We start from the raw sequence: 68,196 nt of genomic DNA, 5'->3' as shown, positions 1-68,196 counted from the left end.
CAATTATAACCTAGGAAAAACCAGGCCATACAGAGATAGGAGCTGAAGGGACAGTGAGAAGTGACCAGGAGATTAAGTGTGAGCCCTCTGTTATTCCCAGACACGGCCACTAGAGGGCTCCACGGTCTAGCGGTAATGCCAGTGCCTGGGAAGGCACCCGTTAACTTAGCACACTCTGGTCTAGCCTTACTTAGCAGACCTTGGTTTAGCGGTAGCGTCAGTGCCTGGGGAAGGCACTCATTACTTAGCAGACCAGGAAAGGGAGTCTCCCTTTCCCTGCGGGAGTTAGAGAAGACTCTGCTCCACCACCTCTTGTGGAAGGCCTGACATCAGTCAAGCCCCGCCGCAGCCATCCGGAGGCCTAAACATCTCCCTGTGATGCTGTGCTTCCGTGGTCACGCTCCTAGTCCGCTTTCATGTTCCATCCTGTACACCTGGCTCTGCCTTTGAGATAAACTGCAGTAGCAAAATTAGTGAAAGTATTAAGCTGTTGATTTCTCCAAGAAATACATATAAGAAATAATGACGGTCGGGCGCGGTAGCTCAAGCCTGTAATCCCAGCACTTTGGGAGGCCGAGACGGGCGGATCACGAGGTCAGGAGATCGAGACCATCCTGGTTAGCACGGTGAAACACCGTCTCTACTAAAAAAATACAAACAAACTAGCCGGGCGAGGTGGTGGGCGCCTGTAGTCCCAGCTACTCGGGAGGCTGAGGCAGGAGAATGGCGTAAACCCGGGAGGCGGAGCTTGCAGTGAGCTGAGATCCGGCCACTGCACTCCAGCCTAGGTGACAGAGCGAGACTCCCTCTCAACAACAAAAAATAATAATAATGACATAATCTGTCCCTTCTCTCTCTCTCTCCACCTCAGCTACCAAACAGGGAAGGGCCCCCTGTCCAGTGGACACGTGGCTCACATGACCTTACCTATCATTGGAGATGGCTCACACTCCTTTCCCTGCCCCCTTGCCTTGTATCCAATAAATATCAGCACAGCCAGGCATTCGGGGCCACTACCGGTCTCTGCCTCTTGGTGGTAGTGGTCCCCGGGGCCGGCTGTCTTTTCTTCTATCTCTTTGGCTTGTGTCTTACACAAGGAGAAAAACCCACAGGCCCTGTAGGGCTGGTACCTATAGAGGGGGCATTTAAACCAGCCCTAACAAGAAGGAAATCATGGATCCCAGTAGAATTTGAGTTCCTGCAAACTTTGCTACCCACCGTGGGCTAAAGGGCTCTGGGTCTCTAAGTAAACTTGAAAGGCAGTCCAGGCTACCATCACTGCAACTCCTAGGCAAGTCCTAGTGAGGTGCAAGATAGGATTTGACTTCAGAGGTGGGGCTCAGACACCAGACCAGATTGAGGACTAGCTAAAACAGGTGAAGAAAAAGGGAGGGGTAAGCAGCTTTCAATAAGACATGCCCACCAGTGTGCCATGTCAATTTCACATTACTATGCTAACATCCAGGAATTACTGCTTTTTTTTTTTTTTTTTTTTGAGACGGAGTCTTGCTCTATCTCCTGAGCTGGAGTGCAGTGGTGCGATCTCAGCTCACTGCAAGCTCCGCCTCCCGGGTTCACGCCATTCTCCTGCCTCAGCCCCCCGAGTAGCTGGGACTACAGGTGCCCGCCACCACGCCCTGCTAGTTTTTTTTTTTTTTTAGTAAAGACGGGGTTTCGCCGGGCGCAGTGGCTCAAGCCTATAATCCCAGCACTTTGGGAGGCCGAGACAGGCGGATCACGAGGTCAGGAGATCGAGACCATCCTGGCTAACACGGTGAAACCCCGTCTCTGCTAAAAAATACAAAAAACTAGCCGGGCGACGTGGTGGGCGCCTGTAGTCCCAGCTACTTGGGAGGCTGAGGCAGGAGAATGGCGTAAACCCAGGAGGCGGGGCTTGCGGTGAGCTGAGATCCGGCCATTGCACTCCAGCCTAGGCGGCAGAGCGAGACTCCATCTCAAAAAAAAAAAAAAAAAAAAAAAAGACGGGGTTTCACCGTGTTAGCCACGATGGTCTCGAACTCCTGACCTCATGATCCGCCCGTCTCGGCCTCCCAAAGTGCTAGGATTACAGGCTTGAGCCACCACGCCCGGCCTGCCCACTCCATGGCAATGCCCCAATGATTAGTACCCCTGCCCTAAAAATTTGTACATAAACCGCCCCTTAATCTGCATACGATTAAAAGTAGGTATATACCAGGCACAGTGGCTCACACCTACAATCCCAGCACTTTGGGAGGCTAAGGCAGGTGGATCGCTTGAGCCCAGGAGTTCGAGATCAGCCTGGCCAACATGGCAAAACCCCATCTCTACTAAAAATACAAAAATTAGCCAGGCCTGCTGGTGCCTGCCTGTAGTCCCAGCTACTTGGGAGGCTGAGGCAGGAGAATCACTGGAACCCAGGAGGCGAAGGTTGCAGTGAGCTGAGATCGCGCCACTGCACTCCATTCTGGGCAACACGAGCGAAACTCCGTCTCAAAAAAAAAAAAGAAAATGAAGATGAAAATAATACCTTTATGGAAAAATAGAAAATGCAAACACTGCACCAATAGGCACGAAAAAACTTTACTAAACCCATAAATATTAATGAAATTGAAATAACCTGGGGGAGGGAGCAGACAATGTGGCTCATGCCTGTGATCCCAACACTTTGGGAGGCTGAAGTAGACAGATCACTTGAACCTGGGAGTTTGACACCCATCTGGGCAACGTGGTAAAACTTGGTCTCTACAAAAAAAAATTTTTAATTAGCTAGATACAGTGATGCATGCCTGTAGTACCCACTACTTCACAGGCTGAGGCTGGAGGATCGCTTGAACCCGGGAGGTCAAGGCTACAGCAAGCCGTGATGGTGCCACTGCACTCCAGCCTGGGTGACAGAGGGAGACCCTGTTGAAAGAAAGAAAAAATGAGAGGAAGAGAGGAAGGGAAGAAACAAGCTACCTTCCCCTAAAGGGCAAAACCCAGAGGATTTTCCAATCAAGTTTTTTTTTTGGTTTGTGTTTTTTTGAGAAGGAGTCTCACGCTGTCGCCCAGGCTGGAGTGTAGTGGCACCATCTCGGCTTACTGCAAACTCTGCCTCCCGGATTCACGCCATTCTCCTGCCTCAGCCTCCCTAGTAGCTGGAACTACAGGCGTCCACCACCACACCTGGCTAATTTTTTTGTATTTTTAGTAGAGATGGGATTTCACCATGTTAGCCAGAATGGTCTCGATCTCCTGACCTCGTCATCTGCCCACCTCGGCCTCCAAAGTGCTGGGATTACAGGTGTGAGCCACCGCACCCGGCCCCAATCAAGTTTTACCGACATTTCAAGTAACAGTTATTTCTCATCCAATTCAGGCTGATACCAAGAAGAGAGAAAGGAAAAAAAAAAAAAAAAAAGAAGGGGGAGAATACCCAATTTCTTTTATTTTAAATTTTTTTTGTTTTTAGAGACAGGGTGTTGCTCTGTCACCCAGGCTGGAGTGCAGTGGCACGATCACAGATCAATGCAGCCTCCAACACCCGGGCTCAAGCAATCCTCCCGCCTCAGTCTTCCCAGTAGCTGAGACGACAGGTGCACACAACCACACCCAGCTAATTTTTGTATTTTTGGTAGAGATGAGGCCTTGTTATGTTGTCCAGGATGATCTGAATCTCCCAGCCTCAAACCATCCTCCTACCTCGACCTCCCAAGCAGTAGGATTACATGTGTGAGTCACTAAAATGAGTATAGGGCTTCCTTTTGGGGTCATGAAAATATTCTGGCAGTAGATAGAATGGTTGCACTGCACTGTGAATGTACTGAATTCCACTGAACTGTTCACTTCACAATGGTTAATTTTATGTTATGTGAATTTAACTTTGATAAAAACAGATGTGGCCAGGCACAATGGCGCATGCCTGTAATCCCAGCACTTTGAGAGGCTGAGGCCAGTGGATCACCTGAGGTCAGGAGTTTGAGACCAGCCTGACCAATATGGTGAAACCCCGTCTCTAATCTCTACTAAAAATACAAAAATTAGCCCAGCTTAGTGGCATGCACCTGTTGTCCCAGCTACTTGTGAGGCTGAGACAAAAGAATTGCTTGAACCTGGGAGGTGGAGGTTGCAGTGAGCCAAGATCACACCACTGCGCTCCAGCACTCCAGAGTGTGACTCCGTCTCAAAAAAAAAAAAAAAAAAGAAGAGGCCAGGCACCGTGGCTCAATTCTGTCATCTCAGCCCTTTGGGAGGCCAAGGCAGGTGGATGACTTGAGGCCTGGAGTTTGAGACCAGCCTGAGCAACGTAACAAGACCCCATCTCAACAAAGAAGGTTTCTTGGCCCGGCGTGGTGGCTCACACCTGTAATCCCATCTCTTTAAGAGGCTGAGGCAGGTGGATCACAAGGTCAGGAGTTCAAGACCAGCCTAGCCAACATAGTGAAAGCTCATCTCTACTAAAGATACAAAAAAATCAGCTGGGCTTGGTGGCGCGTGCCTATAATCCCAGCTACTCACGAGGCTAAGGCAGGAGAATCACTCAAACCCAGGAGGCAGAGGTTGCAGTGAGCTGAGATGATAGCAGCACTGCACTCCAGCCTGGGTAACAGAGCGAGACTGTCTCAAAAACAAAAAACAACAAAAACAGTTCTAGAGATGGGTGGTGGTGATGAGTCCACAACAATGTAAAAGTACTGAATACTTCTGAAGTCCACTTTAAAATTGTTAAAGTGGTTAGTTTTATGTTATTTTTACGTACAATACTTATTTTTGTTTTACTTATGTATTTATATGTATATTTAACAGAAAAAAATGCTGAAGCTCACTCGATCGGAAACAGAGAAAGGGTTGAAGCAAAAGTAAAATGCAGGAAGACCCGGGCGAACTGCCAGATAAGCACGTGGTCAATGAGCCTGGAGTTAGTCAGAGGCTGATTGGGTGTCCGGCATGGGGAGCGAGCACCACCTAGGGGCAACTTGCCGTCTGCCGCTGTATTCATTCTGGGACTTGGAAAAACAAGCATTACTAGAATTTCCTCTGCTTTTTTTTTTTTTTTTTTTTTTTTTTTTTTGAGACAGAGTCTCACTCTCTCCCAAGCTGGGGTGCAATGGCCGATCTCGGCTCACTGCAACACCCGCTTCCCGGGTTCAAGCCCTCCTCCTGTCTCAGCCTCCCACGAAACTGGGATTACAGGCACACGCCACCACGCCTAGCTAATTTTTGTATTTTTAGCAGAGACGGGGTTTCACCATGTTGGTCAGGCTGGTCTCGAGCTCCTGACCTCAAGTGATCCGACGGCCTCAGCCTCCCAAAGTGCTGGGATTACAGACATCAGCCACCGCGCCCAGCCTGTTATTTCCTCTTAGTACTGACATCATCCCCCTGTTTACCAATCTTTGTTGCAGACCAGGTGACATCTCTGAGAAATAGAAATCAGCGGGAGAGACCTTCCAGAGCCACCGCCCTCCATCAACCTGCAGACCTGCATCGGGACCCAGACGCAGTGGCTCTTCCTCTTGCCCTGTGAGAATCAACTTGCCCTGGATACAGCAAAACCAGGCCCCCTTCTCCACCAACTCCCCCACCCCTTCACTGGCCTAAGCAAGCACCTACCCCAACAATGCTCCCCCTACCCCTGGAGCATTTCTATCAGCACACAAACAGGTTGATGCATTTTCCCTCCTTTGTTTTTATCATTAAGGTGAAATTCACACAGCATAACTTTTTTTTTTTTTGAGACAGTCTCGCTCTATTGCCCAGGCTGGAGTGCAGTGGCACGATCTCGGCTCACTGCAACCTCCGCCTCCCGGGTTCAAGCAATTCTCCTGCCTCAGCCTCCCAAGTAGCTGGGATTACAGGTGCACACCATGTCACCCACCTACTTTTTGTATTTTTAGTAGAAATGGGGTTTCACCATGTTGGCCAGGCTGTTCTTGAACTCCTGACCTCAGGTGATCCGCCCACCTCTGCCCCTGAAAGTGCTGGGAATACAGGTGTGAGCCACCACACCCAGCCCACTTCATTTTTTTTTTATTTTTTATGGCTGAATAATATTCTATTGTATGGCTACAGCACATTTTGTTGATGTCTTCACACACTCACCTTTTGGTGGTTGTCAATCACGGTGTGACACACTTTAGGATACACCCCCCCAAAATATGCCAGTCTGGCCTACAAACCAGTTAAGTCAAAGGCATTTGAAAAACAACACATGCAAAAAGATCACTCTGATCTGCAGGCTCTTTTTTTGTTTTTTGTTTTCTGAGACAAAGTATCGCTCTGTCACCCAGGCTGGAGTGCAAGGGCCTGTTATCTAGAAGGCAGAGCCAGGTGTACAGGATGGGACATGAAAGCAGACTAGGAGCGTGACCGCTGAAGCACAGCATCGCAGGGAGATGGTTAGGCCTCCGGATGGCTGCGAGAGCGGGGGCGCTTGACTGATATCAGGCCTTCCATAACCTCTGCCTCCCAGGTTCAAGCCATTCTCCTGCTTCAGCCTCCTGAGTAGCTGGGATTGCAGGCGTGAGCCACCATGCCCAGCTGATTTTGTATTTTTAATAGAGACAGGGTTCCTTCATGTTGGTCAGGCTGCTCTCCAACTCCCAGCCACAGGTGATCCACCCACCTCGGCCTCCCAGAGTGCTGGGATTACAGGCATGAGCCACTGTGCCTGGCTTTTTGAGACTCTTGCTCCGTTACCCAGGCTGGAGTGCAATGGTATGATCTGGGCTCCCTGTAACCTCAGCCTCCCGGGTTCAAGTGATTCTCCTGTCTCAGCCTCCCGAGTAGCTGGGATTATATGCGTGTGCCACCATGTCCAGCTGATTTTTGTATTTTCAGTAGAGACAACTTTTCTCCATATTGGCCAGGTTGGTCTCGAACTCCTGACCTCAGGTGATCCACCCACCTCGGCCTCCCAAAGTGCTGGGGTTACAAGCGTAAGGCCCTGCGCCCAGCCCAGGCCCTTTCTTAAAGCCAAGACCTGAAATTTCCCAAGTGAAAGATGTTCTCCCTACACATCTTATCAAGGATGGGAACTTGGCACTGAATTATGAATAGCCTTTGATAAAATAACTTATCTTTTTAAGCCTCTCACATAATTTTGTTGCTTCTTCACAACTTACTATTCTTTGCTCAATTCAGTACATAAGTAACTGATTCTAAATGCGTCTTTGGGTCTTCATTCCCTTTTTGAATTTTTTAAAATTTTTATTTACTTATTTTGAGACAGTCTCTCTCTCCGTCACCCAGGCTGGAACACACTGGCATGATCTCAGCTCACTGCAACCTCTGCCTCTTGGGTTCAAGCAATTCTCCTGCCTCAGCCTCCCAAGTAGCTGGGACCACAGGCTCGTACCACCACACCTGGCCAGTTTTTGTATTTTTAGTAGAGACAGGGTTTCGCCATGTTGGCCAGGCTGGTCTCGAACTCCTGACCTCAAGTGATCCACCTGCCTCAGCTTCCCAAAGTGCTGGGATTACAGGTGTGAGCCACCATGCCCGGCCCCTTCTTTTTTTCTTTGAGAGAGAGAGAGAGAGAGACAGGGTATTTGTCACCCAGGCTGGAGTGTAGTGACTAGATCTCAACTTACCACAACCTCCACTGCCTGCCTCAGCCTCCTGTATTGCTGGGACACATGCCACCATACTACCATCCTCTGCTAATTTTTGTATTTTTGGTCGAGACAGGGTCTTGCTATGTTGCCTAGGCTGGTCTTGAACTCCTGGCCTCAAGGGATCCTCCTGCCTTGACCTCTCAAATTCATTTTCTTCTGAGGTCTCCTATTCCATGCAAAACTTCCATTAAGTAAATCTGTATCCTTCTCTCCTGTTAACCTGTTTTGTTTTGTTTTGTTTTGTTTTCTGAGACGGAGTCTCACTCTGTCACCCAGGCTGGAACACAGTGGCACGATCTCAGCTCACTGCAACCTCCGCTTCCCGGGTTCAAGCGATTCTTCTGCCTCAGCCTCCCAAGTAGCTGGGATTACAGGCACCAGCCACCATACCTAGCTAATTTTCTGTATTTTTAGTAGAGATGGGGTTTCACCATGTTGGCCAGGCTGGTCTCAAATTTCTGACCTCATGATTCGCCTGCCTTGGCCTCCCAAAGTGCTGGGATTACAGGTGCGAGCCACCATGCCGTGCCTGGCCCTTTTTTTTTTTTTTTTTTTTGAGGGGGCGGTTTCCTGTTGTTGCCCAGGCTGGAGTACAGCGGTGTGATCTCGGCTCACCGCAACCTCCGCTTCTGGGGTTCAAGCAATTCTCCTGCCTCAGCCTCCCGAGTAGCCGGGACTACAGGTGCCTGCCACCACACCTGGCTAATTTTTGTATTTTTAGTAGAGACGGGGTTTCTCCATGTTGATCAGGCTGGTCTCGAACTCCCAACCTCAGGTGATCCGGCTGCCTTGACCTCCTAAAGTGCTGGGATTACAGGCGTGAGCCACCGTGCCCTGCCTGTTAACCAGTTTTATGTCAACTTAATAATTCTCAAGCCTAGAGGGATCCTAAGAGAACAGAGGTGAAATTTTACGGCCCGTTCTGCTGCTATGAACTTTCATCTACAAGCTTTTTATTTTATTTTTTTTTTGCGAGATGGTATCTTGCTCTGTCGCCCACGTTGGAGTGCAGTGACAAGATCAGGGCTCACTGCAGCCTCAACCTCCTGGCCTCAAGCAATCCTCCTAGTTCAGCCTCCTGAGTAGCTGGGACTACAGGCAGGCACCACCACACCCAAATAATTTTTGTATTTCTTATAGAGATGAGGTCTCACTATGTTGCCCAGGCTGATCTCAAATTTCTGGGCTTAGTCATCCACCCACCTTGGCCTCTCAAAGTTCTGGGATTACAGGCATGAGCCATCATGCACAGCCCTCTTTTTCCTTTTTTTTTTTTTTTTTTTTGAGACGGAGTCTGGCTCTGTCGCCCAGGATGGAGTGCAGTGGCCAGATCTCAGCTCACTGCAAGCTCCACCTCCTGGGTTTATGCCATTCTCCTGCCTTAGCCTCCCGAGTAGCTGGAACTACAGGCGCCCGCCACCTCACCCGGCTAGTTTTTTGTATTTTTTTAGTAGAGACGGGGTTTCACCGTGTTAGCCAGGATGGTCTTGATCTCCTGACCTCGTGATCCACCCGTCTCGGCCTCCCAAAGTGCTGGGATTACAGGCTTGAGCCACCACGGCCGGCTTCTCTTTTTTTTTTTTTTTAAGATACAGCAGTGTCTCACTCTGCTGCCCTGACTGGAGTACAGTGTTGCAATAATAGCTCACTCCAGCCTTGACCTCTGGGACTCAAGCAATCCTCCCATCTCAGCCTCCCAATTAGTTAGAATTAAACATGTGAGCCAGCATGCCCAGCTTCTATCTTTTCCTTTTTTTCTTTTAAGACAGAGAATTGCTGTTGCACAGGTTGGAGTGCAGTGGCGCGATCTCTGCTCACTGCAGCCTTCACCTCCTGGGTTCAAGAGATTCTCCTGCCTCAGGCACCCATGTAGCTGGGATTACAGGTACCCACCACCACATCCGGCTAAATTTTGCATTTTTAGTAGAGACCAGGTTTCACCATGTTGGCCAGGCTGGTCTTGAACTCCTGATCTCAAGGGATCTGCCCGCCTCGGCCTCCCAAAGTGTTGAGATTACAGGCGTGAGCCACCGCACCCGACCTTCCGTCTCTTTTCAAAACATCTAGGGTTTGGTTGCATTCACTCCTCTCCAGCCCACAGACGTCCAACTGGGACAATTCATCATTCCAGCCCAAACCCTTAGGGACCCGTGCCTTCTCGGCCTCTGCCACAAGGGGGCCTCGCAGGCCGCTCCAGTGTTGCAGGTCCCAATCTGGACCCCTAGGGGTCTCCATCCAAGCCTTGTCCCATCCTCCTCCCTCCCGCCGTTAGCACCATCTTTCCAGGTCCTGCTCTGACAGTTCTGAGGCATCCACGCCTCTTCCCACCTGCATCCAATGCGTCTGCCAATCCTGCAGCTCCCATCGCCTTTTCCTTCAAAACAGACCCAGAATCCAATTATTACTGACCACCTGCACTTGCCAGCTAGGTCCAGCCCCTTCCTGACTTCTGGGGATCAGTGCAGTTGTCCCCTCCCTGGCCTCCCTGCTCCCAGCAGGCTCCGTTCTCCCCACTGCAGCCAGAAACACCTTTTTTTTTTTTTTTTTTTTGAGATGGAGTCTTGCTCTGTCGCCCAGGCTGGAGTGCAGTGGCCGGATCTCAGCTCACTGCAACCTCCACCTCCCGGGTTCAAGCAATTCTCCTGCCTCAGCTTCCCTAGTAACTGGGATTACAGGCATGCACCACCAGGCCCAGCTAATTTTTTGTATCTTTATTAGAGATGGGGTTTCACTATGTTGGTCAGGCTGGTCTTGAACTCCTGACCTCAGGTGATCCACCCGCCTCAGCCTCCCAAAGTGCTGGGATTAGAGGCGTGAGCCACCACGCCCAGCTCTTTTGTTTTCTTTTGAGATGGAGTCTCGCTCTGTCACCCTGGCTGGAGTACAATGGCATGATTTCGGCCCACTGCAGCCTCTGCCTCCCAGGTTCAAGCGATTCTCCTGCCTCAGCCTCCCAAGCAGCTGGAATTACAGGCATGCACCACCATGCCTGGCTAATTTTGTGTTTTTAGTAGAGACGGGGTTTCACCATGCTGGCCAGGCTGGTCTCGACCTCTCAAAGTGCTGGGATTACAGGGGTGAACCACCACACTCAGGCTTTTTTTTTTTTGAGACAGGATCTTGCTGTCACCAAGGCTGGAGTGCATTCTCAGCTCACTGCACCCTCTGCCTCCCAGGTTCAACTGATTCTTCTGCCTCAGCCTCCTGAGTAGCTGGGATTACAGGCATGCACTACCGCATCCAGTTAAAAAAAAAAAAATTAAGTTTCGCTCTTGTTGCCCAGGCTAGAGTACAATGACGAGATCTCAGCTCACTGCAACCTCCACTTCCTGGGTTCAAGCGATTCTCCAGCGTCAGTCTCTCAAGTAGCTGAGATTACAGGCACCTGCCACCACGCCCGGCTAATTTTTGTATTTTTAGTAGAGACAGGGTTTCACCATGTTGGCCAGGCTGGTCTAGAACTTCTGCCCTCAGGTGATCTGCCCACCTTAACCTCCCAAAGTGCTGGGACTACGGGCATGAACCACTTCGCCCAGCTGCTAATTTTTATGTTTTTAGTAGAGACGGGATTCTGCCATGTTGGCCAGACTGGTCTCCAACTCCAGCCCTCAGGGGATCCACCTGCCTTGATCTCCCAAAGTCCTGAGATATGAACGTGAGCCATCAGGCCTGGCCCTATTTTTTCAGGGCTATTTTGTTCATGGCTAGAACCAGGAACAGCACTGATACATAGTAGCATTCAACAAATATATTTTATTGTTGCTGTTTTTAGAGACAGGATCTTGCTTCCTTGCCCAGGCTGGAGTGCAGTGGTTGATCATAGCTCACTGTAGCCTCAATCTCCCAGGCTCAAGCAATCCTCCCACCTCAGCCTCCTAAATAGCCAGAACTACAGAAACTACAGATATGTGCCACCATGCCCAGCTAATATTTTTTAATTTTGTAGTAGAGATGAGATCTCACTATATTGCCCAGGCTGATCTCCAACACCTGGGCTCTAACAAGCCTTATGCCTCAGCCTCCCAAAGTGGTTGGATATCAGGCGTGAGTCACTGCACCTGACCATCAAGTTTTTGTTTTTGTTTGAGACAGAGTCTAGCTCTGTCACCCAGGCTGGAGTGCAGTGGCCGGATCTCAGCTCACTGCAAGCTCTGCCTCCCGGGTTTACACCATTCTCTTGCCTCAGCCTCCTGAGTAGCTGGGACTACAGGCGCCCGCCACCTCGCCCAGCTAGTTTTCTTGTATTTTTTAGTAGAGACGGGGTTTCACCATGTTAGCCAGGATGGTCTCGATCTCCTGACCTCATGATCCGCCCGTCTCAGCCTCCCAAAGTGCTGGGATTACAGGCTTGAGCCACCGTGCCCGGCCAACAAGTATCTTTTTAAACCAGCTTTTGCCAGTCTGGTCAACATGGCCAGACTCTATCTATATGAAACAATTTTTTTTTGTTTTAAATTAGCTGGGCACAGTGGTGTAGACCTGTAGTCTCAGCTAATCAGGAGGCTGAGGCAGGAAGATCCCTTGAGCCTGGAGGGTTGAGGCTACAATGAGCTATAATTCTATAATTGTACCACTGCTCTCCAGTCTGGGAGACAGAGCAAGACCCTGTCTCAGAAAAAAAGGAAAGAAAGAAAGAAAAAAAAAAAAAAAAAAAAAAAAAAAAAGAACTTCTGAGCTATCATACTAGCTTCAGTTCGCTAGGACTGCCATAACAAATACCACAGCTTGGGTGGGTTAAAAACAGAAACTTACATTTCTGGAGGCTGACGTCCAAGTTTAAGATGTCATCAGGGTTGGTTTCTGGTTTTTTTTGTGAAACGAAGTCTTGCTCTGCTACCTAGGCTGGAGTGCAGTGGCGCAATCTAGGCTCACTGCAACCTTCGCCTCCCAGATTTAAGCAATTCTCGTGCCTCAGCTTCCAAAGTAGTCCCAGGTTCAAGCAATTCTCGTGCCTCAGCTTCCGGAGCAGTCCCAGGTTCAAGCAATTCTCGTGCCTCAGCTTCCGGAGTAGTCCCAGGTTCAAGCAATTCTCGTGCCTCAGCTTCCGGAGTAGTCCCAGGTTCAAGCAATTCTCGTGCCTCAGCTTCTGGAGTAGTCCCAGGTTCAAGCAATTCTCATGCCTCAGCCTCCCGAGTAGCTGGGATTACAGGCACCCGCCACCATACCTGGCTAATTTTTGTATTTTTTAGTAGAGATGGAGTTTTGCCATGTTTCCAGGATGCTCTCGAACTCCTGACCTCAATTGATCCGCCCCCCTCGGCCTCCCAAAGTGCTGGGATTACAGGCATGAGCCACCGCACCCGGCCCAGGGCTGGTTTCTCTTGAGCCCTCTTGCTTTGGCTTGCAGATGGCCACCTCCTGTGTGCCCTCACATGCTCTTTTCTTTGTGTGCATCATTTGAATTTCTTTGTGTCCATATTTTTTCTTCTTGTAAGGACACCAGGCAGATTGGATGAGGACCCGATGTAGCAGCTTCATTTTTTTTTGTTTTAACTAAACCACCTTTTTTTTCTTTTTTTTTGAGACAGGGTCTCACTCTGTCTCCCAGGCTGGAGTGTAGTGGCGCTGTCACAGCTCACTGCAGCCTCCTGGAATCAAGCAGTCTTCCCACCTCAGCCTCCTGAGTAGCTGGGACCACAGGTGCACACCACCACGTCCCGCTAATGTAAAAGTTTTTTTTCTTTTCTTTTTTTTTTTTTTTTTGAGATGGAGTTTCTCTCTTGTTGCCCAGGCTGGAGTGCAATGGCACAATCTCAGCGCAATCTCGGCCTAGTTTCACTATGTTGGCCAGGCTAGTCTTGAATTCTTGACCTCAGGTGATCCACCCGCCTTGGCCTCCCAAAGTGCTGGGATTACAGGCCGGAGCCACCACACCTAGCCTTCTTTTTTTTTTCGAAACAGACTCTCTGTTGCCCAGCATGGAGTGCAGTAGCGGGATTTTGGCTCACTGCAGCCTCTGCCTCCTGTTCTCAAGCATTTTTCGTGCCTCAGCCTCCTGAGTAGCTGGGATTCAAGTGCTCACCACCACGCCCAGCTCATTTTTTGTATTCTTGGTAGAGACAGGCTCTTCCTATGTTGCCCAGGCTGGTTCCAAACTGCTGTAAACTACTGGCCTCATGCTATCCACCCACATCGGCCTCCTGAAGTTCTAGGATGACAAGTGTGAGCCCCCACACCTGGCCTTAATCACCCTTTAAAGACCCTGTACCCAGCCTGGCGAAGTGGCTCACGCTTATAATCCCAGCACTTTGGGAGGCCGAGGCGGGTGGATCACCTGAGGTCAAGAATTCAAGACTAGCCTGGCCAACATAGTGAAACTGTCTCTACTAAAAATACAAAAATTAGTTAGGCATGGTGGTGCACGCCTGTAATCCCAGCTACTTGGGAGGCTGAGGCAGGAGAATCACTTGAACCTGGGAGGTGGAGGTTGCAGTGAGCCAAGATCGTGCCACTGCACTCCAGTCTGGGCGACAGAGACTCCCTCTCAAAAAAAAAAGAAAAAAAAGACCCTGTATTCAAATACAGTCACACTGTGACACGATGAGGACTTCAACATAGAAATTCCTATGCCTCTACTTTCTGTCCCTACAGATTTACCTGTTCTGGAAAGTGGTGTGACAGAGACCTGGTAGAGGGTGTGGCTGAGACAAAGGTGTGACCCCAGGAGGTGACAATGTCATGGCAGCATAACATCCAATTTTAGAGAGCTCAGAACTTGTGAAATTAACCACTGTTCACAGCTGTGCTGGCTTGCAGGAACAAAGGCCGAGTGCCAATAACCACAAATGAGCCACAGGATGAGAGCTGACCTCAGCAGTGCGCCATAGGCCTGATTCCTCACTCCACGGGCATCGTAAAATCTCCACAGCCAGCCGGGCACGGTGGCTCAAGCCTGTAATCCCAGCACTTTGGGAGGCCGAGGCGGGCGGATCACGAGGTCAGGAGATCGAGACCATCCTGGCTAACACGGTGAAACCCCGTCTCTACTAAAAAAATGCAAAAAACTAGCCGGGCATGGTGGCGGGCGCCTGTAGTCCCAGCTACTCGGGAAGGTGAGGCAGGAGAATGGCATAAACCCGGGAGGTGGAACTTGCAGTGAGCTGAGATCATGCCACTGCACTCCAGCCTGGGTGACAGAGCAAGACTCCATCTCAAAAAAAAAAAAAAAAAAATCTCCACAGCCAGGGTGCACTGGCTCCCAGCTGTCATCCAAGCACTTGGGCATGTGAGGAGGGCGGCTGGTCTCGAACTCCTGACTTCAAGTAATCCCCCACACCTCAGCCTCCCAAAGTGCTGAGATTACAGGCATGAACCACCACGCCCAGACTATAACATCCATTCTTTTAGGGAGCCTCAGAACTTGTGAAATTAATCTCTGCTCTGGCCGGGCGCAGTGGCTCATGCCTGTAATCCCGGCACTTTGGGAGGCTGAGGCGGATGGATCACAAGGTCAGGAGCTCGAGACCAGCCTGGCCAACATGGTGAAACCTGGTCTCTTCTAAAGATACAAAAAAGTATCCGGGCATGGTGGCGGGTGCCTGTAATCCTAGCTATTCAGAAGGCTGAGGCAGGAGAATTGCTTGAACCTGGGAGGCAGAGGTTGCAGTGAGCCGAGATCATGCCATTGTACTCCAGTCTGGGCAACAGGGCGAGACTCCGTCTCAAAAAAAAAAAAAAAAAGAAATTAACCTCTGCTCACAGCTGTGCTAGCTTACAGGCATGAAGGCCGGATGCCATTAACCACAGCTGAGCCACAGGATGAGCGCTGACCTCAGCAGTGCTCCATCTGCCTCAATCCTCACTCCAGGGGCATCGTAAAATCACAGCCAGCGCACAGTGGCTTCCAGCTGTCATCCCAGCATTTTGAGAGTCTAAGGAGGGAGGATTGCTCAAGCTAAAGAGTTCAAGACCAGCCTGGGCAACATGGTAAGCCCCTCTCTTGGCCTGTAATCCCAGCACTTCAGGAGGCCAAGGTGGGCAGATTACAAGGTCAGGAGTTCGAGACCAGCCTGGCCAACATGGTGAAATTCTGTCTCCACTAAAAATACAAAAATTACCCGGGCATGGTGGTGCACACCTGTAATCCTAGCTACTCAGGAGGCTGAGGCAGGAGAATCGCTTGAACCTGGGAGGCAGAGGTGGCAGTGAGCTGAGATCGCCCCACTGCACTCTAGCCTGGGTGACTGAGTGAGACTCTGTCTCAAAAAAAAAAAAAAGTCTGCAGTGGGGCGAGGCACACTTTGCTAAGCACATATAATGCCAGGTACAAAAGAAAAGAAAGGGTGAACACTTCAGTTCCCCCTAGAAAGCCCTACCTCTTTCCAGGAATCCCCGCCCCCAGTCTGCACCTACACGTCCTAGGAAACTTTGAAACTCCCTCTCATCACACCTGCAGGCAGAAGGCACCTTGAACGGGAGTTCCTCCCTTTCTCCATTCATTGATTGACGAATAAAGTTTCTATCTTGCTTTACTGAATCTGGTCTTGTTCTATTGGTGCAAATGGCAACCCGCAGAGAAAGGACTCATTAGTCTCAAACAATCCCCTTAAGAGCGGGTAACAGCGGACACCATGGCTCACACCTGTGATCCCAGTGCTTTGGGAGGCTAGGGTGGGAGGATCACTTGAGCTGAGGAGTTCGAGACCAGCCTGGGCAACATAGAAAGACCTCATCTCTAAAAAAAATAAGGCAAGCGGGGAGAGGAGCAGTCATGGTGGCTCACGCCTGTAATTCCCTGCACTTTTGGAGGCCAAGGCGGGTGAATCACCTGAGGTGGGGAGCTCGAGACCAGCCTGACCAACATGCAGAAGCCCCGTCTCTACTAAAAATACAAAAAATTAGCCAGGCGCGATGGCGCATGCTTGTAATCCCAGCTACTCAGGAGGCTGAGGCAGGAGAATCACTTGAACACAGGAGGCGAAGTTTGCGGTGAGCCGAGATCGCGCCATTGCACTCCAGCCTGGGCAACAAGAGCAAAACTCTGCCTCAAACAAAAAAAAACAAAAAAGGTGTAGGGGAGGATGGAAGACTTAAAAAAAAGAAAAGAAAAATTAAAATATGGCCGGGCGCGGTGGCTCAACCCCGTAATCCCAGCACTTTGGGAGGCTGAGACGGGCAGATCACGAGGTCAGGAGATCGAGACCATCCTGGCTAACACAGTGAAACCCCGTCTCTACTAAAAAATACAAAAAACTAGCTGGGCGAGGTGGTGGGCACCTGTAGTCCCAGCTACTCGGGAGGCTGAGGCAGGAGAATGGCGTAAGCCCAGGAGGCGGAGCTTGCAGTGAGCTGAGATCCGGCCACTGCACTCCAGCCTGGGCGACAGAGCCAGACTCCGTCTCAAAAAAAAAAAAAAGAAAAATTAAAATAAAAAAAGGTTTTTGTGGCCAAGCACAGTGGCTCACCCCTGTAATCCCAGCACTTTGGGAGGCCGAAGTGAGCAGATTGCCTGAGGTCAGGAGTTCAAGACCAGTCTGGCTAACATGGTGAAACCCTGTCTCTACTACAAATACAAAAAATTAGCCTGACGTGGTAGTGCAGACCTGTAGTCCCAGGTACTCAGGAGGCTGAGATGGGAGGATGGCTTGAACCTGGGAGGTAGATGTTGCAGTGAACCGAGATTGCACCTTGCACTCCAGCCTGGGAGACAGAGCAAGGCTCCGTCTCAAAAATCAATCAATCAATCAATCAATCAATAAAATTTTGAGACAGTTTCAAAAGGGTGTTCAGGTCCTTATGTTGTTCCCCTCCCACACACACAAACACACACACACACACAGACACACACACACACAAGCACACAGGATCTGGGCTGACCTGGACTCCAGTGAACCCACAGAATATGGCAGCAGCAACACTGACCCAGCCGTCTCTCTGCTTTGTGCGTTGGGGAACCCCAAGTCACTGTGGGAGGAGTGTGGCCACCTTGCACAGGAGTCCACGTGGAGAGGCCACATGGAGAGGTCAGCTATCCCAGACACGACAGACCTTCTGGATGGGACATCCAGCCAGCCGGCCCCCAGACGATGGCAGCCACCATTGCATGGAACAAGTGAGCCCCAGTGAGCTTAGTCAGCCCAGAGCCAGGCCAGAGGATGCGACAATAGGTGTTTGGAGCCAGCGGGCATGGAGTGGTTCGCTCCACTGAGAGCAAGAACGCATGACAGTCAGGAAGGTCCAGAGCCTAGAGGTCCACTTAGGTGGCATGTGACCAGCCTCACAGCCGGGCACACACATCCCTGACATACCCTGTTATTCGCCGACGCTGACTCGTGAGGGAGAAAACGTTAGAGGAAAAACCTGGTTGGATGCAGTGACTCACACCTGTTATCCCAACGCTGTGGGAGGCCGAGGTGGGAGGATTCCTTGAGGCCAGGAGTTGGAGGCCAGTCTGAGCAACATAGCCAGACCCTGACTTTACAAAACTTAAAAAATTAGCTGGCCAGGCGCGGTGGCTCAAGCCTGTAATCTCAGCACTTTGGGAGGCCGAGACGGGCAGATCACGAGGTCAGAAGATCGAGACCATCCTGGCTAACACGGTGAAACCCTGTCTCTACTAAAAATACAAAAAACTAGCCGGGCGAGGTGGTGGGCGCCTGTAGTCCCAGCTACTCAGGAGGCTGAGGCAGGAGAATGGTGTAAACCCGGAAGGCGGAGCTTGCAGTGAGCTGAGATCCGGCCACTGCACTCCGGCCCGGGCGACAGAGCGAGACTCCGTCTCAAAAAAAAAAAAAAAAAATTAGCTGGGTGTGATACATGTGCCTGTAATCCCAAAACTCGGGAGACTGAGGCAGGAGGATTTTTTTTTTTTTTTTTTGAGATGGAGTTTCCCTCTTGTCACCCAGGCTGGAGTGCAGTGGCAGGATCTCTGCTCACCGTGACCTCTGTCTCCCGGGTTTAAGCAATTCTCTTGCCTCAGCCTCCCGAGCAGCTGGGATTACAGGCGCCTGCCACCACAGCCGGCTAATTTTTCTATTTTTCTAAAATAGAAAAGTAGAGATGGGGTTTCACCATGTTGGCTAGGCTGGTCTCGAACTCCTCACTTCAGGCGATCCGCCCATCTCTGCCTCCCAAAGTGCTGGGATTACAGGCATGAGCCACTGCGCCCAGCGCAGGAGGATCTCTTGATCCCAGGAGTTCAAGGCTACAGTGAGCTGTGATCACACCACTGCACTCCAACCTGCGCAACAGAGTGAGACCCTGTCTCTAAAAACAAAAAATAAAATAAAGGAGAAAAGTCTAAAAACAATAAAATCCTACTCTGGTATAGCTTTTTCCTACCAACTGGAAGAAAGCCACCATGGTTTGTGACAGAATGGCTCACGTCAGCATGGGGAGCACCTGGCAGGCTGAGCTGGGGACTCAGTTAAGAGACCTAGGTCCCTGTCCCCAGAGCCGAGGGAAGGCATTGGACCCCAGAATCCTCCACTGTTGATCAAGGCCCCTCCCCCATCCTTGCTGCAGCCTTGTTACATGTAAAAATGTTTACTTAGAAATAGAATGTTCCCGATGCTGCAAATAAATGGTATTTAAACATAAATTTAATTCTTTCAGCAAAGGTGCTCATTGCAGAAGAAACCATGGCGAGAGCACACGTGAACAAAGGAGGGAAGGAATTTTTATCCCTTACACAGTTTATCCCTGCTAACATTTTCCCATGGGGGACAGCGTCCCAAAGCCAAGATCCACCACCTCCAGGAAGCCCCCCGATACACCCGCTCCCTCTCTCCCCATCCAGCATCTCGGATACCAGCTGACTACCTGCCAGGTGTTGGAGACCTAAAACCCTGAGTCCATCTCTGAGGGTCCCAGGGAGGTCACCCCCCTGCAAGGAGGCTACCATGGCCCCCAACATCCGATTCAGAGATTCGGAAGCTGAAGATCAGGGAGGAACTTCGCCCTGTCACCCAGAAGTCAGGGTACGAATTAACTTCAGCAGTCACCAACCTTTTTGGCACCAGGGACCGGTTTCATGGAAGACAATTTTTCCACGGACTGGGGGTGGGGATGGTTTTGGGATGATTCAAGAGCATTAATTGTTTTTGTTTGTTTTTTGAGACAGTCTCACTCTGTCATCCAGGCTGGAATGCAGTGGCCTGATCATGGCTCACTGCAGCCTGGACCTCCTGAGCTCAAGCAATCCTCCTACTTCAGCCTCCCACGTAGCTGAGACTACAAGTGCACACCACCACCCATGGCTAATTAAAAAAAAAATGTATAGGCCGGACACAGTGGCTCACGCCTGTAATCCCAGCACTTTGGGAGGCCGAGGCGGGTGGATCACCTGAAGTCAGGAGTTCAAGACCAGCCTGACCAACATGGAGACACCCCATCTCTACTAAAAATACAAAATTAGCCAGGCGGGGTAGCAGATGCCTGTAATGCCAGCACAAGAGCGAAACTCTGTCTTAAAAAAAAAAAAAAAAAAAAAAAACTGGTAGAGATCCCTGTGATGCCCAGGATGAAAAATAAAACCTTTTTTTTTTTTTTTTTGAGACAGAGTCTCACTCTGTCACCTAGACTGGAGTACAATGGCGTGATCTCGGCTCACTGCAATTTCCACCTCCCAGGTTCAAGCGATTCTCCTGCCTCAGCCACCAGAGTAGATAGGATTACAGGCGTGCCCCACCACCCTGACCCCACTGGCTAATATTTGTATTTTTAGTAGAGATGGCATTTCACTATGTTGGCCAGGCTGCTCTCAAATTCCTGACCTCAAGCAATCCACCCACCTCAGCCTAAAACCTACATTTTAAAATAAGGTAGAGGGACTACAGGCACCCGCCACCATGCCCAGCTAATATGTTCATTTTTTGTAGTGACAGAGTCTCCCTATGTTGCCCAGGCTGGTCCCAAACTCCTGGGCTCAAGCAGTTCTACTGCCTCACCCTCCAAAAGAGCTGAGATAACAGGCATGGGCCACAGCACCCAGCCTCTATCTTGAGCCTCTCTCTCTCTCTCTCTTTTTTGAGACAATCGCTGTCGCCCAGGCTGGAGTGCAGTGGCGCAATCTCGGCTCACTGCAACCTCCGCCTTCCGGGTTCAAGCGATTCTCCTGCCTCACCCTCCAGAATAGCTGGGATTACAGGTGCCCACCACCACGCCCAGCTAATTTTTAATATTTTTGGTAGAGACAGGATGTGGAACTCCTGACCTCAGGTGATCTGCCTGCCTCAGCCTCCCAAAGGGCTGGGATTACAGGCATGAGCCACCACACCTGGCCAAGCCTCTCTTGAACCAGGAGGTCAAGGCTGCAGTGAGCTGGGATCATGCCACTCCATTCTAACCTGGGCAACAGAGCAAGACTCTGGTCTCGAAAAATAAATAAAATAAAATGAAGGACATGCCAGGCTTAGTGCTTCATGCCTGCAAACCCAGCACTTGGGAAGCCAGGGAGGGAGGATGACTAGAGCCTAGATATTCAAAATCAGACTGGGCAACATAGTGACACCTTGTCTCTACAAAATTTATTTATTTTTTTATTTTTTGAGACAAAGTCTCACTCTGTCACCCCAGCTGGAGTGCAATGGCACAATCTCAGCTCACTGCAACCTCTGCTTCCCGGGTTCAAGCGATTCTCCTGTCTCAGCCTCCCAAATAGCCGGAATTACAGGCATGTGCCACCACGCTTGGCTAAGTTTTTGTATTTTTAGTAGAGACGGGGTTTCACTATGCTGGCCAGGCTGGTCTCAAACTCCTGACCTCAGATGATCCACCCACCTCAGCCTCCTAAAGTGCTGGGATTACAGGCGTGAGCCACCACACCCAGCCCTACAAAAATAATTTTTTTTAAAATTAGACTCAGTGGAGCAGGCCCATAGTCCCAGCAACTTGGGAGTCTGAGGTGGGAGGATTAGTAGAGCCCGGGAAGTTGAAGCTGCAGTGAGCTATGATCACCCACTGCACTCCAGCCTGGGCAAAAGAGTGAGACCCTGTTTCTTTTTCTTTTTTTGTTCCCCAGGCTGGAGTACAGTGGTGCAGTCTCAGCTCACTGCAACCTCTGCCTCCTGGGTTCAAGCTATTCTCCTGTCTCAGCCTCCTGAGTAGCCGGGATTACAAGCGCCTGCCACCACACCCAGACAATTTTTTTTTTTTTTTTTTTTGCGACGGAGTCTCGCTCTGTCACCCAGGCTGGAGTGCAGTGGCCGGATCTCAGCTCACTGCAAGCTCCGCCTCCCGAGTTCACACCATTCTCCTGCCTCAGCCTCCCAAGTAGCTGGGACTACAGGCGCCCGCCACCTTGCCCAGCTAGTTTTTTGTATTTTTTAGTAGAAACGGGGTTTCACCGTATTAGCCAGGATGGTCTCAATCTCCTGACCTCGTGATCCGCCCGTCTCAGCCTCCCAAAGTGCTGGGATTACAGGCTTGAGCCACCGCGCCCGGCCGACAATTTTTTATATTTTTAGTAGAGACAGGGTTTCACCATGTTGGCTAGGCTGGTCTCGAACTCCTGACCTCAGGTGATCCGCCCATCTCTCAGCCTCCCAAAGTGCTGGGATTACAGGTGTGAGCCACTGCGCCCGGCCAAGACGCAGTCTCTAAAAATATAATTAAAAAATAATTAAAACAGGGTGAGTCCAAGACCATCCCAGGATACCTGGCTTCCACTGCACTGAGGAGGAAGCCACAGTGGGTGGGGGTCCCCAGACCTGGCAATGGGAAGGCACTGCCCAAGCTCTGCTCTTCCAAGAATCCCGATGTTAACGCAGACTCCCCACCCCAGCCTTGCTGCCTCTGCTCCCAAAAAGCAAGAAGCACAGTAGCTGCACCCAGGGCTGGGTCTCCACATCCCACCTTCTCTGGGCTGGGCTCTCATGGAGGAGGGGCTGCAGCAGAGACCCCAGGCTGCCCAGGCCGAGAGAGACAGACACTCAGAGGCAGGCAGAGGATGTGAAGGAACTTTAATCGCCACCCTCAGGGCAGCAGGAGTGTCTCAAGCACAGGGCCGTTCCACCCCCTGGGAGCTGCCTGGGGCCAGCCCCTCGGTTCTGGCTGTAGCATGTTCCCCATCCTGGCTCCCCGGGTTTCCACAGGGAGTGTCCAGGGACCCTCAGTCTCCAGGGCCACTTCTGCAGGAGCTCGGGTTCGAGGTTTCACATGGCCAGAAGAGCTCAGGTCTCTTGAGGGCTGGTGTGCCTGTGCACCCATCTGCATCACTGCTCTCCTCCTGCCCGGCTGTGCCCAGGGCTGGGTGACAGTGGTGGCAAGTGCTTGTCCTCAGGGCAGCGAGGTCTTCCGTTCTGACAGCAGCAGGGACTCCTTCATGGCCACCAGTAGCCCCAGCGGGCGGAGGCGCTCCTGGGCTCGGAGCCAGGACAAAAGGAGGAGGGTGGCGGCGACCAGACTTGTACTGAGCACCGCTGTGGGGAACAGATGGACAGAGGTGTAAGGAGGGGGGAAGGCAAGAGCCCCCACACCCACCAAGCTCCGCACACATGGGGATGGGAGTTCTGCAGCTCATCCCTCCCCACCCACCTCCCCTGAATCCCCGGAGCTCTAAGCCCCCAGCGTGGGAGGGTAAGTCCATCTCACCAGCAGCTGCAATAGCCCCATAGACACCTGGGCTTCCAGACTGGTCCCCGGCAGAGGAGGACGTGACATTCTCAAGAGAGGTGACACTCTCTGGGATCCCAGGGGGCCCCGTGGTTGTGGCATCCCCTTTCAGGAGGGTCTCGTTGGTTCCTGCAATAAGCCCAGGCGTTCAGTAGTTGAGGAGTGAGCACTGAAGGCATGAGGGGGCCAGGTGCCCAGCAGAGCCCTTGGGATTTATCCTCCAACCAACCCAGGGCTGGGTGAAGTTGACTGCTGCCTGTAATCATGAATTTCTGTTTTGTTTTGTTTTGGTTTTTTTGGAGAGGGAGTCTGGCTCTTCACCCAGGCTGGAGTACAGTGGTGCAATATTGGCTCACTGCAACCTCCACCTCCTGAGTTCAAACGATTCTCCTGTCTCAGCCTCCCCAGTAGCTGGGATTACAGGCGTGCGCCACCACGCCTCGCTAACTTGTATTTTTAGCAGAGATGGGATTTCGTCATGTTGGCCAGAGTGGTCTCAAACACCTCACCTCAGGTGATCCACCTGCCTCGGCCTCCCAAAGTGCTGGGATTACAGGTGTGAGCCACCACACCCGGCCTTTTTTTTTTTTTTTTGAGATGGAGTTTCGCTGTCACCCAGACTGGTGTGCAGTAGCACAATCTCAGCTCACTGCAACCTCCGCCTCCCAGGTTCAAGTGATTCTCCTGCCTCAGCCTCCTGAGTAGCTTGGATTACAGGTGTGTGCCACCACGCCCAGCTAAGTTTTTTGTATTTTTAGTAGAGACGGGGTGTCACCATGTTGGCCAGGCTGGTCTCGAAATCCTGACCTCAAATGATCTGCCCGCCTTGGCCTCCCAGAGTGCTGGGATTACAGGCGTGAGCCACCGCGCCCGGCCCCTAATGATGTCTTGCCACCCCTACAGGGATGCAGGCACAGGCAAAGACGTGTCCACGCCCCCAGCCTGGCCACGCCCCAGCAGGCAGCGGGCGTCCCCATCTACCCACCAGTCCATCCCACCCCGCAGGTGCGTACCACAGCCGAGCTCATCGCTGGAGTCAGGACAGTCTGGGTGGCCGTCGCAGCGCCACGTGAGTGGAATGCAGTCATCGCTCAGCGTGCAACGGAGCTCGCCTGCTGGGCAGGCCGGGCGGCTGCAGTTGCGCAGTTTCTTGTCGGTTCTCCCGGAGCAGTCACTGACGCCCGTGCAGGGGCAGGGGAGGCCAGGGGGCGGTGGGCATTGCCCGTTCTGGGTACACGGCTCAATCCCTGGGGCACAGGGTTGATCAGGTCCCAAATGCCCACCCAAGAAGGCCCAGGTACTCCCTGCAACCCTGTCTCCTGCAAGTCCCACCCTCTAAGAACAGCTGAGCCCAAAAAATGCTGCCTTCCTAAGGCTCCGCCCCCTGCAACTGTTAACTCCACCTTCTAAGGACAGGCCTCCCTGCAAGTTCTTCCCCCAAGACCCCACTAGCTCTACCTTCCTACAAGCCCACTTTATTCTGTGTTTGTTTCTTTTTTTTTTTTTTTTTTTTTTGAGACGGAGTCTCCCTTTACTACCCAGGCTGCATTGCAGTGGCACAATCTCGGCTCACTGCAACCTCCACCTCCCAGGGTCAAGTGATTCTCCTGCCTCAGCCTCCTGACTAGCTGGGATTACAGGGGCCTGCACCACATCTGGCTAACTTTTGTATTTTTAGTAGAGATGGTTTCACTATGTTGGCCGGGCTGGTCTCATACTCCTGACCTCAAGTGATCCGCCTGCCTCAGCCTCCCAAAGAGCTGGGATTACATGCGTGAGTCACCGCACCTGGCTCCCTCCCTCTCTCCCTTCCCTCCCTCCCTCTTTCCTTGTTTCTTCCTTTCTTTCCTTTTTCTTTTTTTTTTTTTTTCTTTCTTTTTTGTCCTGAGACAGAATCTTACTCTGTCGCCCAGGCTGGAGTGCACTGGCACAATCCTAGCTCACTGCACCCTCAACCTCCCAGGATCAAGTGATTGATCCTCCCACCCACTGCGCCCAGCCCAAGCCCATCTTAGACCCCGCTTCTTCTTATGACCCACAGACTCAAGTCACACTCATCTCTGTGGCCCTGCCTCTCCCACAAGCTCCACCTCCACGAGCCTGGCCCCTAACAGCCCACCCTCAGGCCCGCCCCCTGTAAGCCCCGCCCTGGGGCGTGGCCACTCACTGCACTCCTCCTCATCGCTGCCATCGCTGCAGTCGAAGTCCCTGTCGCAGCGCCAGGTGAGGGGCACGCATAAGCCACTGGTGCGGCACTGGAACTTGGTGGGTGGGCACGAGCCTGAGCTGGGGCCTGCGAGACGGATGCAAATGAAGCCTGGGAAGCTGGAGGCTGGACCTTCCTCCAAGAGCACAGTAGCCACTGGCTGTGACCCGCAGGAGACAGGTGAAGTCCTGGGACGTAGGAACCACACTGGCGGCTGCTTGTTACTAAGCCCCTAGTACAAGTGCGGTTCACAGTGTAGCAGTTCCTGGGCTCACCAAGAGCCCCACTGGGCAGGTGCTACTGCACTCCCCACGTTACAGAGAAAGGAACTAAGAGGAGGCTACAGAGCTGGCGGCAGAGGCTGGGTGCGGTGGCTCACGCCTGTAATCTCAGCACTTTGGGAGGCTGAAGCAGGTGGATCACTTGAGGTCACTGAGACCAGCCTGGCCTACATGGTGAAACCCTATCTCTATTAAAAACACAAAAATTAGCTGGGCTTGGTGGTGCGTGCACTGTAATGCCAGCTACTCAGGAGGCTGAAGCATGAGAATTGCTTAAACCTGGGAGATAAGAGGTTGCAATGAGCCGAAATCATACCGCTGTACTCCAGCCTGGGCGACAGAGCGAGACTCCATCGCCACAAAAAAAGGAAAAAAGAGCTGGTGACGGAGCTGGGGTTCGAACTCAGGTCTCGCTGATCCCAGAGTTTTCACTAGGCTCCTCATAGCGAGATGATCTACCTGGGAGACCTCCAAACTCAGTGGTTATAGAGACTGGGGGACGGGCCATTTTTCCACATGCCCTGGGTCAAGCTCACGGGCTCAGGTTAGCAGGGAGGGTGTATCTCCTCTAGGTAGCAAAAGGGAAACTCAAGACACAGGGTGGGAAACCTGCTCAGTCACCAAGTCCTGTTGCCTCGCTTCCTGAATTCCTCCCAGACCTATCACTTCCCCATCCTAAATGTGTCACCAGAGCCCCAGGCCCCAAGGTCCATTAGGACACCAGAGCTGCCCTTCCCGCTCTCCTCTCTACACCGTGTTTTCCCCTCAGTTTTCAGATCTCAGCGGATTTCCTGGGACGGTTCTCACGTCCCTCTCGGAGACCTAGGAAGCACTGCCTCCCACGTCTAACAACTGTCCTTAAAGCCCTCGTCATGCCTGTCCACCCACAGGCTGGACATTCCGTGGAGGTCACGGCTGTGACCTGGCTGCCTAAACCCAGGGCAGTGCCTGATCATAAGTGGACACAGGTCACATAAGGGTTCAAGCTGGGTCCAGAGAAGATCCAGGCTGTCCCAGATTCTGAGCAGGGAAGCTCGGCTGTTTGCCAACCTGGAGGGGCACAGAGGGGCCTGGAACCTGAGTCAAGGAACAGAGGAAGGGAGTGGCTTTCAAGGCTTCCTCCTGGGTGCGGCCAGGGGAGGTGGCAAATCCGCCACCCGGCTTGGCTTCACTCTGCCAGGGCCTTTAACCTCTTCCACCTTTACCCACCAGCCATGAGCCTCCAACCCCCCACTGCCCACAGTCAGCCCCTCCCCGGCCACCAGGCCCAATTGCACCTGCTTGCCACACGGTCCCTGAGCTCTGTGGAGCCCGGAAGAGCTGTGGACAAACCGGAGCCAGCTTCCTTCCCTGCCCCCAGGGGGTCTGGCAGCCTCCAGGTGTGGCTCTCCACCCAGGCCCAGACTGCCACAGCCCTGACACCTCTGACCTCCCTCCCTTCGCTGGCCTGCTGGAGTGTGTGTCCCTCTGCAAAGTGGACAGCAGAGCACAGCAGTCCCCGCCTCATAGGGTGGTAAGCCTGACAGGAGTTAGAGTGACCAGTGACTTTCCCTCCTGGCCTCAGTTTTCTCACATGTAAAAGGGGTATGCTGGGAATCCCTACCTCAACATCCTGAGGACAAAGAGACTGTGTATAGAGTTTTGTCCTGTAATCCCAGCACTTTGGGAGGCTGAGGCAGGCGGAACACTTGAGGTCAGGAGTTTGAGACCAGCCTGGCCAACATGGTGAAACCCCATCTCTACTAAAAATACAAAAATTAGCCGGGCATGGTGGTGGTGCCTGTAGTCCCAGCTATTCGGGAGGCTGAGGCAGGAGAACGGCATGAACCCAGAGGACGGAGCTTGCAGTGAGCAGAGATTGCGCCACTGCACTCCAGCCTGGGCAACAGAGCGAGACTCCGTCTCAAAAAAAAAAAAAAAAAAGCCGGGCGTGGTGGCTCAAGCCTGTAATCCCAGCACTTTGGGAGACAGAGACGGACAGATCACGAGGTCAGGAGATCAAGACCATCCTGGCTAACACGTGAAACTCTATCTCTACTAAAAGACAAAAAACTAGCCAGGCGAGGTGGTGGGCGCCTGTAGTCCCAGCTACACAGGAGGCTGAGGCAGGAGAATGGGGTAAACCTGGGAGGCGGAGCTTGCAGTGAGCTGAGATCCCGGTACTGCACTCCAGCCTGGGCGACAGAGCAAGACTCCCTCTCAAAACAAACAAACAAACAAAAAAACAAAAAACCTTTTGTACTTGGTTAACGTGAACCCTGCCTCCTTTAAAAAAAAAAAAAAAAAAAAAAAGGCCAGGCGCGGTGGCTCAAGCCTGTAATCCCAGCACTTTGGGAGGCCGAGACGGGCGGATCACAAGGTCAGGAGATCGAAACCATCCTGGCTAACACGGTGAAACCCCGTCTCTACTAAAAATACAAAAACTAGCCAGGCGAGGTGGCGGGCACCTGTAGTCCCAGCTACTCGGGAGGCTGAGGCAGGAGAATGGCGTAAACCTGGGAGGCGGAGCTTGCAGTGAGCTGAGATCCGGCCACTGCACTCCAGTCCGGGCGACAGAGCGAGACTCAACCTCAAAAAAAATGTCAGGGACTTTGGCATGAGTCCTGGGACCTAGAAAGTGCGGAATGCACAAAGGAGCTGGAAAGTGTGTGAACTTGAGCCCAGAGCTGCAAGTTGGGAGTGACTGTGTGCACAGGGAGGCGACTTCAACCCTCCCAGCTGCCTCTAGGAGTATCAGAGAGGGAGCCCGTCTCCACTGGCCACCAATACCACTTAGGCCAGGGCGAACATGTCCACGGGGGTATATTGAACTTGTGACCCCAGTCTCTGTGAGGGCATGGAGTAGCATGGAGGAAGAGACCTCGCGTTCTCCAAGGGTGGAGGACAAAGGAGGAGAGACAGTCGTGGAACGGTCACAAGGCCTGGGCACCAGGGTTTGGAAGACAAAGGTGCGAGAGGCACCAGGTGACCCGCCCTGCGTGATTAGCGGTCGGACAATATGAACCTGCTAAGAGCTTTCCTGACCACGCTGGCATGAAGGGCGGCTTGGAGGTGACAATGGGGCACGACAGAGCAAAGCAGGTGTGGAGAGGGTGCGCAGTGCTGGGACAAAACCGTTAAAGGCAGGTGGAGGCACCCTCTCCCCCTCCCCGAGGATGGGGTCTCCCTAGCTCCAGCGCGCGCCTTCCCGCAAGCGATGAAGTCCAAGTCCACGTGCTGGGGGAGTGTCATGGACGGACGTGCGGTGCAACCAATGGCGAGGCGTTATCGGAGCGCGCGGGCGGGGCGAAGCCTCGCGAAGGGTGGGAGCCCGCGCTGCCGGGGGTCACTCACCTGAGGCCTGGGCAGAGGTCCGGGTGGAAAGCGGGGTGGTGGCGGCCTCCAGGCCTAGTCCGAGGCCGAGCAGCAGCCGCAGCGCCAGGCCTAGAGCCCCTGTTCGCTGCGCTCCACCCCGCGCCATCCAACCACTGGTCGAGCTGTCCCAGCAGCTGCGCCGGCCACGCGCCGTCCAGACCTCGCTCTTATCCCTGCGCACGCGCACGCGCGGGGCGGAGGCGGGGCCCAAGCCCCCGAGTCCCGCGGCGCCCGCGGCTACGCGTACCGTAAATGTCAGAATAGGAGGAAAAAGAGAATTACAGGCCCGTCCCCCAGTTTCCCCACTGACGAGATCAGTCGAAAGGTATGGAGGCCGCTTGAAATCAGAAACTTCTGGGGATGGAAAGGAATTTGCTGGTGTTCATTTGCATTATTTCCCGTTCCATATGAGGACTGCTGCAAATGTTACTGCCCCGTGATCCTCTTTAATATGGCAGCCACTCCCCTTAGGAACTCCCCATTCCCTCCCTCATCTCACTGCTTTTGTGGCGCCGACAGTTAATTTATTTTATTTACTTATTCTGGTTTATTGCCCGAGTCCCCATAGAATGCCAGCTACTGGAAGGCAGGGATCTTCTATTGCTCACTGCTTTATTCTCAGGGTCTGACACATAGTGCCTCACTCACAATAGGCTCTTAGTAATTTGGTGAGTAAATGAATAAATGAAACGTCCATTCTCGGAGTCGGGTTGCTTGGGGGAAAAAAAGGAAAGGAAATCAATCAATTAATTAAATTTAATAATAAAGGCTGGGCGCGGTGGGTCACGCCTGTAATCCCAGCACTTTGGGAAGCAGAGGCGGGCGTATCGCTTGAGCTCAGGAGTTGGAGATCAGCCTGGGCAACACAGCAAGTCCCCGACCGCTTCAAGAAAAAAGAAAATTAGCTGGGCATGGTGGCTCTAACTTGTAGTCCCAGCCACTCAGGAGGCAGTGAGCCGAGACCACATCATTGAACTCCAGCCTGGGTGACAGACTTCATCTCGAAAAAAAAAGCCGTGGTCATAAAACTTGGTTCAGATGCCGTTAGTGGCATGCCTTGCCTAGGGTCTTGCCCTCCTTGTGGCCTCTGCACACCCTGCCTGGTCTTTCTCTCCCTCCTGACCTTTCTGAATCTGATTCATCCTTTTGCCCCAAGCAGAATCCCTCCTCCTCCAGGAAGCCTTGGGCTGTTAGCCTTTGTAGGACCCACTCTGGGACACTTGTACCTGCTGCCTCAGCCATGGCCTTTCCCCTTCCAGAGGGCAGGGCCGGCTCAGCACCCTCTCGATCCACAGCTGATCTTTTCTAGCTGCTGAAGGACCGGGGCTGTGCCCTGGGGAAGCCATGACGCTCCCCTGCTTAGGGTCACTGGGTGGCTCCCACAGCCAGACTTGGCCACCCCCCCTTTGCAGATTTCTGTCTCCTCCCCAGGAACCAGCTGCCTTCCTTCCGGGGCGAACTCATTCTCATCCCACAGCCCCAGCATAATGGTTTCTGGCTCAGGGAGGCCCTTCCTGATCTGCCCTAGGTTTGCTGTGAGCAGCCATCACTGTCCTTTGCCTTCCCCGTTGAGCTGCAGGGTGACCAAGGTCAAGCAGCGGCCTCAGTGGGATGGTGCTGAGTGTTCATGTGAGAAGTGGCTGGGGGAGCCCCCAAGAGATGGAAGTTAGGCCGGGCGCGGTGGTTCATGCCTGCAATCCCAACACTTTGGGAGGCAGAGGCGGGCAGATCACTTGAGGTCAGGAGTTTGAGACCAGCCTGGCCAACAAGGTGAAACCCTGTCTCTACTAAAAATACAAAAATTAGCTGGCCATGGTTGCACACACCCGTAGTCTCAGCTACTTGGGAGGCTAAAGCAAGAGAATCACTTGAACCCAGGAGGTGGAGGTTGCAGCGAGCCAAGATCACACCACCTGGGTGACAGAGCAAGTCTCTGTCTCAAACAGAAACGAAAAAAAGAGATGAAAGGCCGGGCGCGGTGGCTCATACCTGTAATCCCAGCACTTTGGGAGGCCGAGGCAGGTGGATCACCTGAGGTCAGGAGTTCAAGACCAGCCTGGCCAACATGGTGAAACCCTGTCTCTACTAAAAATACAAAAGATTAGCTGGGCTTGGTGGCAGGCGCCTGTAATCCCAGCTACTTGGGAGGCTGAGGCAGGAGAATCACTTGAACCCAGGAGGTGGAGGTTACAGTGAGCTGTGATCATGCCATTGCACTCCAGCCTGGGCAACAAGAGCGAAACTCCATCTCAAAAAAAAAAAAAAAGATGAAAGTGAGAAGTCTGTGGCTGGACTACTGAGCATCCACACATATACCCCTTACCCCACCCGACTGGTCTTCATGATCAATGCTCCTCAACAGGCAGTGGTCCTGGAGTCCAGCCTCCCAGAAGGATCACCCATTCCCACCACTCTCAAGGTCAGAGCCTGGCCTTTGGGGAAAACGGCAGTTCTGTCTCCACGGTCTCTGCACCCAGAGACAGTGTCTCTCCCACCCTTGGAGTGCCAACAGAGTTGGGAGACTCGGTACTGATTTCACCCCAAAATCCAACTAAGCTGGGTATTGCTTAAAATCAGGGGCCAGGTTCACACCTGTAATCCCAGCACTTTGGGAGGCGAAGGCAGGTAGATCACCTGAGGTCAGGAATTTGAGACCAGCCTGGCCATCTCTACAAAAAAAAAAAATTAGCCGGTTATAGTGGTGCACACCTGTAGTCCCAGCTACTTGGGAGGATGAGGCAGGAGAATTGCTTGAGCCCAGAAGGCAGAGGTTGCAGTGACCTGAGATCACACCATTGCACTCCAGCCTGGGCAAGAAGCACAAAACTGTGGCTCCTGCAGCCAGATTTCTGTCTCCCCCCAGGAACCAGTTGCCTTCCTTCCGGGGCGAACTCATTCTCATCCCACAGCCCCAGCATAATGGTTTCTGGCTCAGGGAGGCCCTTCCTGCTCTGCCCTAGGTCTGCCTTCCCCGCTGAGCTGCAGGGTGACCAAGGTCAAGCAGGGGCCTCAGCAGGAAGGTCTAAAAAATAAAAATAAAATCAGGGCCGGGCGTGGTGGTTCATGCCTGTAATCCCAGCACTTTGGGAGGCCGAGACAGGCAGATCACGAGGTCAGGAGATCGAGACCATCCTGGCTAACACGGTGAAACCCCGTCTCTACTAAAAAAATACAAAAACTAGCCGGGCGAGGTGGCAGGCGCCTGTAGTCCCAGCTACTCGGGAGGCTGAGGCAGGAGAATGGCGTAAACCCGGGAGGCGGAGCTTGCACTGAGCCAAGATCTGGCCACTGCACTCCAGCCTGGGTGACAGAGCGAGACTCCGTCTCAAAAATAATAAAATAAAATAAAATAAAAAATAAAATAAAATAAAAATAAAATAAAATAAAATAAAATCAGGCCAGGTGTGGTGGCTCATGCCTGTAATCCCAGCACTTTGGGAGGTCAAGGCAGGAGGATCGCTTGATGCCAGGAGTTCAAGCTCAGCCTGGGAAACATGGTGAGACTCTGTCTCTATTTTTTTATTTTTTAAAGTAAAACTAGAAGTGATACCCGCGCTCTATGTATTTGTCATAAATTAGGTCACATTCTCCCTGGAGGGAATCCAAGGAGGCAAAGCAGTCAGGTGGCCCTGAGGGCGCGGTGTCACAGGTAAGGCTGGTCCGAGGACAGCTCCCACCTCTTTATGGGAGGAGCTGGAGTCACCGCCTTCTTCTCAGTGGCTGCTACAGCAGAGCTGGAGGAGGGAAAGACTTCAGTGAGGGTTTCCAAAGAACAGCGTGGAAAGATCTGAGGGCACCCACACCTGCCCCGGTACAAACACACCCACAGGACTTTCTGGACCTGCAGGGCGGACAGCAGGACAGACTGCAAGACAGACAGCAGGAACGACAGCAGGGGGTTCCAGAATGCCAGCCCCTCCAACGCAGCCCCTCAGAGGGTCAGCCAACGCCAAGTGGGAGCTGGCAAGCCCCCTCTCTCCCTCGAGCCCTGTGTGAACCCCCTGCCGTGGCCCCCAGGCCCAGAACCCACTGTGGAGAGCTGGGCTCCTCCCTTCCTACTTCTGGTCTCCAGTGTATACAAGGCCCCCACCCCCATTCCTGCTGCCCCTCAAAACAGGATGCTGGCAAAAGGGCCAAGCAGTCAGGTGACACTGGCCTCCAGCTCTTCCTGCCTCAGGGACTGGGCAAGAACTGCATGGCAGGCGCAACTGTGTGGGCACAGAGCCAGGAAGATGAGGCACCGCCCTCAGGAAGACTCAGGCTGGTGGAGCTGAAGATCCACACGCAAATGGCAACTGTAAAACGCATCTCTGGCCCAGAGCTGGCCAAAAGGGAGCCCCCAGGAGACCCTGTGCCGACAAGTCCAAGACGAGCACCCTCCCCTCTCACCCCGCCCACCTGAGCCTGTAGGGCCTAGGGCTGGAGAGACTCACCTCACAGCCTAAGCAAGAAACAAAGCAGGAGGGTAGGGAGATGGAGGAGGTGCCCCAGGGGTAGAGGCATAGGACCTCCCAGGAGCCTCAAGGAAGTGGAAGAGGCGGAAGTGGCCTCCCTGGGAAGTGCAGCCATCTCTGGGGGTATGGCAAGGGGCTGCGTGGGAACAAGGTAGCTTGCCACACTCTGCTGCTGGACTCCAGTCAATCAGAAGGTGACAACAAGGACCACTCCACTGACTATTCAGAGTTCTTGCTTTTTGAGACACAGTCTCGCTCTATCGCCCAGGCTGGGGTGCAGTGGTACAATCTCAGTTCACTGCAACCTCCGCCTCCCAAGCTTGAGTGATTCTCTTGCTTCAGCCTCCCACGTAGCTGGGATTACAGGTGTGCACCATCACTCCTGGCTAATTTTTGTATTTTCTTTCTTGTTTATTATTTATGAGACAGGGTCTCGCTTTGTCACCCAGGCTGGAGTGCACTGGTGTGATCTCAGCTTAATGAAGCTTCCTTGACCTCCCAGGTTCAAGAGATCCTTCTGCCTCAGCCCTTCAAGTAGCTGGGACTATGGGCACACGCCACCACACCCGGCTAATTTTTGTATTTTTTTGTAGTGATGGGGTTTCACCATGCTGCTCAGGCTGGTCTTGAATTTCTGAGCTCAAACAATACACCCACCTTGGCCTCCCAAAGTGCTGGGATTACAGGCAAGAGCCACAGCGCCCCTAACTTTTGTATTTCAGTAGAGGCAGGGTTTCGCCATGTTGGCCAGGCTGGTCTTGATCTCCTGACCCCTAGTGATCCGCTCACCTCAGCCTCCCAAAGTGCTGGGATTACAGGCGTGAGCTACCATACCCAGCCTAAGAATTTTTTAATAGAGACAGGGTCTCGCTGTGTTACTCCAACAGGTCTAGAACTCAAACAATCCTCACACCTCAGCTTCCCGAGTCACTGGGATCACAGGCACACATCACCATGCCTGGCCTATTCACAGAGTTCTAAGTACAGAGCAGGCCCTGCCTGGCCTCATCACCTCTCAGATCTCAGCACACTGCAAGTCTAGCATCCCTATTTTACACAGGAAGAAACCAAGGCTCAAGAAGGCTGACACTGCCCACACCGTGAGTCGTCTATAGAATCCAGACCCCAGTGGGAGTCCAGGCAAACTGGTTTGAAATCCTGCTCCTGCTGCCAGGCACGGTGGCTCACACCTGTAATCCCAGCACTTTGGGAGGCTGAGGCGGGCGGATCACGAGGTCAGGAGATCGATTCCACGGTAAAACCGTGTAAAAATACAAAAAATTAGCCAGATGCGGCAGCGGGTGCCTGTATCCCAGCTACTCGGGAGGCTGAGGCAGGAGAATGGCATGAACCCGGGAGGCGGAGCTTGCAGTGAGCTGAGTTCATACCACTGCACTCCAGCCTGGGTGACAGCGCGAGACTCTCTCAAAAAAAAAAAAAAAAGGAAATCCTGCTTCTGCTTACCACTGCCTGTGTGACCCAGGCCAGTCACTTGGTTTCTGTGAGCCTCGATTTCCTCTTCTGTAAGGGGGACCATCACCATCTAACTGGTGGAGTTATTAGGAAGTAGGCAGGACACTGACTCTGTGCCAGGCTCCCTTCTAAGAGTTTACAAATATTAATTATGAGGACTAACCCTCATAACAGCTTTCTGAAGTAGATACTATTAGAGTCCCCATTTAATTAAGAGAAAGCACCTGAAACCAGGGACCAAACTAGTTTTGGAGAGGAATCCAAGGTTTATACAACTCCCTCTCTAAGATGAATACATGACCAGGCGTGGTGGCTAATGCTTGTAATTCCAGAACTTTGGGAGGCCAAGACCAGGAGATCACATGAGGTCAGGAGTTCAAGACCAGCCTGACCAACATGGTGAAACCCCAACTCTACTAAAAATACAAAATTAGCCCAGTGTGGTGGCAGGCGCCTATAATCCCAGCTACTTGGGAGGCTGAGGCAGGAGAATTGCTTGATCCTAGGAGGTGGAGGTTGCAGCGAGCCGAAATCGCGCCACCGCATTGCAGCCTGTGCAACAAGAGTGTGACACTGTTTCAAAATAAATAAATAAAATAAGAATTCATAGTTACATAAACAGTAATGTCTCAGCTTTTCACAGGGCCCTTAGAGGGACCCCGGAACTTCATGTTTTGTAGGATGACCAGTCCTGGCTGAGGTGCTAACTTCTACCCTCCACTGGGTTGAACTAAATGAGCTCTTCCTGAGCATGGTGACTCTCACCTGTAGTCCCAGCTACTCGGGAGGCCAAGGCAGGAGGATCGCTTGAGCCCAGGAGTTTGAGAACAGCCTGGGCAACAGAGCAAGACCCCATCTCTACAAAACATTTAAAAATCAACCCAGCATGGAGGTCGGGCACAGTGGCTCACACTTGTAATTCCAGCAGTTTGGGAGGCCGAGGCAGGCGGATCACGAGGTCAGGAGATCAAGACCATCCTAGCTAACATGGTGAAACCCCGTCTCTACTAAAAATACAAAAACTTAGCCAGCGTGGTGGGGGGCAATTGTAGTCCCAGCTACTTGGGTGGCTGAGGCAGGAGAATGGCGTCAACCTGGGAGGCAGAGCTTGCAGTGAGCCGAGATCATGCCACTGCACTCCAGCCTAGGCAACAGGGCAAGACTCTGTCTCAAAAAAAAAAAAAAAAAAAAAAACAGGCCAGGCATGGTGGCTCACGCCTGTAATCCCAGTACTTTGGGAGGCCAAATTGGGTGGATCATGAGGTCAGGAGTTCAAGACTGGGCTGGCCAAGATGGTGAAACCCCATCTCCACTGAAAATACAAAAATTAGCTGGGCATGGTGGTGGGCACCTATAATCCCAGCTACTCGGGAGGCTGAGGCAGGAGAATCACTTGAACCTGGGAAGCGGAGGCTGCAGTGAGCCAAGATCACGCCACTGTACTCCAGTCTGGGCAACAGAGCGAGACTCCGTCAAAAAAAAAAAAAAAAAAATAACCCAGCATGGTAGCATTAATCTGTAATACCAATTACCCAAAATAAAAAAACAATTAACCCAGCATGGTGGCATTAATCTGTAATACTAATTACCGGGGAGGCCGAGGAAGGAGGGGAGGATCACTTCAGCCCAGGAGTTCAAGGCTGCAGTGAGCAATGATCGCGCCATTGCACTTCATCCTGGGCGACAGAGCAAGACTCTGTCTCTAAAAACAAGTAAATGAGCTCTCGGACCAAAAGCTCCCAGCAGCACAGTTCCTGATGCAATTGATGCTTACTAAGTAGGATCTTAACAAGCACCCTTTCCACAAGTTGGGGAGAGAGAGTGGGTTGCAGGAGGGGGCTGTGGGGGCTGTGGTGAGCAACGGAGCAACGCGGGAGATCCTCACCTCTCTGCTGGCTTGCCTGACCCCAGCGCCTTCTGCGAGGACATGATGATGGAAGGGGGCACAGATTCCCGGCGGCCATCGCGAGTGCAATAGTAATTGTTGGAGAGTTTGTGGCTAGGACCCACAGGGAGCTTGGGAGGAGGCTGAGTTCTGAGGGGAAAAAACATCAGCATTGAAGCAAAGGGACAGTCACTGTCATGGCCCTGCTGTGAGTCCCTGTCACCTCAGTCACAAAATGTGGGATCTACAGCCGGCCACTGGGATAGGCCACAGGCTGGGGGTGTCCCTTGGTACACCGGCAGGGACATATGCCTGGGGAGGGGTCCTGGGGCCAGAAGCAGATGGCGGCCCCTGCTCTGGATGTGAAGATGCCACCCCAGGGACCCCACCAGTCCCGAATGTGATGGGTAGAGAGGACCCTTTCTGAGGTTCCCAAGGCCCGGGACATGTTCCCATGCCCCCACCCCACGGCTGAGCTTGGCAGCCAGCCTCACCTCATTTAACCCACTCTGAGTGGCTTTTCCCCTAAGGCCAGGCTCTGGATGCCCTGCGTTTCCTGTGATCTCAGGAAGTCTCTGGAGAACCCTGCTAGGATCAAGGCCCATGACTCAAAGAACACCTTGGCCTTGGAACCTGTCCAGATCTCTGCATTTCCTGCCGCCAAGTGGCCAGGCAACTCCTCTCTGGAGCCCAGAGAGGGGTGAACAGAGCTCGGTCTTGGCTTGAACTAAACCCCGGGCTGGATTTACCTGGAAGCCTGAGGCCTTAAAAGAAATGCTCAAAACAAGGATGGGCACGTTGGCTCATGCCTGTAATCCCAGCACTTTGGGAGGCCAAGGTGGGTGGATCACTTGAGGTCAGGAGTTCGAAACCAGCCTGGCCAATATTGCAAACACCATCTCTACTAAAATACAAAAATTAGCCAAGCATGGTGGTAGCAGGCAGAGGTTGCAGTGAGCTGAGATCACACCACTACACTATAGCCTGGGCGACAGAGCAAGACCCCATCTCAAAAAAAAAAAAAAGCTCAAAAGAGGGGCTTTCCAGAGAGAGGGGTCAGAGAAGAGCAAAAACCATAAATTGATCTGTTTCCACTAAGCCATGTTTCTAAATTACTTTTTTGTCTGGGAACTGTTTTGCCAGAATTAAATATTTTTCTGAGGCAGTGATCATATGTACTGCAGCCTGAATGATATATGCAATCATATGATCGCTTGAGGTGTGATTATAGCTCAGTGCAGCCTCAATCTCCTGGGCTCAAGCAATGCTCCCGCCTCAGCCTCTCAAGCAGCTGGAACTACAGGCACACACCACCACATCCAGCTCATTTTTCTCAAGTAGCTGGAACTACAGGTACACACTACCAAATCTGGCTAATTTTTCTTTTTTTTTTTTTTTTGAGACGGAGTCTCGCTCTGTCGCCCAGGCTGGAGTGCAGTGGCTGGATCTCAGCTCACTGCAAGCTCCGCCTCCCGGGTTTACGCCATTCTCCTGCCTCAGCCTCCCGAGTAGCTGGGACTACAGGCGCCCGCCACCTCGCCCGGCTAGTTTTTTAGTAGAGACGGGGTTTCACCGTGTTAGCCAGGATGGTCTCGATCTCCTGACCTCGTGAACCGCCCGTCTCGGCCTCCCAAAGTGCTAGGATTACAGGCTTGAGCCACCGCGCCCGGCCAAGAGAGACTCAATCTCAAAAAAAAAAAAAAAAAATCCAGATGAATCACTAGAGGGCGCTGTCATCCTAAAAAAGTCAAAACTTTTACAAAGCCATTAGCTAACGGATGCTGGGCTTAATACCTAAGTGATGGGTTGATCTTCACAGCAAACTACCATGGCACATGTTTACCTTTGTAACAAAACTGCAAATGTACCCCAGAACTTAACATTAAAGTTGAAAACAAAAAATAATTGGATACTTCTAATATTTGGAATTGGTCACATGTAGGCATTCACATAAATTTGGTTATTTTAATGCTATTTTTCTTCCTTTCATTATAATCCTCAATGACTGCCTTACCTCTGCCTACCCCTTTGACTTCATAGACTATACCATTATCCCTTTCCCTAAATGGGTTCTATCCATACTGGCCTCCCTCCTACTCAGGCTTTGTCCAGCCTGACAGTCTTAGCCCTTCCTGTTCCCTCTGCTCAGAATGTTTTTTCTTTTTTTTTTTTTTTAAATTTTTTTGAGACAGAGTTTTGTTCTGTCGCCCAGGCTGGAGTGCAGTAGTGCATTCTCAGCTCACTGCAACCTCCACCTCCCGGGTTCAAGCGATTCTCCTGCCTCAACCTCCCAAGTAGCTGGGCCTACCGGCGGGCGCCACCACACCTAGCTAATTTTTGTATTTTTAGTGAAGAGGGTGTTTCACTATGTTTCACTGTGTTGGCCAGGCTGATCTCAAACTCCTGACCTTGTGATCTGCCTGCCTCAGCCTCCCAAAGTGCTGGGATCACTGGCGTGAGCCACCACACCCCGCCAGAATGCTTTTTCAATTATTCTTTGAATGTGTCCTTCCCATCATTCAGGTGACTCAACTGTCATTCCCGAAGAAAGATCTTTCCCAATCATCTGACTTTACATGGCCACCCTCCAGCTTCCACTCATTTTGTTTTTTAAAGCATTCCAGAACAATACTACCTGCTGTTTGTTTCCCTACTAAGCTTCTCCCTAGGATGTGGGGTCCGTGAAAGGAATGTGGATAAGAACTTTTCCTGGTTCACAAAGTTAAACCCAAGGCTGAGGTCATACATGACAGGGGCTTGTAAATATCAACTAATATTTTAATATAAATGAGTCTGAAATCAGGACACTTCTGGGTTCAAGTCCCCGCTGCCACTTTCTAGCTTCTGAGTGACTTCAGGCAAATGATTTAGCTTCTCTGGACCTCTTTTTTCATCTGTAGCTTGGGGATAACACTGACTAACATGGTCACACTGAGCACTGCAAATTTAGCCTGATTCCCACTCAGAATGCACGCCCGGCCTCGCTGTTCCAGGACGGCTGTCTCCGGAGTTCAGCAAGGTTAAAGGCAAACCTCTGCCTCCACACCCTGGCAGGGGACTGGTGGCAGGATATCAGTCCTGCGTTTCAGGGGTCTAAAGGAACATAGATTTTGTTTTTGGTGGAGAAAGAGAGCCAGAGGCTGGGCAGCGAGCGGGGCCTGCTCACCGCTTGGAGATCTCCTGGTAGCGCAGCTGCAGCTTCCCCTGCAGGTCGTGCTGTGGGAAGAGGAGAGGGGAGGTCGGCCTGCAAGGCACCCCAGTAGAAAGGACAGGACAGGGCGAGAGACCAGGGATGGCCCGGGGATGCGCATTTTGGGGAAAGGCAGGGGATGAACACTCGGGGAAAGGGATGTGGGTTCTGCAGGTGAAGAGGAAAGCCAGGGTCCGGGCCCACAAGATCCAAAGCTAAGGAGGTCGGGGACTGGGGAAATCCCAGGCCTGAGTGGTTCCCAGGAGAGGAGAGGGTCCCGGGGTGAAGGGGTTACGAGTTGAGGGTTCCCAGGGAGATTCGGGGACAGCGAAGGGTCCCGGTTTAGGAGGGAGGTGAGGAGCAGGAGCGGGTCCAGAAACACGGAGCCCGAAGCCCCCCATGGTACGGCCCTGTCCGCCCCGCGCACCCCAGACGCCCAGTTCCGCAGCCGCTGGATGAGACGGGTGGCGGACGCCATCTTCCGTCCGAGATGCTGAAGGGCGCCACCAGTGACGTCTCCACCGCGGGGGCTGCTGGGAAAGACGCGGCGTGGTCTCGCGAGACAGAAGTGGGCGGGGCTAGGACGTCCTATAAAGGCTCTCTGCGAAGCACGTGACTTCTCTCCGCCAGACCGCCGCCGCGCCGCCATCATGGACACTAGCCGTGTGCAGCCTATCAAGCTGGCCAGGGTGAGGTGGGGGCCCGAATTTGGGGGCAGGGGAAGGGAGTGGAGGAGCCGAACGGGCCAGGTCTGAACCCAGCTTCTTTCCTCCAGGTCACTAAGGTCCTGGGCAGGACCGGCTCTCAGGGACAGTGCACACAGGTAATTGGGGGGGGGTATTTGGCCGACTGCCGGGGACCTAAACCCCTACCCTGTCCTAGTCCCTGCCAGCCGGAATCCGGGAACCGATGCTCATTTCATCCCAGGGTTCTGATGGTTCCCTTTAACGATCTGTGTTCTGGGTCCTACACGTTCTCTGAATTCATAACTCCTTCCCACTTCGCGGTGCCTTTCCGCGGGTCGCCCTAACTTCTTCCTCCCCTCCCTGGTGGGGACCCGTAGGTGCGCGTGGAATTCATGGACGACACGAGCCGCTCCATCATCCGCAACGTAAAAGGCCCCGTGCGCGAGGGCGACGTGCTCACCCTGTTGGAGTCAGAGCGAGAAGCCCGGAGATTGCGCTGAGCTTGCCTGCTCGCTGGTGGGTGCAGAGGACACCCCCTTTGATAGACCCTTGGTCGGTGGTAGGGAGGCTTCTTTAAGCCCAGGGTGAGAGGGTTTGGGAAGCAGAGACTGACCAGAGGGAGGCGGGAGTTTGCCAGTTGCTGCAGGGCCTGTCAGCATCTCATGTTTGGTTCTGTTTACAGGGTCTTGGATGTTGGGTTCCACCACTTGGCCGATGGGATTGGTGTGTCACAATCTGCTCCTTTATTTTTTGCCCGCCACGCGGAATTGAGGTGCTCCTTTTAAATAAAACGTTTGTGTTTCAAGTTAACTCGGGTTCTTGTCTGGGTTATGCGACTAGGGTTTCTCTAGGTTTCTTGAGTGGCTCCCAGGTGGTCACCGATCCTCCGCACTCTGGACATCCTGGCCGTGGGGTCTTGCCAAACGAAGCTTTTCTTTTCTGAGGCGGGGGGCGGGGGGGGGGGGGGGTCGTGTTTGTATATGTGCACCCTCTACCCCGAACAAAACACAAGCGTAGTAGGAATGTTTTATTAGCAAAGAAGTTTCAGAGAGTGGGTGAAACAGAGCTATATCACTCCTTGGTCCCCACCTCACTTTGGTGGGGCCAGGCTGAGCCCCTTCCTGCCACAGTCACTCCAACTGAGATTGCCTTTCTCTTCGGCCAGTGTTAGCCTCTGAGCAGAGGACCCTGGACCATTCTGTGCGCCAAAGTCTCAGGTGACTGAGGAGGAGATCTCCCCACAGCTAGGTGTAGTGAGCCAGACGGGGCAGCTCACTGAACCTGGGGGTTCTCTCCATTGTCGCTGCATTCTCCTTCACCAGGTGTGGCTGTCTGGGAGCCAAGGGGTGACTCGCTCTGGAGAGAGGGGAAAAGAGGGGGGCCTGCTGCAATCTCCTTAAGGCAGGAAACGTGGGATTCAGCACCAGCCTCACCTAGTGGAGCCAGGCTGCCTGGTTTGTATCCTACCTCTGCCCCTTCTGACCCGGAAGAAGCACTTGACCTTCCTCCCACATCTCTTCCAGTGGGGCAAGTGTAGGTGTTCCTCAATTTACAATGGGTTACATCCCGGTGAGTACATCATAGGTTGAAAGTATTGCAAGTTGAAATGTGTTTAATAAACCTGATCTACCAAACACCACAGTTTAGCATGGTCCACCTTTAGCCTGTTCAGAACGCCTTAGCCTATAGTTGGGGAAACACGTTTAACACAAAGCCTGTTTTAATGAAGTGTCGAATGTCTCATGTAATTTATTGAATACTCTGCCAAAGTGTGGTCTCTGCTGAGTACACATCGCTTTCACACCATCATGGAGTCAAAAAATTGTAAGTGGTACCAGGCGTAATGGCTCACACCTGTAATCCCAGCTACTTGGGAGGCAGGAGAATTTCTGGAACCTGGGAGGTGGAGGTTGCAGTGAGCTGAGATCGTGCCATTGCACTCCTGCCTGGGCAACAAAGCAACTCTGTCTCAAAAAAAAAATACAAAAATGAGCTGGGCATGGTGGCACATGCCTGTAATCCCAGCTACTCAGGAGGCTGAGGCACGAGAACCACTTGAACCTGGGAGGTGGAGGTTGCAGTGAACTGCGATTGTGCCACTGCACTCCATCCTGGGTGACAGAGCAAGACTCCGTCTGAAAAATAACTAAATAAAAAATTCTAAGTGGAGCCATGGTAAATTGGGGTCAACCTGTACAGGATGAGTGGGCTGATACTTTTGATTATGAAAGTGCTGAAACATCCTGGCACTTGCCATCAGAGTATAGCGGTGTTGGGGGCCAATGTGTTTTGCAAACTCACCCCATCTCCACTTCTGAAGCTCTAGACCCCCTTCCCCACCCTGCCTGATGCCAAAGGGCTCCTTTTTCCTTTTTTTCTTTTTGTTTTGTTTTGTTTGTTTGTTTTTTGTTTTTTTTTTTGAGACAGTCTCGCTCTGTTGCCAGGCTAGAGTGCAGTGGCGCAGTCTCGGCTCACTGCAACCTCCACCTCCTGGGTTCAAGTGATTTTCCTGCCTCAGCCTCCCAAGTAGCTGGGATTACAGGCACGCACCACCATGCCCAGCTAATTTTTGTATTTTTAGTGGAGATGGGATCTCACCGTCTTAGCCAGGATGGTCTGGATCTCCTAACCTCATGATCCACCCGCCTCCCAGAGTGCTGGGATTACAGGCCTGAGCCACTGCACCTGGCCCTTTTTCCTTTGATAACAGTCTCCCTGGCAGTAGGTAGCAAGAGTCCAGACATGCATGAGAGGCCTTCGCTAGGTCTCTGTGACTTTAACTTGCTTCCCCTTTTGAGGCCTCAGTCTCATGACCTGCGGTAGTGTCAGCCTCACTGGGGTTTTGCTGCTTTCACATCAAATCCCAGCCCCTGCCAGGCGCTCTGGTTTCACACGTGTAATCCCAGCACTTGAGGATGCTGAAGCAGAAGGATCCCTTGAGCTCAGGAGTTTGAGGCTGCAGTGAGCTCTGATCACGCCACTACACCCCAACCCGGGTTACAGAGTGAGACCCCGTCTCCAAAAAAAAAAAGCCACATAGGAGAATCTAGACACTGGTTCTGCACCCCTGGTGCCACCTTTGGGGAGCAGAAAGGGAGGCCTGGGGCATATTTACTATCCTCTGCAAACTGAATTTGCAGCTGGGAAGGTTTGTTTCTCCAGAGCTGTGCTCACCTGGGTTTCGGGCTGGCCGGAGCTCAGGTGGGCATGTAGCAGAGCGGCCACCTCATCCTGCTCAGCCTCCAAGGCGATGGCCAGGGCACTGGTGCCCTCCTGTTGAACGTTAGGGACAGTCAGATCCCTGAGCCAAGCCATGGGCACCCCCCAAGATGCCAGCCCTATTGTGGGGTCTTACATTGTCCAGGATGGCAGGGTCGCAGCCTGGCTGGGCGAGCAGCAGCCGCACGGTGTCCAGGCGCCCATACTCACTGGCGCACATCAACGCCGTGGCCCCGTCCGCATCCTGCGCATTCACATCAGCCCCACACGCCAGCAGGGCTGCCACCATGTCCTGTCGGCCGTGGCTGATGGCCAGCATGAGAGCTGTCTGCCCCGTCTGGGGAGTGGGGAAGAAGAGGGGACAGGCTGGGGTGGGCTCAGGGAAGGGAGATCACAGACAGGTTGATTCCCAAAGTGGAAGTGACTCCTGGCTGAAAGCCAAAGTGGGGGTGTCCACGTACCTGACTGGCCTTGGCATTGACGTCGCCCATGCAGAAGAGTCTCTGGACCACGGCCATGTCCTCCTCCTCCCGCCCCACAGAGGTAAGTGCAGCCAGCATGAGGGCTGAGTAGCCGGCTCGGTTCTGGCGGTTGACCTCGCAGACCCCTGGGAGAGAAAAGGGGGCTGTCCACGGAGATGCCAACGCCGCGGCCCGACTTGATCCACTCAGCTACCTGCAAGCCTTGGGCACGGCACCTGCATACGGGGTGGTCTCTTCAACGTTCTCCCCACAATAGCCACGTGGTTCCTCCCTCATTAGGGTGTTGCTCAAATATCTATTCAGTGAAGGACCTTCCTGTTTCATCTTTTTTTTTTTTTTTGGATACGTAAGTCTCGTTCTGTCACCCGGGCTGGAGTGCAGCGGCATGATCTCAGCTCACCGCAACCTCCGCCTCCCGAGTAGCTGGAACTACAGCATGTGCCACCATGCTTGGCTAATTTTTGTATTTTTTAGTAAAGATAGGGTTTCACCATGTTGGCCAGGCTGGTCTCGAACTCCTGACCTCAAGTCATGCACCCACCGTGGCCTCCCAAAGTGCTGGAATTACAGGCATGAGCCACTGGCCCAGATCTCCCTATTTCAAATCAGGCAGGGACTTGGTTTTGTTTGCAGCTGTATCCCTCAGTACTTAGAACGATACCTGGTACATAGTACATGCTCAGTTAAACATTTGTTGACTGAATCATGAAAGGATATGTTTATTTTCATGGCCACCGCCCACCAAGCCACCATCGTTGCTCCCCTAAAGAACAGTGCCGGCCGGGTGCGGTGGCTCAAGCCTGTAATCCCAGCACTTTGGGAGGCCCAGACGGGCGGATCACAAGGTCAGGAGATCCAGACCATCCTGGCTAACACGGTGACACCCCATCTCTACTAAATACAAAAAACTAGCCGGGCGAGGTGGCGGGCGCCTGTAGTCCCAGCCACTTGGGAAGCTGAGGCAGGAGAATGGCGTGAACCTGGGAGGCAGAGCTTGCAGTGAGCTGAGATCTGGCCAGTGCACTCCAGCTTGAGTGACAGAGCGAGACTCCATCTCAAAAAAAAAAAAAAAAAAAGAACAGTGCCAGTCTCCACCCTTGACCCTGAATCAACTTCAGGTTCCACACAGCAACCAGGAGCAACTATTTATTTATTTAGAGACGGAGTGTGGCTCTGTCGCCCAGACTGGAGTGCAGTGGCACAATCTCAGCTCACTGCAACCTCTGCCTCCCAGGTTCAAGCGGTTCTTCTGCCTTGGCCTCCTGAGTAGGCACACGCCACCACGCCCAGCTAATTTTTGTATTTTTTTATTTATTATTATTAATTTTTTGAGACAGAGTCTCGCTCTGTCGCCCAGGCTGGAGTGCAGTGACCGGATCTCGGCTCACTGCAAGCTCCACCTCCTGGGTTTACGCCATTCTTCTGCCTCAGCCTCCCGAGTAGCTGGGACTACAGGCGCCCGCCACCTCGCCCGGCTAGTTTTTTGTATTTTTTAGTAGAGACGGGGTTTCACTGTGTTAGCCAGGATGGTCTCGATCTCCTGACCTCGTGATCTGCCCATCCCAATTTTTGTATTTTTAGTAGAGACAGGGTTTCACCATGTTGGTCAATGTGGTCTTGAACTCCTGACCTCCTGGTTCACTTGCCTCAGCCTCCCAAAATGCTGGGATTACAGGCATGAGCCACCGCGCCTGGCCAGGAGCAACAATTTAAAATGAATTTGGTTGTCGGGGCAGTTGTGGTGGGCACCTGTAATCCCAGCTACTCGGGAGGCTGAGGCAGGAGAATCACTGCAGGAGAGGCTGCAGTGAGACAAGATCACACCACTGCACTCCAGCCTGGGCGACAGAGTGACACCCTGTCTCAAAAAACAACAACAACAAAAAACCTGCCAACACCTTGATTTCAGACTTCTGGCCACTTGTTGTTTGAAGCAGGTCACAGTGATACTGTGATGGCAGCCCTAGGAAGCAAAACAGCCTGATCAATGCTGCCTGTCCTGAATGAAACACAAATGTGAGCTCAGTTTCCTCTGGGATCAGTTCTGTTACCATCCTGGCCCCTGTTCCTCCCAGTGCCTGTTTGGATGACATTTCCTGGAGTGGCTGTTTTAATCCCTGTCTCCTGCCATTCTGAAGGCTCTGAGAATTGAAGTAGTTTAAGGAAATGAATGGGCAGGAGGGGCATATAGTGAGGAGCCTGGGGAAAGGAGCAGGGTCAGAGTCATGAGATGGATACCCTAGTGAGGAAGGAGAGCTGAGATGAGGGACTGGGGAATAAAGAGTTAAGTCAAATGACGGCAAAAATGGCGGCCAGGCATGGTGACTCAGGACTGTACACCCAATGGTTAAGGAAGCCAAGGCAGGAAGATCGCTTGAGGCCAGGAGTCTGAGGCCAGCCTGAGCAACATAGTAAGACCCCCATCTCTTAAAAAATTTGGCTGGACAAGGTGGCTCATGCCTGTAATCCCAACACTTTGGAAGGCTGAGGCGGGCAGATCACGAGGTCAAGAGATCAAGAGTCAACATGGTGAAACACCGTCTCTACTAAAAATACAAAAAATTAGCCGGGCGTGGTGGTGTGCGCCTATAGTCCCAGCTACTCGAGAGGCTGAGGCAGGAGGATCACTTGAACATGGGAGGCGGAGGTTGCAGTGAGCCGATATCACACCACTGCACTCCAGCCTGGTGACAGAGCGAGACTTCATCCCCTGCAAAAAAAAAAAAAATTAGCTGGGTGTGGTGGTTGGTGCCTGTGGTCCCAAATACTCAGGAGGCTGAGGTGGAAGGATCGCTTAAGTCTGGGAGGTTGAGGCTGCATCACGCTACTGCACCCCAGTCTGGGAACAAAGCTGTCTGTAAAAAGGGGTTGGAGGACGTTCCCTGTTGGGGTGGCATGCTGTGTGGGTGTCCATGCCTTCCACTAAGACACCAGTGAAAGGCGTCAGGTGGTAAGGGGGGGAGCACACAGAAATAACCAGAGTGCGGTCCCTGCAGGCTAGCCAAGGGACCCACCCATCTTCCTGCTCCCTCTCCCTTTTCTCTTGCAGCTACCCTTGGCCTTGCTTAACTAAACAATCAGCCTGGCCAGGCACAGTGGCTTACGCCTGTAATTTCAGAACATTGGAGGCCGAGGCAGGAGGATCACGTGAGCTCTGGAGTTCAAGAACAACCTGGGCAACAGAGCGAGACCTCATCTCTACTAAAAATACAAAAATTAGCCAGGTGTGGTGGACAACGCCTGTAATCCCCGCTACTTGGGAGACTGCGGTGGGAGGATCACTTGGGCCCGGGAGTTGGAGACCAGCCTGAGCAACATGGTGAAACCCCATACCTACAAAAAAAATTTAAAAAGAATCACCCTCTTTGTTGACTTCATCCTCTGGTTGTCTTCTGCTATGGCCCTTACTGCCATTTGAAATCATTTTATGTTTTTACTTGATAATCCTCTCTCTACACTCTTGGCTCACCACCCCCACCACACACACACACTCAAAACTACACGTTCCTGAAAGTTCTGGGGGAGCAGGCATTTATTCAACACACACCGGACGGTTTGCTGTGGGTCTATCAGGCAGGCAGGTAGGGTCGGGTGAGAGAAGGGTATGGAGAAGAGTTCACGGCAGGCTGAAGGAGGATGACAGAGGCAAAGAGACAAAGGAGTGGGGGCTGGGAAACGGAGAAGGCACAGGGGGTAACTGTCTCTGTAAGGTCGAAGGATGACTGGAGTTGGGAATGGGAGCCTGTCACCTGAGAAGCTGGGAGGTGAGGGTCGGGAATTGGGGAGCTGGGAACTGCGATTCTGTAAGGGGCACAACTATTAGTGACATCAAGGTCTGGGGCTGATGTTATACCTATAAAGCTGATGTGGGGCAGAGTCAAGGTCAAGGAAGGAGAGCAGTCAGGAGGCTGGAGGGATCATGGGGGAGGATACTGAAATTGACAAGCGTCGGCTGGGTGGGGTTGCTCACTCCTGTAATCCCAGCACTTTGGGAGGCTGAGGCGGACAGATCACCTGAGGTCAGGACTTCAAGACCAGCCTGGCCAACATGGTGAAACCCTGTCTCTACTGAAAATACAAAAATTAGCCGGGAATGATGGCACTTGCCAGTAATCCCAGCTACTTGGGAGGCTGAGGCAGGAGAATCACTTGAACCCATGAGGCAGAGGTTGCAGTGAGCTGAGATCACACCAATGCACTCTAGCCTGGGCAACAGAGCAAGACTCCATCTCAAAAAAGGAAAAAAAAAAATTGACAAGCGTACCACTGTTCTCCCCACTTTCTCATTTGTAGTTCTCAATAATAACTATAGGCCAGGCATGGTGGCTTACTTCTGTAATCCCAGCACTTTGGGAGGCCGAGGCAGGCAGATCATGAGGTCAAGAGATCGAGACCATTCTGGCCAACATGGTAAAACCCCATCTCTACTAAAAATACAAATAGCCAGGTGTGGTGGCGAGCGCCTATAGTCCCAGCTACTCGGGAGGCTGAGGCAGGAGAATCACTTGAACCCGGGAGGCAGAGGATGCAGTGAGCCGAGATCACGCCACTGCACTCCAGCCTGGCAACAGAGCGAGACTCGGCCTCAAAAAAAAAAAAAAAAAAAAGACTAGAGAATGCTTTAACCTACGTGGAGCCTGACCAACATGGAGAAACTCTGTCTCTACTAAAAATACAAAATTAGCCGGGTGTGATGGTACATGCCTATAATCCCAGCTATTCAGGAGGCTGAGGCAGGAGAATCTGGGAGGCAGAGGTTGCACTGAGCCGAAATTGTGCCATTGCACTGTAGCCTGGGCAACAAGAGCGAAACTCCGTCTCAATGCTCTGGAAATGCAATCTTGAGATAAGGAGGAACTGGCTGGAACAGCCTAGTCTCTGTTCCTGTCCCCATCTAGAAACAGGTTGTCCTTTAATGCGTTAGCCCAGCAATTCCTGTTCCCCAGGGTATAAAACCTAGAGTGGGCCGCTTTCCAGGGTCCCTCACCTGCAGTGCAAGTGGGGCACCTGCAGACCAGATTCCATCCATCTTGGGCAGCCTTCCTGAGCCTTGGGGGATGGGCTCACTGTCAGTCTTAGGCTTCTGCAGTCCCTTGCTGCCTATCTGTAAATAAGGAACCTGCTTCGTGTAACTTTTTATATGAATGAGTATTCTACCTTACCAGACTCGGGCAGGTAGGAAAAGCACATTCCAAGGTGCAATGGGCTGAAGGGGTAACCAGTGCACAGTGGACCTGCTTTGCAGCAAGGATTAGGCTGGAGGAAGACAGGGAGAACTGGCCAGGAGCTAAAGTTCAAGAAACAAGGAGCTACTTGAGGTCAGAGGTAGAAGCCGGAGAGGCAGAGTGGGGAGGGGCCTAGTCAGTGACAAGATGCTCCAAGGTAGGGTTTGAGAAGGAAGAGGGGGAAAGGTCTGGAAGTGGAGAGCAAGAGCAAAGGGCACACCGAGGTACCTCCAGGCCCTGGATTCCAGGGGATGAAAGAGGAAACAGCTCCTGAATGCAGGGGCATTGGTGTATATGACAGCAAGCAAGTATAGGCAGAGGGGAGATGGGTGAGAACCAGGAGAGGATCTGGAGAGGTGGAGCCAAATGGGAATTAGAGGCTGGGCACACTGGCTCACACCTGTAATACCAGCACATTGGGAGGCCTAGGCAGGAGGATCACTTGAGGTCAGGAGTTCAAGACCAGCCTGGCCAACATAGTGAAACCCGTCTCTACCAAAAATATAAAAATTGGCCGGGTGTGGTAGCTCACACCTGTAATCCCAGCACTTTGGGAGGCCGAGGCAGGCGGATTACCTGAGGTCAGGAGTTCGAGACCAGACTAACCAACATGGAGAAACCCTGTCTCTACTAAAAATACAAAATTAGCCAGGTGTGGTGGTGCATGCCTATAATCCCAGCTACTCGGGAGTCTGAGGCAGGAGAATAGCTTGAATCTGGGAGGCAGAGGTTGCAGTGAGCCAGGATTGTGCCATTGCATTGTAGCCTGGGCAACAAGAGCGAAACTCCGTCTCAAAAAAAAAAAAAAAAAAAGCCGGGTGTGGTATGCGTGCCAGTAATCCCAGCTACTCAAGAGGCTGAGACACAAGAATCACTTGAACCTGGGAGGTGAAGTTTGCAGTGAGCTGAGATTGCACCTCTGCACTCCAGCCTGGGTGACAGAACGAGACTCTGTTCAAATAAACAAACAAGGCCGGGCACAGTGACTAACGCTTGTAATCCCAGCACTTTGGGAGGCCGAGGCAGGCGGATCAGTTGAGGTCAGGAATTTGAGACCAGCCTGGCCAACATGTTGAAACCCTGTCTCTACTAAAAGTACAAAAATTAGCTGGGCATGGCGGCGGGTGCCTGTAGTCCCAGCTGCTCGGGAGGCTGAGGGAGGAGAATCGCTTGAAACCAGAAGGCGGAGGTTGCAGTGAGCAGAGAGATCGCGCCACTGCACTCCAGCCTGGGCAACAGAGCGAGACTCCATCTCAAAAACAAAAAAATAAACAACAACGACAAAACAATTAGGGATTTGAATGCAGGAGATAAGGGGACCAAGGAGCCTGGGGCCTCTTGTGGTGACCAACGATGCCAACTCCCCTGCTGCAGCCCCAGTCCCCTTTAAGGCATGAGATGCCCAATAAATTCATTTAGATTCATTCACTGTCCCCTGTCGCCTACAATGCCCCAGCTTCCAGAGCAGCTGTATCCTTTCCTAGGTCATAAACACCTGCAGGGATGGGAGGGATCTGTGTGTTTAGGGGGTTCGGGGCAGGCAGTGGGACCCGCCTCAGCCTGCAGTTAGTGCCAGAGGTGCCCAAAGGCTGACTCAGAGGTTTCTGAACCTGCAGGAGGGCACCTGGAGGGAGGGGGCTCCTGGTGGACAGCAGTTTGTTTACCGCCCACCAGACCCTTTGTGCCCAGTTTATCGGGGCAAGCAGCTGGAGGCGGGTGGGGCACAGTGCCGCATCCCAGGAGGGAGTCAGAGCCCCGCCTGGTGAGTTCCTCCCGTCCAGGCTGGACATTGGGGCTCAGGAACTCGGTGAGTGCTCCGGCTGGAGATTCAGGGACAGAGCACGTGGTGGCCATTTACTGATCTCCTACCACCTGTATTATCATAGCTACCCAGGGAGGGAGGCCTTGCCAACCCCATTTCACAAGCAAGGTAAACCCTAAACTGAGGTTTACCTAAGCCCAGAGCTGTTTATTCCCTCCAGCTGCAAAGTGGGAGGAGCCTCAGGGCAGAACTACAGGTATGGTGGGGCCAAAAGGCCTCCTTTTTTTTTTTTTTTTTTGAGATGGAGTCTTGCTTTGTGGCCCAGGCTGAAGTGCAGTGGTGCTCACTCTTGGGTTACTGCAACCTCCGCCTCCTGGGTTCAAGTGATCCTCGCACCTCAGCCTCCCTAATAACTGGGATTACAGGTTCCCACCACCACGACCAGCAAGTTTTTTTTGTTTTGTTTTGTTTTTGTTTTTGAGACTGAGTCTCACTCTGTCGCCCAGGCTGGAGTGCAGTAGCACGATGTCAGCTCACTGCAACCTCTGCCTCCCAGGTTCAAGTGATTCTCGTGCCTCAACCTCCTGAGTAGCTGGAATTATAGGCATGTGCCACCACACCCAACTAATTTTTGTATTTTTAGTAGAGAAGGGATTTTGCCACGTTGGCCAGGTTGGTCTCGAACTCCTGACCTCAAGTGATCTGCCCACCTCAGCCTCCCAAAGTGCTGGGGTTACAGGCATGAGCCACCATGCCTGGCCCAGAGGGCATAAGGCCTTTTAGAACCCAGACACGAAGAGGTTTAAAATCTGAGGAGGTTGACTGGGTGCCGTGACTCACACCTGTAATCCCAGCACTTTGGGAGGCTGAGGCAGGCAGATCACGAGGTCAGCAGATCAAGACCATCCTGGTCGACATGGTGAAACCCCTTCTCCACTAAAAACACAAAAATTAGCTGGTTGTGGTGGCGCACGTCTGTAGTCCCAGCTACTCGGGAGGCTGAGGCAGGAGAATCGCTTGTACCTGGGAGGCAGAGGTTGCAATGGGCCGAGATCGTGCCACTGCGCTCCAGCCTGGCGACAGTGTGAGACTCCGTCTCAAAAATAACATAACATAACATAACATAACATAACATAACATAACATAACTGGAGGAGGAGTGGTGCCCTGTGCTGGACAGCCATTCTCTGCTTTCATCTCCAGAGTCTTTGAGCCTAGGTCAGCCCCCTGCCCTCTCCTCCCCTATTTCCTGGTGTCCCACCCACCCTCCCTTGGCTCTGACCCGTATTCAGGAGCAGGCTTGCAATGGCCAGGTTCCCGTGGGACACACTGTAGTGGAGGGCCGTGTTTCCGTTGCCATCCGTCAGGTTCACCACGTGCGCCAGCAGCTCGGGTCCCAGGTGCCTCACCCCTTCCAGCATCCTGGCCACGGGCTCCGCCTGAGAGCGCCGCTGGCTGGACACTCGAAACCACTCCTGGGCCACTAGGCGCACTGCGCCCTGCCGGGATAGGGGTGAAGATGACATCAGCGATGGTCCACGGCGGCGCCGCGGTGGGGGAGCTGGGGGGCGGGGGGTACTGGGAAGAGACCCCTTTGGCTTTTCCAGGCAGGGAAGGAAGGTCACTCCTCGTCCCAGTAGGGAGCCATGCGGACCCAGATGGAACGTCGGGGCCACACCCCTATCGGAGGGCAAATATACGGGGAGGGGTCCTTTCCTTCTAGGGAAGAATTTGCGGGAGAACCTGATTGGGGAAAGGCAACGAGCGCTTGCCCCTGGGGAGTCCGGGAGTGGGGCCGGGACCGGGCCTCTTTGGGGAAACTAAGGAAAGATCGGCGCTGTCCTGGGAAGGAGATCCCTTCGGAGAACTCAGAGTAAGGCGAGGTGCCTGGCGGGAAGGGATGGAACCCGGTGCGCTCCCCTAAGTGGGTGTCAGAGGTCCTTGGAGGCGCCCGCGCCACTCCCTGGTGCTGGGCTCCCGGGGCACTCACGCCGTCGCGGGCTACTCCGCGGGGCCGGCTCAGCTGCCGCTGCAGCGCTGCGCACGCCTCCCTTAGACGCGGGCTCAACTCACACCTGCAGAGAACGCCAGGAAAGGCTCAGGATGGATCGGGGGCAGCGCCGACCAGGAGGGGAGCAGCTGCCTCCTCTCCAAACTCCTAGCGAGCGCCGCTCACCTCCCCTGTGCCACCGGCTGAGGCTCTGCCTCCGCCTCGGGCTCAGGGTCCCGGATGTCCCCGCTGCTGGGAGGGCCAGGGGTGCCCGAGTCGGATTCCCCGCCGCTGTCATCCCCGGAGCCCGAGGAGCTACCCGGGGGCTCGGCGCCACCGTTGTCGCTGTCGCCATCGCTGTCGCTGGCGTCCTCGCTGGAGGAGCTCTCGTACCTGGGGGCAGGGTGGGAGGCGTCTGCTAAACCTACCCTGTGGGCTCGTTCTGGAGACCTGCGACGTGGGTGTGGCTGTTCCCATTTTATAGATGGGGAAACTGAGGATTTCCCAGACCACGCTGCCAGCAGAGGGGCAGAGCTGGGGTTCCAACCCCAGTCTATGTCCCGGCAGAAGATGCCACAGGAGGGGAAAGGCGCTCACTCTCCGTTGAGGACCCCAACAAACTGCAGGTTCTTGGGTCCGGAGCTGGGTTGGGCACCAGCGGTGCCGTCTCTCTTCTTCATGATGGATTTGAGGATGCCTGGCGGGGATGAGATGAGGGCACTGAGTTCAAGTCCGGCGCCCAGCAAGCCAGGGCCCAGCGACGGGGTCAGGACTCACCCGCAGGCGCCATGGCCCTGTCTCTGTCCGTGGATCCGGGCGAGCTCTCCTGAATCAGGGAGGGCACCTCCGCCGGGGGCTCGGTCTGCGCGGCCTTTTCGGCACAGCTCCACAGGGTCTGGGTGGTGGCCTCGCGCAGCTGGGCCCCCGCCTCTGCTTCCTCTGCAGCCTCGCGGGCCTCCTCCAGCTCCTGCAGCCGGCCCCGCAGAAGTTCACTCACCCCGCGCTGGTGCTCCAGGCTGGCTCGCAGCAGCTCCAGCTCACGCTCGGCGGCCGCGGGCAGCCCCAGCAGCGCCTCGGTCACCCACGCATCCGCCTCAACGGTCTCGGGGGCAGCCTCCACGCCGGCCTCCCGGGTCTCCGGCACGGCCTGGGCACCCGTTTCTTGGGTCTCGCGCACCGCCTCGACGGCCACCTCCCGGGTCTGGGGCGTCCCATCGAGACTCCCGACCGCCCCGTCGAGGACCTGGAGCGCGCCCTCGCTGCGCCCTGCAGCCAGGCCGTCTGGGCCGTCAGCCCGGGGGCTGGCCCTGGCACGGACGCCGCGCTCGGAGGTGGCCAGACGCTCGGTGAGCCGCCGCAGCTGGGCGAGCTTGTCCGGGCGCGTCTCGGCCTCCCAGTCTGGCTCAGACTGCGCGCGCCCGGCCAGCAGCCGCGCCTTCTCAGCGCGCAGCGCGCGCACCTGCTCCTGCAGCTCGGGCAGCGCTCGCGCCTGGTCCTCGAGCTCGCGCAGGCGCCTCAGCGCCGCGGCCATCTGCTCGCGCACCAGCTGCAGCTGGGCAGGGCCGGGCGAGGCAGGGGCAAGGTTAGGGGCGGGGCTGCTGCGGCCGGACACTCGTGGGCTAGGAGGGACCCCGCGACCGGGACTGGGCGCGCGCTCGTGTGCCTGCGCCAGCTCCAGCCGCCGGCTGGTCTCCCGAAGCGTGTGCTCGACGCGCGGGTTGCGCACGGGCGCGCGCGGCGACATCAGGGGCTCCGAGGGCGCGCCCGGGGAGAGTACGCCCGGTGCTGCACCGTCGTCACTGGCCAGGGACTCGCTGGATGTCCAGGCGCCTGGGCTACGTGCGCCCGCGAGGCTGGGCCGGGGCGCGCGGGGACGACGCGCGGGCAGGGGTCCAGGGACGCGGCGAGCGGCGGGGCCACGCTCCAGCTCCTCTATATACTTGAGGAAGTCCAGGTCCAGGTGGAAGCCGTAGGGCGTCTCCACCAAGTAGGGCGAGCTCGGGCTGCGGGCGCCCCCGGTGGCGGGGACCGGGCACAGGCGGGGGCCGCCCAGGTCTGGAGGCACGACGGGGACACGGGGAGGGGGCATCAGAACAGGGAGACCCGGGAAATACTAAACAAACCGAGCGTGTCCCCCACCCATGCCCACGCTTCACACCTATCTGTACCCAAGTTTTCACTCAGTCGCACGTTTAATGAGCGCCTACTGTGTGCTAAGCACGTTTCTAGGCCCTGGAGACACAGCAGTGAGCTAGACAAACATCCCTGTTCTCCTGTAGAAAGCAGATAAGCATCCTTCCAAACGATACCTACGGCAATGATAATAATAACGGAATAAACGGAGGAGGCGCTACCTAGCCTCTGGTTGCCAGGGAAGCTTTCCTGTGGAGGGGACTTTCCTGTGGAGGGGAGCCCTGGCCCGGCGTGGTGGTTTGCGCCTGTAATCTCAACATTTTGAGAGGCCAAGGCGGGTGGATCGTTAGAGCTTTAGGAGTTCGAGACAAACCTGGGCAACAAAGTGAGACCTCATCTCCAAAAAAAGAAAGAAAGAAAGAAAGAAATAGCTGTGCATAATAGTGAGCGTCTGTAGTCTCAGCTACTCAGGAGGCTGAGATGGGAGGATCACTTGAGCTGGGGAGGCAGAGGTTGCAGTGAGCCGAGATCGCACCACTGCACTCCAAACTGGGTGACAGAGTGAGACCCTGTCTCAAAAAAAAAAAAAAAAAAAAGGTTGGCCTGGGGGAAGCCCTGCAGGATGAGGAGGAAGCAGCTGGGAAAAGGTTTCTAGAAGAAAACAGCCCATGGAAATACCCTGGGGTAGGAGGAAGGAGGGTCAGCTGGAGTCACAGCCAGGTGGAGACCAGGGTGTCCCGAGCAGAGTAAAGGAAGGCAGAGGGAAGAGGAATGGAGGCACAGGGGTCACACTTTCCTGGTTTGAGGGCTACCTGGGGAGGGGGGTTGTAGTCCACTTGTGATTAATGCTATAGGTGGGAGTTTTTTTGTTTTGATTTTTTCTTTGTTTGAGATGGAGTCTCGCTCTGTTGCCTAGACTGGCGTGCTGTAGTGCCATCTCAGATCATTGCAACCTCTGCCTCCCAGGTTCAAGGAATTCTCCTGCCTCAGCCTCCTGAGTAGCTGGGACTACAGGCGTGCGCCACCATGCCTGGCTAATTTTTGTATTTTTAGTAGAGACAGGGTTTCACCATGTTGCCCAGGCTGGTCTCAAACTCCTGATCTCAAGTGATCCCCCCCCCCACCAAGGCCTCCCAAAGTGCTGGGATTACAGGCATGAGCCACCGCACCCGGCCGTGATTGATACCATAGGTGGTTTAAAGCAGGCTCATGACATTGGAGAGGACCCTCTGGCCACTGTAGGGCTGTGTCCACACACACAGGCATCAAGCGTTTTTCTCTGTGCACGCGTGCACACACATATCTCTTTTTGCACACTCACCAGGCAGGTTCTGATTCAGGGCAAACTTGGCCATGTTTCCTGCAGCAGCTGTCAGAGGCACCCTGCAAAAGGGGTGAGGGTGGGGCTGGGTGCTGTCCCTCTGGCTGGAGCCTCTGGGGCCTGCCTTTGAGTCTAAGTAAACAGGACCCAAGAGCTCTCCTCCACCCACCAACCTCCCTCCACACATGCCCTCTCTTTCCTCTTCCCTCAAGAGACCTTGAAACTTTTTTTTTTTTTTTTGAGACGGAGTCTCACTCTGTCGCCCAGGCTGGAGTGCAGTGGCCGGATCTCAGCTCACTGCAAGCTCTGCCTCCCGGGTTCCTGCCATTCTCCTGCCTCAGCCTCCCAAGTAGCTGGGACCACAGGCGCCCGCCACCTCGCCCGGCTAGTTTTTTGTATTTTTTCAGTAGAGACGGGGTTTCACCGGGTTAGCCAGGATGGTCTCGATCTCCTGACCTCATGATCCACCCGTCTCGGCCTCCCAAAGTGCTGGGATTACAGGCTTGAGCCACTGCGCCCGGCCAACTTTTTTTTTTTTTTTTTTGAGACAGAGTCTCGCTCTGTCACCCAGGCTGGAGTGCAATGCTGCAATCTTGGCTCACTGCAGCCTCCACCTCCTGGGTTCAAGTGATTCTCCTGCCTCAGCCTCCTGAGTGGTTAGGATTACAGGCGCCCACCACCACGCCTGGCTAATTTTTGTATTTTTAGTAAAGATTAGGTTTCACCATGTTGGCCAGGCTGGTCTCGAACTCCTGACCTCAAGCTATCCGCCTGCCTCGGCCTCCCAAAGTGCTGGGATTACAGGCATGAGCCACCATGCCTAGCTGACCTTGAAACTTTGGATGGAATGAATGATCCCCAGGTGTCAGACGTCAGCCTGCTGGGCAGGAGGAAGCAGGAAAGACATCAAGCGAAAAGAAGAAGATGACCAAGAAAACAAGGGTAGGTGGGAGTCGGGGAGGCATTCCAGACCTGCTGGGTTTTCTGATAATCTCTGGGGAAAATTAGAAATGGATGCTCTATGTAGCGGAGTATGAGCCTTTAGGAAAGGAAGACCAGAGTTGGAAGCCCTTCACAGGATCATTAAAAACTCATCAGGAACCAGGCACCCTGGCTTATGCCTGTAATCCCAGCGCTTTGGGAGGCTGAGAGGGGCGGATCACCTGAAGTCAGGAGTTCAAGACCAGCCTGGCCAACATGGTGAAACCCCGTCTCTACTAAAGATACAGAAGTTAGCTAGGTGTGGTGGCATGCATCTGAAGTCCCAGCTGCTCAGGAGGCTGAGGCAGGAGAATTGCTTGAACCCAGGAGGCGGAGGTTGCGGTGAGCTGAGATCACACCGCTGTACTCCAGCCTGGCAACAGAGCAAGATACTGTCTCAAAAAAAAAAAAAAAAATGTAATTGTGCATCCAAAGTTTTACCAAGGTCAGTTGTGAAACTCTTGCGGGAATGATGGGGAATTGCGGGCTGGATGCACCAAAGATCCAAATCAGCGGATACTTGTCTCCCTGGAATGTCGCTAGTGGAGTGTCACAGGCTTGATCCTTGGCTCGTAAGTTTGTAATGCAAACACAAACACCTGGGTTGTCAGAGCTGTGATTGTTCATGAGGCTGTCTGGGAATGTGACTGTTTAGATGACATGATGGAGGCTGTAAGAGAGTGAGGAAGATTGGGCCACATATAATAATGTGATATTTAACAAGGACAAACATTGAATCCAGAACTTGGGTTCAAAATGCACAAGGTGAAATATCAGCACTCTGGGAAGCCAAAGCAGAAGGATTGCTTGAGCCTAGGAGTCAAGACCCACCTCGGCAACATAGTGAGATCCTATCCCTTTTTTTTTTTTTTCTTTTTTTTTTTTTTTTTTTTTGAGACAGAATTTCCCTCTTGTTGCCCAGGCTGGAGTGCAATGGCTCGATCTTGGCTCACCACAACCTCCACCTCCCAGGTTCAATGATTCTTCTGCCTCAGCCTCCCAAGTAGCTGGGATTACAGCCGCTGCTACTACACCTGGCTAATTTTTTGTATTTTTAGTAGATACAGGGTTTCATCATGTTGGTCAGGCTGGTCTCGAACTCCCCACCTCGGCCTCCCAAAGTGTTGGGATTACAGGCATGAGCTGCCGTGTCTGGCCGCTATCTCTACTTTTTTTTTTTTTTTTTTTTTTTTTAATAGCGAAACCACTGGCACAGTGGCTCACACCTGTAATCCCAGCACTTTGGGAGGCCGAGGTGGATGGATCACGTAAGGTCAGGAGTTCAAGAGCAGCCTGGCCAACATAGAGAAGGCTCATCTCTACCAAAAATACAAAATTAGCTGGGCGTGGTGGTGGATGCCTGTAATCCCAGCTACCTGGGAGGCTGAGGCAGAAGAATCGCTTGAACCTGGGAGGCGGAGGTTGTGGTGAGCCAAGATCGAGTCATTGCACTCCAGCCTGGGCAACAGAGCGAAGCTCTGTCTCAAAATAAATAAATAAATAAATAAATAAATAAAAGAAATGGCAAAACCCCATCTCTACAAAAAACACACAAATTACCTGGATGTGTTGGCATGCACCTGTAGTCCCAGCTACTCAAGAAGCTGAGGCAGGAGTATCTCTTGAGTCCAGGAGATGCAGGCTGCAGTGAGCTATGATCATGCCACTGCATTCCAGCCTGGGTGACAGAACAAGACCTTGTCTCAAAAAAAAAAAGAAAAGAAAAGAAAAAAAAGAAAAAGAAAAGTAAAGCACAGGAGCACAGAGTGGGAAAGATGGGCTTTGGAAAGCCCATATGGAAAACCTTCAGGGAAGGGAAAGTGCCTATGGTGTGTCCTGCCTGATTACATGTAATCCCCATAGCTGGACACAATGGTGCATGCGTGTAATCCCAGCTACTCAGGAGGCTGAGGCAGGAGAATCGCTTGAACCCGGGAGGCAGAGGTTGCAGTGAGCTGAGATCGTGCAATTGCTCTCCAGCCTAGGGGACAGAGCCAGACTCCGTCTCAAAAAAAAAAAAAAATATATATATATATATATATATACAGCCCCCATACAACACTTTGCATACTGCAAAGTAGTATTATTATTCATATTTTACAGATGGAGAAACTGAGGCACAGAACAATTAAATCAGTTGCCTGTGGGAAGTACCCTCAGATTGGGCTCTGCCCATCTTCTGTGGACCCCTTGCCAGCAGGTCCCTGCCACAGCTTCTCACTGCCCCTTACCTGTCCAGTCCTCCACTGTCAGGCATCTGCCAGACCCAGTTCATTCTCTCCCTGGGCCACTGCCCATCTGGGCTAACCACATGGTAACACTCCCAACCACCCTTTCTGGCTTCTCGAATCCCTGGTGACTACCTGTGTGCCTGATACTACCAAGCATTGAGCACCCACCAGCCCTCCTGACTCATTACCCTACTCCGCTGCTGGGGAAACCCTAACCCCACCTCCCACTTCTGTCTGGCTGAGGTCCCTGACCTCTTCCTTCCCACTCCAAGGCCAGGCAGGGGGCCTTTTCCAGTCCCCAAGCAGCTGTTTCCCGTCCCTTCACACCGGCTGCAAGGGGTGGGTCAACAGGCCAGCGGGTCATCACAGAGGACAGCCAGTGCCGTTCATCACTTGTTTTCAGGAAATTGCCAGGGGAGAACTGGGTTGTGGGTTCTGGGTCCAGATCAAGGGTTGGGGGTTCTGGGTCTGCTTCTCACACAGCTGGCTGTATGACGCAATGGGGTCAGCGTCCTCCTCCGGTGACCTGGTCACACCCAAATCCCAGGCCCTGGGATCTCAGAAGACAGCTGTGGGTCATTCCTAAAACCTAAACTAGCTGAAGCAGTTGGATCCAGAGGCTGGGCTAAGAAAGGAATGGATTCCTCCAGAATATCAAATAATAACAACACTTTTGACATTTACTATGGGCCAGCCTCTAGTCTAAGGAATTTATGGATACTTACTTTTTTTTTTAAGAGGCAAGGTCTCACTCGCTGTGTCACCCAGGCTGGAGTCAGTGGCTCCATCATAGCTCACCGTGGCCTTGAACCCCTGAGCTCAAGTGATCCTCCCGCCTCAGCCTCCCAAATAGCTGAGACTACAGGAATGGACCTCTACATCTGGCTAATTCAGGCTAATATTTTAAATTTTTTGTTTGTTTGTTTTAGATGGAGTCATGCTCTGTTGCCCAGGCTGGAGTGCAGTGGTGCGATCTTGGCTCACTGCAACCTCCACCTCCCAGGTTCAGGTGATTCTCCTGCCTCAGCCTCCCAAGTAGCTGGGACTACAGGTGTGCACCACCATGCCTGGCTAATTTTTGTACTTTTAGTAGAGACAGGGTTTCACCATGTTGGCCAAGCTGGTGTCAAACCAGGCGTGAGCCATGCCCAGCCTAATTTTATTTTTTGTAGATACAGGTGTCTTGCTATGTTGCCCAGGCTGGCCTCCAACTCCTGGGCTCAGGCAATCTCCCCAGTTCAGCCTCCCAGAGTGCTGGGATTACAGGCGTGAGCTACTGCACCTAACCTTGACTTATTTTTTTAAACTCCTAGCTAAATCCACTGAGGTTGGATTTCCTGTGACCATTGTCCCTTCCCCTATTGTACAGATGGAGAAACTGAGACATAGAACAGTTTAGTGTTCTCTCTGTGTGCTGTCACAAACAGGGAGAGGCAAGATTTAAACCCAGGCAGGTCTTCCAGAGTCCTTGTTTTGGCCACTACACTTGAATGCTTTATTTTTATTTTTATTTTTATTTTTGAGATGGAGTTTCTGTCACCCAGGCTGGAGTGCAGTGGTGGGATCTCAGCTCACTGCAACCTCCGAGCCCAGGGTTCAAGCGACTCTCCTGCCTTAGCCTCCTGAGTAGCTGGGATTACAGGCACTTGCCACCACACCCGGCTAATTTTTGAATTTTTAGTAGAGACGGGGTTTCATCATGTTGGTCAGTCTGGTCTCAAACTCCTGACCTCGAGAGATCAGTCCTACTCGACCTCCCCAAGTGCTGGGATAACAGTCATGAACCACCAAGGTTGGACTTGAATGCTTTCTAGAAACAGCCCTTCCCCTTACCAGCAAGAGCAGGGAGCCTTAGGGAGCTTGTCCCTCCCAGCCTACACCTGTGTCAGACACTGTGGGTGTCCCTGATTGGGGGTGGAGGTACCCACCAACTCTGCTGCTTCAGGGGCTGAGGCCTCACTGGAGTGGGGCGTGGAGCTGCCTTCCCTCTCCTCCGCTCCCTGCCCTGGCTGTCACGGCTAGATCCGGATTCTCTGCCTGAGACCCCCTCATTAGGCCCTCAGAGCCGACGCCATACGCCCCCTCTCCCGCCCCAGGGACTATTTTGGGACGCAGAGCTGTGATCACCAAACCGGAGTGGTGGGGGCCACAGCAGGCCAGTGAGGATCCCAGTCCTGGGGAGAGGGCGCCTTCCAGGAGGCCCTGAGTACTGGCAGCCCTTGATGTTCGCTGGGACTCTCAGACTCTTGAGGTGGGTGGGTAGGGGGTTGGTGACGGCAGGAAGGGGGTTGCTAAAGTCATCATCACCCGTCCACTCCCAGGTCTTCCTAGCCGCACAGAGACAGAGCAGTTTCCTACAGGAAGCGCCGCCGGGCGGTCCCATCCGCTACCCATTGTCTGCGGGTCCGGGGGCCGTGCGTCCCTCCCCAAAACACCGTTTCCGTGTCACGCTCCCAAACCCAGCCCAGCGCGAGGGGCTTGATGGGGTCCCCAAGTCGTCCCGGGAAAGGGTCCCAGAGCCGGTTGTGGCATTAGGGAGCGAACAAGCCCCGCAGTGAACTCCCGAAAGGCGAGACGGGGGCGAGCCCACGCCTCCAGAGCCCTCCACTCTGCTCGCTACCCACCTGGGTCTCCCAATGTGGGAGGGGTCCCGGCCCGAGGACACGGCGCCCGCCCCGTCGCAGCGGGCAGAGTCCGCAGTGGGGCTGGAAACGCAGCGCAGCGCCGGGTCCCGGTGCGTCCCCGAATCCAACCCCCCAGGGATCCCCCATCCGTGTCCCGGCAAGCTGGCGATTTACCTGAAGCCGTAGCCCCAGCCGCGCCCGCACCCGAGCCCGCCCCCTCGAAGTCCGGGGACTGATTATCAAGGCCCTCGCCCTAACTGACGGTCATGCCAGCCAACCAGCACCTGAGGCCCTCCAAGCCACCCAATGGGACGGCGGGGTGGGACAGGCAGGCGGGGCCTGGAATGTAGGGCGTGACTGGGGGCGGGGCCTGGAGTGACGGTCGCCGAGCGCGGGCTGGTGGCATTTCTGCCCCAGCAGAGGTCAAGTCCCTACCCAGCGCCCGGCCAAGGAGCTTGGATTTGATCCACAAGCACGAGGGAGCCATGGGAGAACTATGAGTAGAAGAGTAACCCAGTGGGATTTCTGTAACTGGCATTTATTTTGCAGTGCCTGGGTGAAGTACCAGGACCCGGATCTTCCCCATCGCAGGGCCTATGCACATGCGGTTCCACCTACCTGAAATGTTTTTCCTTTTTTTTTTTTTTTGAGACGGAGTCTTGCTCTGCCGCCCAGGCTGGAGTGCAGTGGCCGGATCTCAGCTCACTGCAAGCTCCGCCTACCGGGTTTACGCCATTCTCCTGCCTCAGCCTCCCGAGTAGCTGGGACTACAAGCGCCCGCCTCGTCGCCCGGCTAGTTTTTTGTATTTTTTAGTAGAGACGAGGTTTCACCGTATTAGCCAGGATGGTCTCGATCTCCTGACCTCGTGATCCGCTCGTCTCGGCCTCCCAAAGTGCTGGGATTACAGGCTTGAGCCACCGCGCCCGGCCTTTTTTTTTTTTTTTGAGACGGAGTCTCGCTCTGTCGCCCAGGCTGGAGTGTAGTGGCCGGATCTCAGCTCACTGCAAGTTCCGCCTCCCGGGTTTACGCCATTCTCCTGCCTCAGCCACCCGCGTAGCTGGGACTACAGGCGCCCACCACCTCGCCCAGCTAGTTTTTTGTATTTTTTAGTAGAGACGGGGTTTCACAGTGTTAGCCAGGATGGTCTCGATCTCCTGACCTCGTGATCCGCCCGTCTCGGCCTCCCAAAGTGCTGGGATTACAGGCTTGAGCCACCGCGCCCGGCAATAGTTTTTTGTATTTTTTAGCAGAGACGGGGTTTCACCGTATTAGCCAGGATGGTCTCGATCTCCTGACCTCGTGATCCGCCCGTCTTGGCCTCCCAAAGTGCTGGGATTACAGGCTTGAGCCACTGCGCCCGGCCTGAAATGCTTTTCCTTGCACCTGTACACGTAGGTGCTTTTTGAGGCTCCCCTACTGTTTTTTGTTTTGTTTTTTGAGACGGAGTCCCAGGCTGGAGTGCAGTGGCACTCACTGCAACCTCTGCCTCCCGGGTTCAAGCTATTCTCCTGCCTCAGCCTCCCGAGTAGCTGGGATTACAGACACACACCACCACGCCCAGCTAATTTTTGTATTTTTAGTAGAAATGGGGTTTCACCATGTTGGCTATGCTGGCCTGGAACTCCTGATCTCAAGTGATCCGCCTGCCTCAGCCTCCCAAAGTGTTGGGATTACAGGTGTGAGCCACCGTGCCCGGCCTTCACTACTTTCTGAGGTTCAGCTTTTGTGTTGCTGCCCGCTAAATGCCTGACACAGCCCCTCCCCACTTAGTATTTTTCTCATCACTCTATTTTATTAACCTAATAGCTACTTTTACTATCTGAAAAACAAAAGCAGACTCTGTTATTGCCAGGCACAGTGACTCACGCCTGTAATCCCAGTATTTAGGGAGTCATAGATGGGAGGATAGCTTGAGCTAGGAATTGAGACCAGCCTGGGCAACATAGCAAGACCTAGTTCTCAAAACAAAAAAAACAACAAGGCTGGGTGCGGTGGCTCAAGCCTGTAATCCCAGCACTTTGGGAGGCCGAGACTGGTGGATCACGAGGTCAGGAGATCGAGACCATCCTGGCTAACACGGTGAGACCTCGTCTCTACTAAAAATACAAAAAACTAGCCGGGCGAGGTGGTGGGCGCCTGTAGTCCCAGCTACTCGGGAGGCTGAGGCAGGAGAATGGCGTAAACCCGGGAGGCGGAGCTTGCAGTGAGCTGAGATCCGGCCATCGCACTCCAACCTGGGCGACAGAGCGAGACTCCGTCTCAAAAAAAAAAAAACAACAACAACAAAACAAAAAGACAAAAACAAAACACTCAGTTATTTATTTGGTTCATTTTTTAAATTTAATCTTATTTTTTTGAGACAAGAGTCTCCCTCTGTCCCAGGCTGGAGTGCAGTGGCGCGATCTCGGCTCACTGCAACCTCTGCCTCTCAGGGTTCAAGCGATTCTCCTGCCTCAGTCTTCTGAGTAGCTGCTGGGATTACAGGCGCACACGATCACACCCAGCTAATTTTTGTATCTTTAGTAGAGACAGAGTTTCACCATATTGCCCAAGGTGGTCTCGAACTCCTGACTCAGGTGATCTGCCCGCCTCAGCCTTCCAAAGTGCTGGGATTACAGGCGTGAGCCACCATGCCTGGCTGGTTATTTATTGGTTTATCTGCTTGCTATCTCACTAAAGTATCCACACCAAGGCCAGGTGGGGTGGCTCATGCCTGTAATCCTAGTACTTCCTGAGGCTGAGGTGGGAGGATCATTTGCAGGAGTTCAAGACCAGCCTGGGCAACAGAGTGAGACTGTCTCTACAAAAACAAAAAAATACAAAAAATTAATCGGACATGGAGGCACACGCCTGTAATCCCAGCTCCTTGGGTGGCTGAGGCAGGAGAATCACTTGAACCTGGGAAGCAGAGGTTACAGTTGTGCCACTGCACTCCAGGCTGGGCGACAGAGTGAGACTCCGTCTCTAAATTAAGTGTCAGCACCATGGGAACAGGAAACTGGTTTTGGTAACCACTTTATCCAGTGACCCTAGCACACAGTAGATGCTTAATAAATGTTTGCTGAAATAATGCTTTTTTTACTTTTTTGAGACAGGGTCTTATTCTGTTGCCCAGGCTAGAGTGCAGTGGCACAATATCTCAGCTCACTACAAACTCCGCCTCCTGGGTTAAAGTGATCCTCCTGCCTCAGCCTCCCAAGTAGCTGGGATTACAAGTGTGTGCCACCACGCCCAGCTAATTTTTTTTTCGTTTTTAGTAGAGACGGGCTTTTACTACTTTGCCCAGGCTGGTCTTCAACTCCTTGGCTCAAGTAATCCACCTGCCTTGGCCTCACAAAGTGCTGGGATAACAGGCGTGAGCCACAGCACCTGGCCAGAATATAGTAATATTTTTAAAATGTATTTTAATATGTGATACTTAAAAAAAAAAAAAAACCTGGGCTATTTTAATTGGTTGATTCTTTCAGTTAAAACTGTGGAATTCTGTTGAATTTCTCCACAGAAACTCCATTGGAATTTTTTTCTTCTTTCCTTTGAGACAGAGTTTTACTCTGTTGCCCAGGATGGAGTGCTGCGGCAAGACCACGGTTCACTGCAGCCTTAAACTCCCAGGCTCAAGCAGTCCTCCCACCTCAGCCTCCCGAGTAGCTGGGACTACAGGCATGTGCTACCATGTCCAGCAGGTTTTTCACTTTTTGTAGGGACAGGGTCTCTCTATGTTGCCCAGGCTGGTAGCAAATTCCTAGGTTCAAGTGATTCTCCTGCCTCAACCTCCTAAATACTGGGATAACAGGCATGAACCTCCATTGGAATGTTTAAAAAAAAAAAAACAGGCCGGGTGCGGTGGCTCAAGCCTGTAATCCCAGCACTTTGGGAGGCTGAGGCGGGCGGATCACGAGGTCAGGAGTTTGAGACCATCCTGGCTAACACGGTGAAACCCCGTCTCTACTAAAAAATACAAAAAGCTAGACGGGCAAGGTGGCGGGCGCCTGTAGTCCCAGCTACTCCGGAGGCTGAGGCAGGAGAATGGCGTAAACCCAGGAGGCGGAGCTTGCAGTGAGCTGAGATCCGGCCACTGCACTCCAGCCTGGGCGACAGAGCGAGACTCCGTCTCAAAAAAAAAATTTTTTTTTTTTTTTTTTGCGACAGAGTCTCGCTCTGTCACCAGGCTGGAGTGCAGTGGCACAATCTCGGTTCACTGCAAGTTCCGCCTCCCGGGTTCACGCCATTCTCCTGCCTCAGCCTCCGGAGTAGCTGGGACTACAGGCACCCACCACCACATCCGGCTAATTTTTGTATTTTCAGTAGAGATGGGGTTTCACCGCATTAGCCAGGATGGTCTCAATCTCCTGACTTCATTATCCACCTGCCTCGGCCTCCCAAAGTGCTGAGTTTACAGGCATGAGCCACTGCACCCGGTTCTAAAATATTTTTATTGTGGCCAGGCCCGGTAGCTCACACCTATAATCCCAGCACTTTGGGAGGCCAAGGCAGGCAGATCACCTGACGTCGGGAGTTCAAGACCAGCCTGACCAATATGGAGAAACCCCATCTCTACTAAAAATACAAAATTAGCCAGGCATGGTGGTGCATGCCTGTAATCCCAGCTACTCGAGAGGCTGAGGCAGGAGAATCACTTGAACCTGGGAGGCAGAGGTTGTGGTGAGCCGAGATTGCGCCATTGCACTCCAGCCTGGGCAGCAAGAGCGAAACTCTGTCTCAAAAAAATATATATATATATATAAAATTGTAAAATAAAGTGTCCATAGATGCATACACACAGCCAGATTCAAGAAACCACGTAAAACAAATGTATAGGCCGGGCGCAGTGGCTCAAGCCTGTAATCCCAGCACTTTGGGAGGCCGAGACGGGCGGATCACGAGGTCAGGAGATCGAGACCATCCCGGTTAACACGGTGAAACCCCGTCTCTACTAAAAATACAAAAAACTAGCCGGTCGAGGTGGCGGGCGCCTGTAGTCCCAGCTACTCGGGAGGCTGAGGAAGGAGAATGGCGTAAACCTGGGAGGCAGAGCTTACAGTGAGCTGAGATCTGGCCACTGCACTCCAGCCTGGGCGACATAGCAAGACTCTGTCTCAAAAAAACATTAAAATTAAAATTAAAATTTAAAAAAAGTATACTCTTTCCCTAAGCAGCCTGAGGTGATCTGGGAAAATGGTTCGCTATTCACTTGACCCAGAGAACCCCACAAAATCATGCAAATCAAGAGGTTCAAATCTTCGTGTCCACTTTGAGAACACTCACGAAACTGCCCAGGCCATCAAGGGTATGTATATACAAAAAGCCACGAAGTAGCTGAGAGATGTCACTTTGTAGAAACAGTGTGTACCATTCCAACGTGGAGTTGGCAGGTGTGCCCGGGCCAAGCAGTGGGGCTGGACACAAAGTCAGTGGCCCAGAAAAAGTGCTGAATTTTTGCTGCACATGCTTAAAAACGTAGAGAGTGGCCAGGGGCGGTGGCTCATGCCTGTAATCCCAGCACTTTGGGAGGCTGAGGTGGGTGGATCACCTGAGGTCAGGAGTTCAAGACCAGCCTGGCCAACATGGTG

General features: G+C 53.0%; 4 protein-coding genes across 8 annotated transcripts; 1 reads left to right on the top strand and 3 right to left on the bottom strand.

Moving 5' to 3' along the window:
* Positions 1-22,462: 22,462 nt before the first annotated feature.
* On the bottom strand, positions 22,463-30,212 carry CD320 (CD320 molecule). Its single transcript, XM_033195392.1, has 6 exons — positions 30,197-30,212; positions 28,950-29,345; positions 25,297-25,422; positions 24,143-24,376; positions 23,109-23,258; positions 22,463-22,936 (listed from the first exon to the last, which is right to left on the bottom strand). Exons 1-6 carry the CDS (start codon positions 30,210-30,212, stop codon positions 22,794-22,796), a joined length of 1,065 nt encoding a protein of 354 aa, XP_033051283.1. The 3' UTR covers positions 22,463-22,793.
* Positions 30,213-32,461: 2,249 nt separating this feature from the next.
* NDUFA7 (NADH:ubiquinone oxidoreductase subunit A7) lies at positions 32,462-40,509 on the bottom strand. Its single transcript, XM_033200573.1, has 4 exons — positions 40,400-40,509; positions 39,949-39,998; positions 36,783-36,932; positions 32,462-32,704 (listed from the first exon to the last, which is right to left on the bottom strand). The coding sequence occupies exons 1-4, from the start codon at positions 40,448-40,450 to the stop codon at positions 32,614-32,616; spliced, it is 342 nt and encodes a 113-aa protein (XP_033056464.1). The 5' UTR covers positions 40,451-40,509; the 3' UTR covers positions 32,462-32,613.
* On the top strand, positions 40,405-41,468 carry RPS28 (ribosomal protein S28). The gene is made up of 4 exons (XM_033200574.1): positions 40,405-40,661; positions 40,748-40,795; positions 41,036-41,174; positions 41,341-41,468. Exons 1-3 carry the CDS (start codon positions 40,623-40,625, stop codon positions 41,156-41,158), a joined length of 210 nt encoding a protein of 69 aa, XP_033056465.1. The 5' UTR covers positions 40,405-40,622; the 3' UTR covers positions 41,159-41,174; positions 41,341-41,468.
* Positions 41,469-41,672: 204 nt separating this feature from the next.
* KANK3 (KN motif and ankyrin repeat domains 3) lies at positions 41,673-62,843 on the bottom strand. 5 transcript variants are annotated; one of them, XM_033200569.1, is made up of 12 exons: positions 62,800-62,843; positions 58,297-58,440; positions 56,790-56,853; positions 54,113-55,390; positions 53,933-54,032; positions 53,522-53,728; positions 53,336-53,420; positions 52,628-52,844; positions 44,339-44,484; positions 44,014-44,214; positions 43,833-43,931; positions 41,673-42,014 (listed from the first exon to the last, which is right to left on the bottom strand). In XM_033200569.1, the coding sequence occupies exons 3-12, from the start codon at positions 56,821-56,823 to the stop codon at positions 41,931-41,933; spliced, it is 2,451 nt and encodes an 816-aa protein (XP_033056460.1). In that variant the 5' UTR covers positions 56,824-56,853; positions 58,297-58,440; positions 62,800-62,843; the 3' UTR covers positions 41,673-41,930. The 5 variants fall into 5 exon arrangements, with proteins under 5 accessions (XP_033056460.1, XP_033056461.1, XP_033056459.1 ...); XM_033200570.1 differs by lacking the exon at positions 62,800-62,843 and adding an exon at positions 62,626-62,793; XM_033200568.1 differs by lacking the exon at positions 62,800-62,843 and adding an exon at positions 59,331-59,386.
* Positions 62,844-68,196: the final 5,353 nt, after the last annotated feature.

The sequence above is a fragment of the Trachypithecus francoisi genome, unplaced genomic scaffold (genome assembly GCF_009764315.1).
Source record: "Trachypithecus francoisi isolate TF-2019V2 unplaced genomic scaffold, Tfra_2.0 Lachesis_group5, whole genome shotgun sequence".
Classification (NCBI taxonomy): domain Eukaryota; kingdom Metazoa; phylum Chordata; class Mammalia; order Primates; family Cercopithecidae; genus Trachypithecus; species Trachypithecus francoisi.
The sequence above is the reverse complement of the archived record's forward strand: the minus strand, read 5'-3'. Positions and strand labels throughout refer to the sequence as shown.

What these genes read in the sequence shown, in the direction of transcription:
- CD320 (XM_033195392.1), bottom strand. An exon ending in CAGCGATGAGGAGGAGTGCA is followed by an intron (nt 24,377 to 25,296) that starts GTGAGTGGCCAC and finishes CCTGTGCCCCAG; the next exon opens with GGATTGAGCCGTGTACCCAG. An exon ending in CAGCGATGAGCTCGGCTGTG is followed by an intron (nt 23,259 to 24,142) that starts GTACGCACCTGC and finishes GGCTTATTGCAG; the next exon opens with GAACCAACGAGACCCTCCTG.
- NDUFA7 (XM_033200573.1), bottom strand. Translation starts at nt 40,450, where the DNA reads ATGGCGTCCGCCACCCGTCTCATCCAGCGGCTGCGGAACTGGGCGTCT. An exon ending in TACCAGGAGATCTCCAAGCG is followed by an intron (nt 36,933 to 39,948) that starts GTGAGCAGGCCC and finishes TTTTCCCCTCAG; the next exon opens with AACTCAGCCTCCTCCCAAGC. An exon ending in TCAGGCAAGCCAGCAGAGAG is followed by an intron (nt 32,705 to 36,782) that starts GTGAGGATCTCC and finishes TCCCTCCTCCAG; the next exon opens with CTCTGCTGTAGCAGCCACTG.
- RPS28 (XM_033200574.1), top strand. Translation starts at nt 40,623, where the DNA reads ATGGACACTAGCCGTGTGCAGCCTATCAAGCTGGCCAGG. An exon ending in AGCCTATCAAGCTGGCCAGG is followed by an intron (nt 40,662 to 40,747) that starts GTGAGGTGGGGG and finishes TCTTTCCTCCAG; the next exon opens with GTCACTAAGGTCCTGGGCAG. An exon ending in CTCAGGGACAGTGCACACAG is followed by an intron (nt 40,796 to 41,035) that starts GTAATTGGGGGG and finishes GGGGACCCGTAG; the next exon opens with GTGCGCGTGGAATTCATGGA.
- KANK3 (XM_033200569.1), bottom strand. Translation starts at nt 56,823, where the DNA reads ATGGCCAAGTTTGCCCTGAATCAGAACCTGCCTG. An exon ending in GTTGGGGTCCTCAACGGAGA is followed by an intron (nt 53,729 to 53,932) that starts GTGAGCGCCTTT and finishes CCCTGCCCCCAG; the next exon opens with GTACGAGAGCTCCTCCAGCG. An exon ending in TCAATGCCAAGGCCAGTCAG is followed by an intron (nt 44,215 to 44,338) that starts GTACGTGGACAC and finishes CCCACTCCCCAG; the next exon opens with ACGGGGCAGACAGCTCTCAT.